The following is a 72,089-nucleotide window of genomic DNA, read 5'->3' as shown; positions in this document are numbered from 1 at the left end:
TTTGACAAAGGATGCACAAATATGCAAGAGCTAAAACACAGTCTGTTCAACGCATGATGCTGGGCAAATTGGTCACCTATGTGTAAAAGAATGAAACTGGAAGACTTTCCAACACCATACACAAAAAGAAAGTCAAAATGGATTAAAGACCTAAATGTAAGACCAGAAACTATAAAACTGTTAAGAGGCAAACATAGGCAGAACACTCTGTGACATAAATCACAGCAAAATCCTCTAGGATCTACCTCCCAGAGTAATGGAAATAAAAACAAAAATAAACAAATGGGACCTAATTATACTTAAAAGCTTTTGAACAGCGAAGGATTCTATAAGCAAGGTGAAAAGGCAGCCCTCAGAACAGGAGAAAATAATAGCAAATGAAACAACTGACAATGAATGAATCTCCAAAATATACAAGAAGCTCATGCAGCTCAATATCAAAAAAATGATCAATCCAATAAAAAGTGGACAAGTGACCTAAACAGACATTTCTCCAAAGACATACAGATGGCTAATAAACACATGAAAAGATGTTCAGTATCACAGATTATTAGAAAAATGCAAATCAAAACCACAATGAGGTATCATCTCACACAGGTCAGAATGGCCATGATCAAAATGTCTACAAACAATAAATGCTGGAGAGGGTGGGGAGAAAAGGGAACATTATTTCACGGTTGGTGGGAATGCAAACTGGCATAGCTACTATGGAGAATAGTGTGCAGATTCCTTAAAAAACTGGGAATGGAACTGCCATACGACCCACTGCAGGGCATACACCCCAAGGAAACCAGATTTGAAAGAGACATATGTACCCCAATGTTTACTCAGCACTATTTACAATAGCTACGACATTGAAGCACCCTAAATGTCTTTTAGTAGATGAATGGATAAGGAAGTGGTGGTAAATATACACAATGGAATATTACCCTGCTATTAAAAAGGAACACGCCTCAATCAGTTCTAATGAGGTGGATGAACCTGGAAACTGTTATACAGACAGAAGTAAGTCAGAAAGAGAAAGACAAATACTTATATTAATGCATCTATATGGAATTTAGAAAGGCTGTAGCAACGATTCTTCATGCAGGGTAGCAAAGAAGACAGAGACCTATACCACAGACTTTTCAACTCAGTGGGGGAAGGGGAAGGTGGGATGATTCGAGTGAATAGCATTGAAACATATACATTACCATATGTAAAATAGATGACCAGAACAAGTTCAATGCATGAAGCAGGGCATGGGGAGGGAGGTGGCACCCCCAGTTCAGGAATGGGGGGACACATATATAACTGTGGCCGATTCATGTTGATATATGGCAAAACCCATCAGAATATTGTAAAGAATTATTCTCCAATGAATATAAATTAATGATTAAAAAAAAAAAAAAAGAATCCACCTGCCAATGAAATGGGCAGGCGTTCAGTCCCTGGTCCAGGCAGTTTCCACGTGCCACAGAGCAGCTAAGACTGTGTGTCACAATTCCTGAACCTTCCTTCTCCAACTACTGGAGCCACGAGCCTAGAGCTCGTGCTCTGCAACAAGAGCAGTCTCTGCAATGAGAAGCCCGTGCACCACCGCTAGAGAGTAGTGCTCCTTCTCCACAGCTAGAGAAAGCCCTTGTGCAGCGACAAAGACTCAGTGCACCCACAATAAAGAAAGAAATAAGAAAGAAAACCAGGCCGATCTTACTGTATGTTCATTTGAAAAATCCCCTGGTAGATACTGAAGTAGGTGCATCTCTATATTCTTTGAATAATCATATCTTGGGTGAAGCTAACAAAAATTACATCACAGGCTATATTAAAACTTTAGAGCAGCTTCCCAGGCACTGCTTGTTTCTAGAAACTACTTTTCTCAGAGAACTTATTTTAGAACTTTAGTAACCGGAACTGCAGCCTCCACCACATTCAAGGGCAGGAAACAAAACACATTAGGAAGACACGGTTCAAATCCTGTGAGTTGCCTGTGACCACAGGCTAGGATGAACACACATCCCAGAAAGAGTCTCTTCACATTTCAGTAACTGATCCTGTATTTCAACCATTTAGTTCAGTTCTTCAGGACCACTGCTCTCCCCTTAAACAAACACTTGGTGTGATACATTTGGAAAATGACCTCAACCCAATTCACTCCCAACCACTTTCCACATGTCACAAGGAGTCTCTCACAATGATATTTCTTCACCTAGAAAGCCAATTCTCAGATAAGGAAAAGAATTCACACACACCTTGTAAAGAAATAGTAAGATTTTAGAAACTGACTCACAAGTAACCCATGGATCAACATTCTTTTCTCTCTTCTGCCTCCATCCACTCTGAGAAGTGAATATTTGGTCATGCTATCTGCTTTGCCCATCAAGTTTCTCATACCACACACGTGGTGTTAATAGTGAGCCTATACACAAAGGCATTAATACCAGTTAGACCTATTGAAGTCGGCTACCTGGGGGCAGGGAGGTGGCTGGGGCAATGAATTCATCATCTCATTTCCTTCACCACCCCACCCCATTTCATTCCCTGCAGTCACTGGGCCCAAATGAAAAAAGATATACCAAATCTCTCCTTAAATCACCACTGCCTCAAGTTTCCTTCGTTATCTTACATGGCTTCTGAGGCCAGGGAACAGATTTTACCTGAGATGAGTAAAGCTAGAGAGACAACCCACTGGCCAGAGATTCTGTTTGGGAGGTGATGTCTCAGTGTACTGCTTCCCCACTGTGATGAATAAAGTAAAAATCATCTTGGCTTGGCGCTGGTGCCCCATTTTTCAGATGTTAGCCACTAGATGGCGGGCTAGTAAGGTACTTGGATACTTGATCAGTAGACTTTCAGTTCAGTTCAGTTCAGTTGCTCAGTCATGTCCAACTCTTTGTGACCCCATGGGCTGCAGCATGCCAGGCCTCCCTGTGCATCACCACCTCCCGGAGCTTACTCAAACTCATGTCCATTGAGTTGGTGATACCATCCGACCATCTCATCCTCTGTTGTCCCCTTCTCCTCCCACCTTGAATCTTTCCCAGATTCAGGGTCTTTTCCAATGAGTCTGTTCTTCACATCAGGTATTCAAAGTATTGGAGTTTCAGCTTCAGTATCAGTCCGTCTAATGAATATTCAGGACTGATTTCCTTTGGGATGGACTGGTTGGATCTCTTTGCTGTCCAAGGGACTCTCAAGAGTCTTCTCCAACACCACAGTTCAAAAGCATCAATTCTTTGGCAGTCAGCTTTCTTTATAGTCCAACTCTCACATCCATACATGACTACTGGAAAAACCATAGCTTTGATTTGTTTGACAGGCCTTTGTTGTCTCTGCTTTTTAATATGAGGTCTAGGTTGATCATAACTTTTCTCCAAGTAGACTTTAAGGGAATTATATTACGTGGCATAATGGGGAAGCGGGGGAGGCGGGGAGGGCAGTTCCTTCATCCAATCAGTTGAAAAAGCTTAAGAGCAGGGACGGAGGCTTCCTGAAGATGAAACAATTTAGCCTCAAGACTACAGCCTGAGAAACCCTGCATGAGACTCGAAATTACTGGCCTGCTCTGCAGATTTGCGTCTCTGGAGTGCAACCTGGATTTCCAGTCAGCCGACCTGCCCAAAGAACATCAGAACTGTCAGCACCCACAAGCCCATGATCCAATTCCCTAAAATAAGTCTCTCTCTATTGGCTGTGTTACTCTGGAGAAGCCTAATATACCTCCAGTATGTCACATCTTTCTCTGTCCAATCCAAAAACATTGGCTGAGTCACAGTATTATTCCACACCAGATGCTGTGCATTACAGGAGCTGATAGATAGAGGACACAGCCATTTATTTAGTGCCTTCCACCTTCCAGGTCATGGGCGCTAGGTGTTTTACATCTGTGATCCCCAGCAGGTCTCCCAAGAAACCTCACCAAGAAGTAGACCTATTGCCATTTTACAGATAAGGAATTTGAGGCTGAAGGAGAGTGCCTGGGCTGTTAGCGCCTGCACTGGAACCCAACTTGAGTGTAAACTGTGAACTCTCGTATGGAGGGAGATGACATGGGGAGAGGAGTTTGGGCACAGGTCCCAGAGAGTTTCCATGCCATGGGGGAGCATGGAAACATCACACCCTTATTTTCAGTCCTGGGCTGCTCCTGCTAAGTCGCTTCAGTCGTTTCCGATTCTGTGCGACCCCATAGACGAAAGCCCACCAGGCTGCCTCGACCCTGGGATTCTCCAGGCAAGAACACTGGGCATCCCCTTGCAATAGGAGGAGCCTCAATCCATCTGAGGACAACATTACCAGGAACAGAATGATGCATGCAACAGAAGATGAAGTCTGTGAGTGGTTTCCAGGTGGAACAGGTGTAGCAGAAAAGCCAGCCTCCTGGTGAGTGTTTGTCTAGCTGTGAGGAAAAAGCTCGAGGACTGTGGCTGAGAAGGAAGGAGCCTCTACGGCTGGACACAGATGTTTAATGTGACCTTGAAGCTCAGTAGTTGTTACACCAGGGAATATTCCAGCACATTGCTACTAACCTCATTCCATACTGACAAATACAATCTGCTCAGTTCATGTCATTATTCAGAATAATTCACCCGTTTTCAGGTGAGGCTGCTATGGCACAGTGAGCCAATTTAATTTCTCAAGATGTGGTGATAACAAGTGGGAGAACTGGGTGCAAGGAAGTTGTCTAGAATCAGAGCTAGTGTCCGTACCCACACACAGTATTGTTTCCTCATAAAAGGGAAAAAAGGAAGAAAAAAAGGAGAAAATGAAAGAAAAAGAATAAAAGGAGACCCATGATGCTTACAGTATTGCGGCATCCACCTTGGACTGTGAGTAAAGAGAAAACTCCTCAAAGAACCTAATCAGAAAGGTAACTCACAATCACAGAACATGAAATCAGGGGAATGGCTGGGCTCAAGCACGGTGTACATGTACACGGAGAGCAGTGGGAGCACAGAGGAGGGCACGGGAAAGGTACGGAGTAGAAGAAGCTATGGAAGCAAGAGGAAGAGAGGAGAGCAGGGTGACAGGGCTCCTGTGGACTTGCCCAGCACACTGATCAGCAGGTTCAAAGCGTCCATCCTGCTAACGGCAGAATGAGTGGAAGTTACACCTCTCACCCATGAAATAAAGTAGCCTGGCTGTCCGAGCTGAATTCATCCAACAAGTATCCCCCCAGCACCCACCTGGTCATCAATGACCTCAGCACAGTGCCGAAAGCAGCCATAGCCTAGGACAGACCTCAGTCTCAGGAGGTAACGGATTGTCCAAGATATAGAATAAATGGGAAGCCAAGTGGGAAGGAATAGACAGTAGACACTCCTGTCTGAGTGGGGATCGAAGACAGGATGCCCATCACCCGCTCAAAGGAACAGAAATGTGAGCCTAGAATTTTCAGGGTTCACTCACTGGCAATTCAGTTGAGAAACAGCTGCTTGATGGTGATGCACTAGGAAGGGGAAAGGCGAGTGTTACTCTGGTACAATAAGGTTCTGGACAAAGTGGGAATAAAAGACAGACACAGCCCTGGGCCTATGAAAATTGAGCCAGGAGGTTTGCTCTAGCCACTTTTTTCGTGTATGTTGTTTGCAGCAAACAAATTGACAACGTATCAGCAGCTGCACTGCTCTGTGTACCTCACCTTATCATCACTCCTAAGACGGTGAACGTATTCTGAGCACCTGTGGGGCACCAGACTCCCAGACCGGTGCTTTCCAGAATTTGTGGGCACAAGAACGTTTCAGGCAGCAAGAGGGTCCTCAAGGAGCTCACCGGGGGGTGGGCAGGGAGCCAGACTGAAGACAATGGTGACACAAGTGTGATGAGAGCCTTGGCCTCAGGAGCCAGTGGAGGCTGGGATCAGAGGGTCAGGAATGGGCTTCGCCTGGGGGTGGGATAACATAGAATATTATTGTCCCCATTTGCAGACATGGGAACCGAGGATCAGAGAGGGTGAGCATCTTACTCAAGGACACTGCTTGGTAGTGGTCCTGACCATTTTTCATCTGTGTGGGTTCAAATGTAAAGGTTTCTGCACTGTTCATAATACCACTCTCTCAATGTTGTCACCTATTTTAGCTCACAATCACCACGTTACACATTCCCTTGGCTCTAGGTCCTCCTTTCTTAGATAAATAATCTGCTGAACAAAGTATAGATTTCCTGTTAGCACATCCGGTCTGTCCACTTTATAAATAAAATGTTCGTGCAGGGCATGTTGGCTCTACCCAAACTGATGGTTTACACTGAGTTTGTATTGCACCCACATGCAGGGTAAAGAAAATGGATCACTGGGATCTGTAGTTTTACTTACCTATTTCACACAATCTCAAGCATAATTTTAAATGTAGCCAATAATCACTTGAAAAGAGTAGAACCACTTCTTTCCTAAAATGACCACGCATGAAAGAGTTCATTCAATGTCTGTACGTCGAGGCAGGAGACTAAGCCCCTGGATGGAGTCACTGACGGGATGGACATGAGTTTGAGTAGGATCCACGAGTTGGTAACGGACAGGGAAGCCTGGTGTGCTGCAGTCCATGGGGTCGCCAAGAGTCGGATACGACTGAGCAACTGAACTCAACTGAAGACTGTCCAACCGCTATCTGCTACTGAAGTGGTGGGGCATCTGGGAAAAATAACTTTTCTGAGAGAACACGGATCCCACTTGGCTAAAGAGGATTCTGGTCCTGTGACACTAAGGCACACCTGGTTGGCCCTAGAGAGATAGATGTCTTCCTCTGCGTGTCTGTCCCTCTCTCTACCCCTCACTGTCACACATTCCTTGTCAGGATCAGGTTCTCAACAGCAGGACGCCAATGCAGTGCCTCCCATCCTCCGCCCGTGCAAGAAGCCGGGAGTGGGCGGCGGTCGGCCTCCCATCCTTAGTGTGTGTGGAATACAACGGTAAAGACCACCGAGAGGAGTCCTCCAGCGTCCTACAGAGCCTACCCGTCCTTCAGGGGTGAGGAGTTGGCAGGCCTGGTTTTGACGTCACAAAGATGGGACATTTACCCCTCCCTTCCTTATAGAAGGATCTTCCTGCGTATTCCCTGGGTTGTAGTGGATTGAGAGGGAGCCTGGAATGGCCTGAAGACAAGTAGGTTCCTCCACGGGGACGATGGCAGTAGGGCGGGGGGCATTCAGAGAAGAAGAATTAATCCCAGGTCCTCTCAACCGTGTGCCCGGAGGTCCTCTCCCAGCAGCTTGGAGGCTAGGAGGGACCATCCTTGCCAGAGTCGCAGGAAGTTTCCTTCCACACAGATGACAGCTGGTGATGGTCGGCTCTTGGGATCGGAAGGTGGGGGCTTCTCCCTGATGCCTGGTAATTTGTGTTGTCGCCTGTCCACGTGAGGAGCAGCTCCTGTTACTTGCTTGTTTTTCTACCAATTGTTACTAGTAACACACTAGGAAAGAGTAAAAGCAAACTATTAGAGACACTGGCTGTATTTCTACCGATTGCAATTGGGAGAGCACCACAGACCTGAAGATCAGACTGCCAGCAAGGTGGTTTTGCACTGTACTTCATTCCACGGACAGTAGTAGAGAAGTGACAGTGGGGACCTTTGCAGGGGGGAAAACATTTAGGGGCAAATCTCGTCGACAGAAGAGGAAATGATTATCTTTGTGACTTGCTAGTTTCAGGAGAACTGACCTTTAATCACCGTTCCTAGTCATGAGACAGAAAACAAGGAGTTGGATGGTCTGTGTCTGCCCTTTAATGACAAGGAGGAAGGTCTGTACTTGACCTTGTGGTAGGTAAACCCAGGAGTCACTGGGTACTTTGGATGAGTCTTACCGAAGTCCGACGGGGAAGGGTGGTGCTTTGCATTAAGTCATTTTGGGGACATGAAAGTCTGCAGAGATTTCTTTACTGTGGGTTTTTTTAACAGCTCAGGTGAAGTTGAACTTTGTCATCACTTTAAATATGAGCATCTTTCATGCTGGTCCCAGTAGATAAGTATAAAGGCAGAGAGGTTCGAACACTCCTCACCTTTTAAAATTGGATTGTAATTGCTTTAAATGTTGTGCTAATTTTTGCTGTAGGACAAGGGTGAATCATCTATAAGTATATACATATATCCCCTCCCTCTTGAACTTCTCTTCCACCCCCCCAACCCCACCCCTCTAGGTCATTACAGAGCACCAAACTAAGCTTCCTGTGCTATACAGAAGCTTGCCACTAGCTATCTATTTTACAGATGGTAATCTGTATATTTCAGTGATACTCTCTCAATTCAATCCATCTTATTCTTGCCTGCTGTGTCCATAATTCTCTTGTCCATGACTGAGACTCTAATCTCGCCCTGCAAATAGGTTCATCAGTGCCGTTTTTCTAAATTTCACATATGTGTGTTGATGTAGGATATTTGTTTTTCTCTTTCTGATTTATTTCACTCTGTATAACAGGCTGTAGCTTCATCCAATTCACTAGAAATGACTCAAATTCGTTCCCTTTTATAACTGTGGTATACATGTACCACAACATCTTTATCCATTCATTGACAGACATCTATGTTTCTTCCATGTCGTGGATATTGTAGATACTGGTGCAAGGAACATTTGGGTACATGTGTCTTTCTGAATTATAGTTTTCTCAGGGTGTATGCCCAATAGTGTGATTTCTGGGTCATGTGGTAGTTTTATGGGCTTCCCTGGTAGCTCAGCTGGTAGAGAATCCATGTGCAGTGTGGGAGAACCCAGTTCAAATCCTGGATCAGGAAGACCCCCTGGAGAAGGGATAGGCTAGCCACTCTAGTATTTATGGGCTTCCCTTGTGGCTCAGAGAATAACGGATCTGCCTGCACTGCGGGAGAGTGGCTTCGGTCCCTGGGTTGGGAAGATCCCCTGGAGGAGGGCATGACAACCCACCTCGGTATTCTTGCCTGGGGAATCCCCATGGGCAGAGTAGCCTGGTGGGCTACAGTCCATGGGGTTGCAAAGAGACGGACACAGCAGAGCAACTAAGCATAGCACAGCACGTGGTAGTTTTATTCCCAGTTTTAAAGGAAACCTCCATACTGTTCTCCATAGTGGCTGTATCAGCATTCATTCTCACAAACAGTATAGGAGGATTCCCTTTTCTCCACATCCACTCCAACATTTATTTTGCGTAGCTTTCCCCGATGATGACCATTCTGACCGCTGTGACAAGATACCTAATTGTGGCTCTGATTTGCATTTTTCTCACGATGAGTGAAGTTAAGCATCTTTTCATGTCTTTCTTGACAGGTTCCGTTTTTACTCTGGAAGTAATAGACACTTTAACATCACTGTATAGTTCTCAAAAGGTTTGTGTTTTTTTGGTAATCTAAAGGAAGGCAGCAAAAAGGAGTCATTATCGCAGAATAGGATCATCATCCTCTTCAATTCAGGAAACTAAGTCACAGAGAGTGAAGTAACTTGCCCACGGTCACAGAAGGAATAAGTGGTGGGACCTTGATTCAAATCTAGGTATCTGTGGCTTCATCACCTCCCAGCTCGGCACCACAGGCTGATGGTTTCCAGATCCACACATCAGGCTCAGCACTCTCTTCCTGACTACAGACTCCCCTAGTCAACTGACAGGGCTGCAGGGAGACTGCACTCAACAAGTGCTAGGCAACTTCTGGGACACCGGAGATGCCTTCACAGGGAAGAGAAGTGAAAGACATGCGGGGTCCCACAGGCCTCTACCCACCCCCTGGAGGGAGTGAGGAGCTACAGGAGGTTCTAAAGGGGGCTGTTTCTCTGAGAGACAGGCTGATGGACTGCCGTTCTGCATGCATGTGACAAGAAACACTTGTTCCTTTGAGTTTATTTCTCTTTACGGTTGACAATACATACCACATGGTGGAAAATACACAAAGCAGATATGTAAAACCAAGCGGATATATGGATAAGCAGATACATTCCCATTTTACCGAGGGAATACCTGACAGTAAGACAGCACTTCTTTGTAACAGGAGAACATTCTCCTAAACTATAGCAATGAAATGGGAAATTAGTCTTTTTCTTCATTATTAGCCTCATTCCCCAATCACAGATGAGGCATCATGGGCACAGAGAAGTTAGGTCAGCTCCCCCAAGTCGTTCTGATAGTGTGTGTTTGAGTCCCCCAGGCAAGGAATATTCAACATGTCCAAACTGCACCCATCCCCCCAACCCCCGCGCCCTACACAGCTGCACCTCCTTTACTGTCCCCTGACTCAGTGCAAGGCAGCCTTCTCCCCAGCTGCTTAGGCCAGAGATGCTTAAAGCCATCCTTGCCTGCTACCACTCTCTCACCACACTCTCAATCATCAACCCTCACCTCTAAGCCTCCTAAGTCTAAGTAAGATCCTGTTCCTTCTGCCCAACAGCACAGTGAGTTCCCTAGGCCAGGTCACCCTCGTCTCTCTCCTTGACAAGCACCAGCAATCCTGATACCTTCCAACACATGGTTTGTCCTGCTGCCTAAGGAAGGGAAGCTTTCTTCAGTGCAATCTGGGCATGACACCCCTGCTCAAAACTCTGCACGGGCTGCCTGCTGCTCTTAGGATACTGTCCAGCCCCCTGGACTAGGCACAGCAGGTCTTGTCTGCCCCCAAATGCCCGATCTTCACCAGACACCCTCCATCTGCTCCATGCCCCACTTGATATTTCAGCTACCCAGACCTCTCTCTGTTCATCAGATGGCTGGTGCGCTCACAGTCCTACTCCCTAGCTGCCCCCCGCCCCCTCTCACCCCCTCCCCAGCTACAAATTCACAATCTCATTCCTGCCTTTGCCTCCATCTTAACATGCCCTTCTTCCCTCCTCACCTGCCTGATTCGTTCTTAGGTTCAGCTGTCAGGCTCGGTAGAGCAATTTCCATTTTTCCTGAGAACTACCTGGGAGAAAAGTCACAGTTGACAGATTTGATATTATTACCAAATGCAAGGTGGTGGAGATTTCACTATGAATCCCTGCTGCTCGATGAGCTGATGAGAAATGCAATCTGATGGCAGAGTTTGTCTGGGAAAGGCTTCCTTGCTAAGCAAAGGATTCAGACAGAAAAGCTCTCCTCGTGCTTTATATGTGCCCGTTGTTGTCTTTGAATATGGCCTTTTGAATTTGGTCACAGTGTTGGAGGCATAAAGGGATCCAGGGTGACCACCTGCTTCACAGTGAGGAGGTATAAGCTGAAGCTTCGGAATTTCAAAATGTCACTTTATGGTGTCTGTGACCCAGTACATAAAACAGGATTTGAACAGCCCTACCCATACACTATGTTTTGCTGAGATTTTCACTATTTTTCACTCTATAGTCTGAGTTTCTGTTAGGACAAGATGAAGTATATTAACACGTCCTCCCTATGTAGGGGTTTAATTTACTAGTCCCTGTGGTCATCAGGGAGGCAAGGACGAGCTGCCAGCTCAGTATGGGGACCCTCATAGGGAATGTCACAGCACCTTCTTGCAACTCCTCAGGTGTCTCCACCTGGTGCCATCAACCCATGGAGGGAACTGCCAGTTCCTGTGATGGCCAGTGGAGGGAGCGACCCCACTGGTGCTTCAACTTGCTACAGATTCAACTGTGACAACTGACTTCCTTCACTATAACTCCTCTGAGCAGAACACACCTAAATATGAAATGAAGTGTGTGCCTGTGGTATGTAAAGCCAATTAAATAGTTGGACACGGCACCAGTTCCACCACCCCACCCCAACCCCCACCCCAGCCAGACGATGGAGTAGACTCTCAGGGGCTCTGGCATGCCTCCCTCTCCACTGACGTGTCCGTAACACAGGGTGCAGTGTAAATGACTCCCCTGGAGTCTACTTATGCAGTTTGTGGGAGCCGGGCATGTGGGGTTTTATTCCCCACAGACCCAGAGGGGTCAGGATGAACCCCAGCCTTCTCACAGACAAGGAAGCAAGCTGAAAGAGCTTAGGTGGCTGATGCACTAAAAGCTGAATCTGGGAGTCACACCCTAGTTTCTCTTGAGTGCAAAGCCAGTCTTCTCTGCAGTCACAACAACACGCATGGCTTGTGTTTCAGTTACCGAGATGCAGATGTTGTTCCATGAGAGGAGAGCCATCAGTGTCCCAATCTCCTGTCCGCTTGTGAAATGCGGGTACCCAGTAGGGCAAAGCCACCCTGAAAGGTTCTAACCCCCTTTGTGTGTGTGCGCCTTAGGAGGAGCTACCTTGCAGCCAAGAAACTGGAGTCCGCTGGTAGGAAAGGGTTGCTCCAGGGGCAACACCAAGCAGGACTTTAACTTCCCCTACGGGGAGGCACTCTGCCATATCAGAGAGGCTTTGCAACCAGCCCCCACCCCAGTTATGTCTCCAGCAGTCTCACTCTGTTTATCAGATGTAAGGAATTGGGAGGCACGCCAAAGCACAGGAAGTGTTTTTAGTGGCTGTAAGACAGCACAGGAGACGACCCAGCTGCCATGGTGCTCTGGAGACAACTGGGAATGAAATCTGTCTGGCTCCACCTGTGTCCAGGTCTGTGCTCTTCTGCTCGTGTGTGTGTAAACTGTGGAAGGTCAAAGTGCCACCTCAAGAAATCTCCCCGTCCCCCCGAGAATGTGTCCTGACTAGGGACCCACACCACATCCCACCCCCGGACATATGGCAGGGGTCAGATGCTCTCTTCTGTGTTCCCAGAGTTCTATAATTTAAATCCTGCCATCGCTTTTCTCACAGAGCTCGTGGCAGTCATCTGCTTGCAGGGGACAGTCCCCATCATCCTTAATGAATCCAGCCGCAGTAGGAAGAGACATAGCATCTGGTCCCTGCTTAGAACTACTTCCTGAATGAATGAAGGACCGGGACTCAAGGTGAATTCTCAGTCAAAAAAGCGTAGCTCTTAGTGGACCAGTTCTTTTTGTGTTAATAATGATACAGGAGAATGGAGTAAGCAGGACATCTGTGGAATCAGATTCTCTTCCCTTTGGGGGTGGGGATAGGAGTGCATGTTTCATATGACCCCTAATTCTGGAAACTCCTGATCAAAGAGGCTGCAAGGTTCATTACACACATGTGGGCCACACTGTTGCCTCATCAGCCACAGTTGTAGCCTCACAGTGGAACTGGGGTCAAGATCCTGAGAGCACCATTCAGGTCACTGAACGTTTCCCAAGGACCAAGTGGCAATGTAGGCCCCGCAACTATGTGTCCAGACGATGGACAGTTGAATGAACTCAGGCTGCTAGTGGAGTCTCTGACACTGTGCCTGGAGAACAGGCATCTATGGAGGCGGGGACACCAGTACAGGTAGGAATGGTGTGTCGAGTCCAGGGGAGGCCGTCAGCCTCACTCGGAGCTGCCCCTCGTGCATCCTCCTCACTCCTTGCTTGCCCCACCTCAGCTGTCTTTGCTCTTTCCCCCTGTCCTGCCTATGCCTCCCTCACAGGCCTGGCACAGGCATGTCCATCAGCACCTATGACATCTGCTTCTCCCTGTTGGTTCACCAACAGAGCAGATGCTTACCTGGTGCCACGGTATCTAGTCCCCACTTTCTGTTCAACTCTCACTCCCTGCTCCCAGCTGCCCTGGCCACCTGGCAGTATCTGCCCCCGCATTTATCCCCACTGTTCCCTCTTCTGCCATATCCTGACCCCAGATGTCTGCTGTGCTGACTCCTTTCCCTCTTCAAGTCTTTGTTAATATATCAGCTCCTCAATGAAGCCCGCCCTGGTTGCTCTGTTCAATACTGTGACTTGCAGCTTGCTGCCCACAGTACCAGTCCCTTACAGGACTTACATGTATCTGATCAAAGCACCACCCCCTTCTAACACACTGTAGAATGTCCTGGGTTGTTATGAGGTAGGGTGCCTCCTACCCCTACCCTTTCCCCTTTGGGGAAAGTAAGTCCAGCACAGGGATTTCTGTGGGCTGGCCACTTGGATCCACCACAGAGAGCCAGGAAAAGCCTCGATGCATATGTGCTGCCTGAAGCAATGTGCCTGCATCCCTGCTAGACTGTGAGACCCCTGAGGGTCCTGTTCTTCTCGTCCTTGGGGCAGGCCCTCCCTCCACGCAGGGAGAGGGCCTCAAGTTGTGCTGCCTCAGTTTCAGCCACACCTCCAGCCCAGCAGCTCTGTGACCTGGGACTCAGGAGTCACCTGGCTTCACTTCAAAGTGTAAACGCCTGTCTTTAAAGGAATGTAGATGTTTTCAATGTTTAGACTTTAGTTTGGGCCTCGAGTTTTTTGGCACCCACATTGAGTACGAATTGTTGTAGATTCTGAAACACGAGTTCACAATTTTTGATGAATTTGGTTGTGCCAATGTGAAACAACGTGAAACATACTGGAGTGTGAAGTCAAGTGGGCCTTAGGAAGCATTACTAGGAACAAAGCTGGTGGAGTTGACGGAATCCTGGCTATTTCAAATGCTAAAAGATGATGCTGTTAAAGTGCTGCACTTAATATGCCAGCAAATTTGGAAAACTCCACAGTAGCCACAGGACTGGAAAGATCAGTTTTCATTCCAATCCCAAAGAAGGGTCATGCCAAGGAATGTTCAAACTACTGCACAACTGCACCCATTTCAGACGCTAGCCAGGTCATTCTCAAAATCCATCACGTTAGGATTCAATGATATGTGAACGAACAAGTGCCAGATGTACAACGTGGATTTAGAAAAGGCAGAGGAACCAGAGATCCAACTGCCAACATCCATTGGATCACAGAAAAAGCAAAGGAATTCTGGGAAAAAATTCATTGACTATGCTTCATGACCTAGATAATCACGATGGTGTGATCACTCACCTAGAGCCAGACATCCTGGAATGTGAAGTCAAGTGGGCCTTAGAAAGCATCACTACAAACAAAACTAGTGGAGTTGATGGAATTCCAGTTGAGCTATTTCAAATCCTAAAAATGATGCTGTGAAAGTGTTGCTCTCAATATGTAAGCAAATTTGGAAATCTCAGCAGTGGCCACAAGACTGGAAAAAGTCAATTTTCATTCCAATCTCAAAGAAAGGCAATGCTAAAGAATGCTCAAACTACCGCACAATTGCACTCATCTCACACGCTAGTAAAGTAATGCCCAAAATTCTCCAAGCCAGGTTTCAGCAATACGTGAACTGCGAACTTCCAGATGTACAAGCTGGTTTTAGAAAAGGCAGAGGAACCAGAGAACAAATTGCCAACATCCGCTGGATCATTGAAAAAGCGAGAGTTCCATAAAAACATCTATTTCTGCTTTATTGACTATGCCAAAGCCTTTGACTGTGTGGATCACAATAAACTGTAGAAAATTCTGAGAGAGATGGGAATACCAGACCACCTGACTTGCCTCTTTAGAAACGTGCATGCAGGTCAGGAAGCAACAGTTAGAACTGGACATGAAACAACAGACTTGTTCCAAATAGGAAAAGGAGTACATGAAGGCTCTATATTGTCATTCTGCTTATTTAACTTATATGCAGAGTACATCACGAGAAATGCTGGGCTGGAGGAAGCACAAGCTGGAATCAAGACTGCCAGGAGAAATATCAATAACCTCAGATATGTAGATGACACCACTATTATTGCAGAAAGTGAAGAAGAACTAAAGAGCCTCTTGATGAAAGTGAAAGAGGAGAGTGAAAAATTTGGCTCAAAGCTCAACATTCAGAAAACTGTGATGGCATCTGGTCCCATCACTTCATGGGAAATAGATGGGGAATCAGTGGAAACAGTGACAGACTTTATTTTTGGGGGCTCCAAAATCACTGCAGATGGTGATTACAGCCATGAAAATAAAAGACGCTTACTCCTTGGAAGGAAAGTTATGACCAACCTATAGAGCATATTCAAAAGCAGAGACATTACTTTGTCAACAAAGGTCCATCTAGTCAAGGCTATGGTTTTCCCAATGGTCATGTATGGATATGAGAGTTGGACTCTAAAGAAATCTGAGTGCCAAAGAATTGATGCATTTTAGCTGTGGTGTTGAAGAAGACTCTTGAGAGTCCCTGGGACTGCAAGGAGATCCAACCAGTCCATCCTAAAGGAAATCATTCCTGGGTGTTCATTGGAAGGACTGATGTTGAAGCTGAAACTCCAATATTTTGGCTACCTGATGTGAAGAGCCCACTCATTGGAAAAGACCCTGATGTTGGGAAAGATTGAGGGCAGGAGGAGAAGGGGAAGACAGAGGATGAGTTGGTTGGATGACATTACCGACTCAATGGTCATAAGTTTGAGTGAACTCCAGGAGTTGTTGATGGACAGGGAGGCCTGGCATGCTGTGTTTCATTGGGTCACAAAGAGTTAGACACGACTGAGTGACTGTACTGAACTGAACTGAAAGCCTTTCACTGTGTGGATCACAACAAACTGTGGAAAATTCCTCAAGACATGGGACTAGCAGACCACCTTACCTGCTTCCTGAGAAAGCTGTATGGAGGACAAGAAGCATCAGCTAGAACTGGACATGGAACAACAGACTGATTCAAGCTTCAGAAAAGAGCACTTCAAGGCTCTATATTGTGACCTTGCTTATTTAACTTATATGCAGAGTATATCATGTGACATGCTGGGCTGGATGAAACTCAATTTGGAATCAAGATTGCTTTTAGAAATATCAATAACCTCAGATACACAGATGACACCACCTTTATGGCATAAATTGAAGAGGATCTAAAGAGCTTCTCAATGCAGGTGAAAGAGGAGTAAAAAAGCTGTCTTAAAACTGAGCATTCAAAAAGTAAGATCATGGATCTGGTTCTGTCAATTCATGGCAAGTAGATGGAGAAAAAAATGGAAACATTGAGAAATTTTATTTTCTTGGGCTCCAAAACCAGTGTAGACCGTGACTGCAGCCATGAAATTAATAGACACTGGCTCCTTGGAAGAAAAGCAACGACAAGCCTAGACATCATGTTCAAAAGCAGAGACATTATGTTGCCGACAGAGGTCCCTATCGTCAAAGTTACGGTTTTGCCAGTAGTGCTGTATGGATGGGAGAGTTGGACCTACAGAAGGCTGAGCGTCAAAGATCTGAACCTTTGAAACCGTGATGCTGGAGAAGACTCTTGAGAGTCCCTTGGACAGCAAGGAGATCAAATAAGTCAATCCTAAAGAAAATCAACCCTCAATATTCATTGGAAGGACTGATAGTGAAGCTGAAGCTCCAATATTTTGGCTACCTGATGTGAAGAGCCGACTCATTGAAAAAGACCCTGCTGCTGGGGAAGATTGAGGGCAGGAGGAAAAGGGACCAACAGAGGATGAGATGGTTGGATGGCATCATTGCCTCAATGGACATGGGTTTGAGCAAACTCTGGGATATAGTGAAGGACAGGGAAGCCTGGCATGCTGCAGTCCACAAGATTGTAAAGAGTCAGACACGACTGAGCCACTGAACAACAATGTGAAATGTTTCAATCCCTGATAGCTCAGCTGTTAAAGCTGCAATGCAGGAGACCCTGTTCGATTCCTGGGTTGGAAGATCCACTGGAGAGGGGATGGGCTACTCACTCCAGTGTTCTTGGGCTTCCTTTATGGCTCACCTGGTAAAGAATCCACCTGCAATGCAGGAGACCTGGGTCCGATCCTTCTGTTGGGAAGATTCCCCTGGAGAAGGGAAAGGCTAGGGAAGGGAAAGGAAGGGACCTCACACCATGGGTCACAAAACCCAAATATCAATGATACACTCGACCAGGTATGGACCAAGGAATTAGCAGCTGGCAGACCTCACTGCACTGGACACCCAACACCAAACAATCCACCAAACTGAAACTCTAGAGACTCAATAAATGAGGCAAGACACATGAAATCAGCTGAGATGAAATTTGAATACAGGCTGACATGCATTTTAGCAACTTCATAAGCTGCCATGGAGAAACCCAACTGCACAGAGCACTGGTATGGTGAACGCATACAGCTCTTTCACAATGTTCCATGCAGCCACCACAAAGAGACCTCAGACCTTGGTACCCCACATCCTACAAACCCCAAAGTTCACAGCCTAAAGGATAGTAAACCCCTCAAGTGTTCAGCACCCTCAATCCCTGGCTCACAGACTTATCTCCAGGTCAGAGATGGCACACTCAGGGTGCAGAGTCAGCGATGGGTCAGATACCTCACATGCTTTGACAAATACACTTTGTGATGTCACAACCAAGGGTATGGACACCTAGGGTATTCACGTCCCCTAAAATCCCTACGTGTTCAATCCTAGTTGTGAACTTGAGGCTCTTCTAAGGAACTGGACACAAGGTGTCCAGCCTCCTGCCAAGACCTCCCACCCTACAAATGCTACCCAGATGCCAGTAAAGGCACATTCACTCCCCTGCCCCACTGAGGCCAGTGTGAACTGGTGAAACACCATTGCAGGGGTCTGTGGCAGCACCCATCAGAATTTACATTCCGTGCTGCCCTCACCCTCGGCAGCATTTGCCTTCATGAAAGAGGGACAAGTGTCAGTCCTATTCTGTGATGCCTCCTTGGCGTTTAGAACAGCGTCAGGCACATGCACATAGTAGGTACTCCACAGATGTGTGTTTAGCCAAGGAAGTCTTTGATCCAGCGGTCTCCCTGCTGTGAATGTGCCTTAGGGAAATATTCCCACATGCTCAGAGATGTGTGTACAATGACAGCAAATTTCTAGGGGAAACTCTAGTGCCTATTGATAGTTACCATTTACTTAAATTTTCATTAATTTCTTTCAACTGGTTTTGTGATTTTCAATGTACAAACCTTACACCTCCTTGTTTAAACTAATGACTAAGTCCTGTTTATATTGTAACTGGAATTTTCTTACTTATTAGGAGTATTCACCACTAGTGTGGAAATACAGTTGAGTTTTGTATATTGAAGCTGGTGATGATTTCACAGGTGCATACACAGCTTTTTACACGTCACACATACCACAATAAAGTGGTTTAAGAAAATAAAAATGAAAGCAAAGTAAAGGTATGCCCAAATTAAAAATAAAAATAAAAACTCAGGGAATGTGTTGGTAGAACTGGCTTACAAGAAAAACTAAAGGAAGTTCTTCATGCTACAATAAGTGAATTCAGATGTTAATCTGAATCCATGTGAAAAGCAAAGAGCACAGGTAAAGGTAATTATATGAAGAAAAATTCTTTATGGACACATATTTCACTCCTTTCTTCCTGTATTTAAAATGCAACTGTCTAAAACAATATCACATAATTTATTGTTGTGAAAGCAGTAGTTGCTCAGTCACGTCTGACTCTTGGCAACCCCATGACTGTAGCCTGCCAGGCTCCTCTGTCCATGGGATTCTCCAGGCAAGAATACCGGAGAGGTTAGCCATTCCCTTCTCCAGGGGATCTTCCTGACCAAGGGATTGAACCCGCATCTCCTATATTGCAGGCAGATTCTTTACTGTCTGAGCCACCAGAGAAGCCCAATTATTGTTGGGCCAAGAACATATGGAATGTAATATATTTGCAGTAGCAGCAAAAAGGAGGTGGTTTGTATCAAAGTTGTATTAGGTAAGGAAACAAATCTGGATGGTGTCAAATCCATACAAACATATGGAAAGCATCAGAAATCATGACAAAGAGGGTGAATATAACAAAAGCTATAAATAGATACCTGATATCCTGCCATATATCAGCTTTTCATCACATAACATTATATATAATGTAATAATAATAATGTATCAATGGGCTTACCCTGTATAGATTTATTATATATGTGACAATATAAGGAAAAGAGGGAAACCCAAATAGAGCGATATAGGAGTAATGTTTCTGTATCTCATTAGCATTTGTGTGAATTTGAAGCTGATTGTGATAAAGTAACATGTTTACAGTGGCATACAGCTAGGAAATAACTTAAAAGTAGTGGAAAATCAGTAAAGGGTTTAAAATGCTACATTAGAAAACATCCATTGGATGGAAAAGAAAGCAGTAAAATGAGGACCATAGAACAAAATGACATGAGACAGAAATATACATTGGCAGATGTAAGTCTGTATCAACATTAAATGTAAATAGATAAAATAATCCAACCAGAAGGCAGACATTGAGATTAAAAAACATTGAAAAACAGTTAAAAAAACATGCATGTGTATGTTGTCTACAGAGGACACAGTTTAGATTCTAAGATATGTAATTTCCCATGTATGTGTATGTGTGTTCAGTCACTCAGTTGTGTTTAACTCTCTGGGGCCCCATGGACTGTAACCTGCCAGGACCCCTCTTCATAGAATTTTCTAGGCAAGAATACTGGAGCAGGTTGCTATTTCCTACTCCAGGGGATCTTCCAGAGCAAGGTATTGAACCTGAGTCTCCTGCATTGGCAGATGGGTTCTTTACCACTAGCGCCACCTGGGAAGCCTTATATGACCCAGCAAGTCTGCTCCTAGGCAGTTTTCCCAAGAGAAATGAAAACATGCTCACACAGTGGGCTGCACTCAAATATTCCACACGTGTATTCCTAATAGCCACACATAGAAACAACCCAGTTATTCAACAACTGGTATACAGATGAAAGAAAAACAAAAGAGTATACCTGTACAAAGGAATACTCAGTTCAGTCAATTCAGTCACTCAGTTGTGTCTAACTCTTTGCGACCCCATGAATCGCAGCACACAGGGCCTCCCTGTCCATCACCAACTCCCGGAGTTCACTCAGTCTCACGTCCATCGAGTCAGTGATGCCATCCAGCCATCTCATCCTCTGTCGTCCCCTTCTCCTCCTGCCCCCAATCCCTCCCAGCAGCAGAGTCTTCTACAATGAGTCAACTCTTCACATGAGGTGGCCAAAGTACTGGAGTTTCAGCTCAGCATCATTCCCTCCAAAGAAATCCCAGGGCTGATCTCCTTCAGAATGGACTGGTTGGATCTCCTTGCAGTCCAAGGGACTCTCAAGAGTCTGCTCCAACACCACAGTTCAAAAGCATCAATTCTTCAGTGCTCAGCCTTCTTCACAGTCCAACTCTCACATCCATACATGACCACAGGAAAAACCATAGCCTTGACTAGACGAACCTTTGTCGGCAAAGTAATGTCTCTGCTTTTGAATATGCTATCTAGGTCATAACTTTCCTTCCAAAGAGTAAGCGTCTTTTAATTTCATGGCTGCAGTCACCATGTGCACTGATTTTGGAGCCCAAAAACTACACGATAATAAAAAAAAAAGTAACTAATGCATGTAAAAGCAAGGATGCATCTCAACTGTGCAAATGAGAGAAACCAGACACAGAAGGCTACATATTATATGATTTCATGTCAATGGATTTCTGGAAATGGCACAACTGTTGGCACAGAAATGTATCTGTGGTTGCCAGGGTACAGGAGTGGAGGAAGGAGTCTGACGGAAAATACCCCAAGGGAGCATTTTTGAACATTGAGACATTTTCTACATTTTTATTGTGGTAGCATTTATACCACGGTATACATTTGTCAAAAATCTACAAATGGTAATATGTTAAAGTGTTGGCTTTTATTGTATATAAATTATACCACAATAATTGTTTTAAAGGAAGAAGAAATTTTAAGTATTTAAATACTGGTTATTGTATCCATGTAGACCATGAGCTCAAAAACATAAAAATCTAATTTGGAATTCTTCCCAGACCTGGACAACTTCCAGAATTCACCATGACAGTTTTGTACTTTATGACAGGACACACAAACTTGGTCTTATCCATGTTTACGATTCCCACTCCCTCACCTCAAGTCCAAATTCTTGCTGAGTTCTGTCCATTTTACTTCATAAACATCTAATGCATCTACTTTTTCTAGAACACCTACTTCTGTGTCATTGACTACGCTAAGACCTCTGACTCGTGGATCACAACAAATAGAGAAAATTCTTAAACAGAGGGCAGTGCCAGACTACTCGACCTGTCTCCTCAGAAACCTGTATGGGGGCCAAGAAGCACCCGTTAGAACCAGAGTTGGAACAAATGACTGCTTCATAATTGGGAAAGGAGAACGGCAAGGCCGTGTATCGTCATGCTGCTTATTTAACTTATACGCAGAGTACATCATGCAAAACGCTGGACTGGATGACTCAAAAGCTGAATGAAGATTGCTGGGAGAAATCTCGACAAGCTCAGATACACAGATGATACCACTCTAATGGCAGAAAGTGAAGAGCGACTAAAGAACCATTGGATACGGGTGAAAGAGGAGAGTGAAAAAACTGGCTTAAAACTCAACTATTAAAACACTAAGATCATGGCATCTGGTCCTATCACTTCATGGCAAATAGAAGGGGGGTAAATGGAAGCAGTCCATCCTAAAGGAGATCAGTCCTGGGTGTTCATTGGAAGGGCTGATGTTGAAGCTGAAACTCCAATACTTTGGCCACCTGATGCGAAGAACTGACTCATTTGAAAAGACCCTAAAGCTGGCAAAGATTGAGGGCAGGAGAAGGGGACGACAGAGGATGAGATAGTTGGATGGCATCACCGACTCAATGGACATGAGTTTGGGTGAACTCCAGGAGTTGGTGATGGACAGGGAGGCCTGGCGTGCTGTGGTTCAAGGGGTCACAAACAGCCGGACATGGCTGAGTGACGGAACTGAAGTGGAAGCAGTGACAGATTTCGTTTTCTTGGGCTCGAAAATCACTGCAAATGGTGATTGCAGCCATGAAATTAAAAGACGCTTGGTCCTTGGAAGGAAAGCTATGACAAACCTAGTTTACATGCATTCTCAGGCACTTCAGTAGTGTCTGGCTCTTTACGACCCCATGGACAGAGGCCCATCAGGCTCCTCTGTCCAGGGTATTCTCGAGATGAGAATACTGGAGTGGGTTGCCATGCCCTCCTCCAGGGGATCTTCCTGACCCAGGGATTGAACCCATATCTCCTAAGTGTGCTGCATAACAGACAGATTCTTTACCGCTGAGCCCCCAGGGAAGACCATGACAAACCTAGACACCATATTAAAAAGCAGAGACATCACTTTGCTGAAAAAGGTCTGTAGAGTCAAAACTATGGTTTTTCCAGTAGCGATGTACAGATGTGTGAGTAGGATCATTAAGAAGGCTGATAAAAATTTAAAAAAAAAAACCTAAAAAAATAAATAAATAAATAAAAGGAGCATAACCCCTGCAAAAAAAAAAAAAAAGAAGAAGAAGGCTGAGTGCCAGAGAATTGATGCTTTTGAATTGTGGTGCTAGAGATGAGCCTTGAGAATCCCTTGGATAGCAAGGAGAACAAACCTGCCAATCCTAAAGGAAATGAACTCTGAATATTCACTGGAAGGACTGATGCTGAGGCTGCAATACTTTGGCCACCTGATGCGAATAGCTGACTCATTGGAAAGGACCCTGATGCAAAAAGACTGAAGGCAGGAAGAGAAGGGGGTGACAGAGGGTGAGATGATTAGATAGCATCACCAACCCAATGGACATTAATTTGATCAAACTCAGGGAGATAGTGTAGGTCAGGGGAGCCTGGCATGCTGCAGGCCATGGGTAGTAAATAGTTGGACACGACTGAGCGACTGAACAACCACCACCACCTCCACCTTACCTTTGAGCTTCCCTAAGCTTCCAGAGCCCCACTCTCAGCACGACGAAGAAGCTTTCTGTGTCTGTCAGTATTAAAGTTCTCTCTTCACACACTCAGTGCCCCCTGCTTAGGGCTGATGGTGGGTCCTTAGAATGCTCATCACTCCCTCCCAGAGCTCAGACCATGGAGCCTTCTCACGACAGTAATGGAGCACCCACCCTGCTACAGAATTGGGAGTTGGAGCTGTTTACCCCTTCTCCATGTGCTTTCTCCCTTTACATTCATTTGCATATTTCTTCTTGAGTCACCGAATCCAACTCCGCTCATCCCCACCTGGTAACTGTAACAAGCTGCACCTGCCTCTCTGTCAGGGCAGGTGCACGTACCCCCTGCACTATGTATTTTCCTTCTCTCCCTTCAGAATCTCTAGACTCCCAGACACCACCCTCAAAAGGGGCAGTGATGCAGGAGAGGTTGTGACTCTCATCCACAGCCTGGGTCAAAGCACGACTGTGTTATATATAACCTCTTTCACTCTTAGAATGAACCTTATCTTCTAGCTTTCCTCCTGCTTCTTGGCCACCCTGCTCACCGTTTTGCTTTGCTTTTCCCTTAGGTCCATTCCCTGTGTTTCTCCTTTGCACTTCTTTTCTGTTTATGTGTCTGTCTGGTCCACCAGTGTGATATTCCCATCATCCACCACACATCACTGGTCTTGTTATTTCAAGCATTGTAGACGCGTCCTGAAACATGTTAGTAATCAATGTGTGTGTACTCAATGAAGGAATGTTTTCTAATGACTGACAGGAAAAGCATGTCCTCCATGTAGGAGTCAGTATATAGGTGTCATATTTGTAGCACCATACATAAAGCCTTGTGTCTTGTTCCAGACACTGTAGGGGTGTGGCTCTGTCTTCATGCCTTGGTGCCCTTGCATGTCCCCACTTAGGCTATGTAGACAAGGCTAAACTGCAGGCTGACTTGAATCGTGGCAGAGAACCTCCTGATTGCTCTTGCAGCAAGGGGAGAGAAGCAGCCTGATGAAGAGCTGCTATGAGGCCATTTCTCACCTGCCTCCTCATCCAGCTGGAGGTGACACAAAGTTGTTACTCATCCACCTCTGGTTTCAGTTGAACATATGACGGTCTCCCTAGCCCCAGCTGAGTAGAGCTGTGGACTGCAGAGCTGCTCAGTGCCATAGGGCACAACTGCGGGCTCCTTCCTGGCACAGACCCACCACCTGTAGAGCCTTTACTGAGGCCTTCCAATTCAGTGTCAAACCGCGGGACTAGGGACAAGGCAACGGACACCAGGGTCATATTGCTTCTGCACTGTCTGTAAGGTAGAATCTGAATCAATTCGGGTTCATTGTCTCCTTACTGGCCAAGCCCATAGAAGGTGACAAGCCAAACTAACAACTGCGGTGGTGCCCTGAGGCCCTGTAGCTCCTGTGCTGTGACTTAGGGACTGGCTGCCTGACTACCTGACAGAGTCTGGTGTTGAGTTGTGTGATGCGTGACCAGAATACTGGCTTATTTTGTCATCACACACAGCAAGGAGCACGGTTTTCACTACATGCTATGACTCAGGGTAGCCTTGTCAGTCCTCATTAACAAACCAACCTTACAATGGATGCCATGTCTGATACCAGCTATTGAATCAATATATTTATTTAGACAAAATATGTTTCTGAAGTCCAGTTCATTTTAAAAGTTAACCTTATAGTCTACTTGAAATTCAAAATCTGTATCACTTGTGAGAGAATTGTAATTGTAAAGGTAAATGTTTAAATGAAAAAATGAGGTAGAATAAGCCAAATCCATTTGCAATGTAATGCCTACTTCACGTTATCTTGTTTATTCTTCATAACAAATATTTAGTGTAAAATTTTAATTTCCATTTTAGAAATGGGGAAACAGATCCAAAGGATGTAAATACCTTTCTCACCTTCACTCAGTATGTGTCAGAGCCAGTACTGATACTCTAAGTTATGTCAAGTGCTGTGCTTAGTCGCTCCGTCGTGTCTGACTCTTTGTGATCCCATGGACTATAGTCCGTCAGGCACCTCTATCCATGGGGATTCCTCAGGCAAGAATACTGGAGTGGGTTGCCGTGGCCTCCTCCAGGAGATCTTCCCAACACAGGGATCAAACCCAGGTCTCCAGCACTGCAGGTGGATTCTTTACCGTCTGAGCCACCAGGGAAGCCCAGTTATGTCATGTCATAGCCAATAAGGAGACAGAGCAGATAAGACTCAAGTCATTTTGTCTCATGAAGTTCCCCTCATTCCTTTCCCTTTTCTTCTAGCTAGGATCTAATCTTGTCAGACAGCTCCATGACCTAGGGGCTTTTTCACATACTTTTTGGTAAGATGGGATACTGTCTCATGGTATATTTGAACCTCCCATTTTCAATCCTTTTGGACCTGGATTTTCATACCTCTATAAGGGCACAACAGCTGCTATTTATAATCCCCTGTTATTCGCTAAGCAGAGTGAAGTCTGAATAGGTCCTTTGTTGCAGAAATATATTTTTTTGGTGCATGAGGATGCAGATGGGGGCTCAGAGATGTAAGCGTTTTGTTATTATGTTAATAAAAAGGATAGAAGGAAGGAATCAGACAGCTGGAGGACTTCCCTGTAGCTCAAAGAGTAAAGAATCTGCAGGAGACCAGGGTTCGATCCCTGGGCTGGGAAGATCCTCTGGAGAAGGGAATGGCAATCCACTCCAGTATTCTTGCCTGGAAAATTCCATGGACAGAGAAGCCTGGCGGGCTACAGTTCGTGGGGTCGCAAAGAGTCAGACACGACTAAGTGAGTCACACACACACACACACACACACTCACAGACAGCTGGAGGGCTTCTGAGATCTGGTGACTATCAAGCCAATGGAGGACATCATGGAGAAGAAAAGATGTTTGTGGCTGTTCTCTCCCTGCACCCAAAAACCCTTGGAAGGCAAGTCAGAAATGTGTGAAAGATATGCTGTGCCATTTGCCATGCAATTTGACAGCAGTTCTTTTCCTGTCTCCCTACAACCTTTAACAATGGCTTTGGCATTCCATTTCTCTATAGGACAATACAAATATATTAAGTTTTTAAAAATGTTTCTCAATGATTTCATCAGGGACACCGTACGAGATTTGGGTGGCACATTTTGTAAACCCATTTATTCAAGAGAAGACCAAAGGCTTTTATGAAATTTTTATGTGTGGGTATATGTATGTATGTATATGCATTAACATGTAGATTACACCTAAAGAATATGTTATGACCAAACTTTTTTAACCCTAGAAGTGCAAGGGTGGTTTACGTGTATAAGGTTACCAATGCAATTCACCACACTAATAGAAAAATGGAAGGAAAACAATTCTATGATCATCACAATTGATGAAATATAAGTGTTTGATGAAAATTAATCTATATTCAAGACAGCAAACTAGGAACAGAATAGAACTTACTGTGATAAAGTATATCTACAAAAAAGTAATGTAAACAGGTTGAAATGGAGAAGATTTTTCATTTCCTATTGGGAAAAATCCCGATTATCACCTGCTTTAGTCAAGACTATTCTGGCCAGGTTTGTTCAATGCTGCAAAATGAGGACAGGTTTAAGGTTTAAGCCAGTAGAAACTGTTGATATTCAAATATAATAGTATATTTTGAAAAGCAAAAATAATCTAGATCTAAATTTTTGGAATTAATATGCATATTTAGAGGAATTGTTGGACAGAAAATCTATATATAGATATTCTATCTCTACATACATCCTAAACTAGACAATAAAAGTCACAAACCATGAATTTTCAATAACATTAAATACCCACGGATAAATTTAACAAAAAATGTGCAAGTAGAAAATGAAACTTTATTGACTTAAGTTTAATAGTCAAAAACACACCATAAGAGCAGCATAGATGGTTTCAGTTTATCTTCTTTCAAGCAAATGGTTGCCCTTCACCTATAATATAAACATTAAAAACGTTACTTAGCAGAACTTTATTTCGATGACAGGAGAGGTATACAAAGTTCACTGCAGTTGTAGTTTTATAAAATGGACTAAAACAGGAACACTAAGGGCGACCTTTGGCTTACCTTCAGTTAATCCTCTATAGAGATTTTATAGACTTTCCAGGCACAATACCAGTATTTTTAAAACACACTACTCTTCCTAGTTATACAGGAAAATAAGGACACTGAGTTCAGAACAAATGAAATCAATGGAGCCTATCAGAAGTTAGTTTTCAGTAGAAGGCAAAAGTGTATACACGTTCAGTAAAATATCTAACAACAAAAAGCACCCTAAGGAGAACAAAATACACAAAAACTGAAACAAAAAATCCCAAAAAAGTATCATTTAAATGTGTTGGTTTGAAATAATATTCCAAATATAGGATAGCTAAACAGTTGTTCTCTCTGTTACTGCTTAAGTGAAGTAAATAAAAAGGCCAGTATTACATTTGTTTCTTCTCTACTGTGCAAAAGTGTAGACATTTTCATTTGTTCTAATTTATCCCTGATATGGTGGTTTTAAGTCGGTTAAATGTTTGTCCCCTTTTTTACCTGTGGCCCTCATGTAATTCTAAATGTTTCTTTTCACCCTGGAAAGCATTCCAGTTGGTATAATACATTATATGGTGACACTAATTTTAAGTCATTACTATCACTGGCGACATGGTGACATCAAAATGTGAAGCAGAAATAGGACTGTTTCTCACAGCCACACCAAAAAAAAAAGAAAGAAAAAAGGAGAAAAGAAAAGGGAGAGCAAGAGGCAGTATGAGTGAGAGAGTAAATCAAGTAGGAAGAGAGAAAGAAAATCTGAAAAAGCAGATTTTTTTGTTTCTAAATGGTAATGGCTTTTGAGAGAAAACTCTGACCAATTTCAAAAGTTCATCCACGGTATTTGTGATGTTTAGTTGTTTAGTTACTGTGGGGTATGTTAAATAATATTTGTTTTTCTACCCTAATAGCCATTTCATCAATATTCTGAAAATATTTGAGTTTCAGATTATATTCTGTTTAATTCTGTACTATACTAACGGTTAGTGTAGAAGGTAATGGCACCCCACTCCAGTACTTTTGCCTGGAAAACCCCATGGATGGAGGAGCCTGGTAGGCTGCAGTCCAAGGGGTCGCTAGAGTCGGACACGACTGAGCGACTTCACTTTCACTTTCATGCACTGGAGAAGGAAATGGCAACCCACTCCAGTGTTCTTGACTGGAGAATCCCAGGGACGGGGGAGCCTAGTGGCCTTCCATCTATGGGGTCGCACAGAGTCGGACACGACTGAAGCGACTTAGCAGCAGCAGTAGCAGTGTCTTGTTCATATTTCTAATTATGTATACTTGGGCTTTGTCCATTTGCTTCACAATGATGCAAACTAGAGGAATGGACTGGCAGTTTGGGGTTGGCAGATACAAACCATTACATTCAGAATGGATAAACAACAAGGTCCTACTATACAGCATAGGGAACTGATGTCCAATCTCCTGTGATAAATCACAACGGAAAAGAATATTGAAAAATGTGTGTGTGTGTATATATATATATGTTAAAAACTATGTAAACTAGCACATTGTCTTTATTTATTAGTTGAGTTTATTTTCCTCTTCCTAACACTTCATACCTGTCTTTTAATAAGTATCTTTTTCTTTTTCCCTTAGGTTTATTCTGTTGCTCTTTTTCTTACCTTTTATATTGGATGTAGGATTTTGTATTTATGTACCTTGTAATTTATGTGTTTTTCTTTTTAAATACCACACATATTTAGGGCTAAGGTTTTTCTATGAGAACATTTTAATCATGATCTCTAGTTACTTGAAAGTCGTCTGAAAGTTGTATTTTTATCTAATTGTTCAAATGGAATGGAAAAAAAAATGTGAAGTGAAAATATTTAGAAGGCTAATACACAGTAAATTCTTCCCTAATTATGAAGTTCCTCCTTTAAAATCAGAACCATGCAATTTATTGTCAGCAAGTTGGAAAACAGGTATGTGAAAGATACTAAATTGATTACACGGGAAGAACTAGAGTTACAATTTTTGGCCTTCAAAATTTTTAAACTCATGTATCAAAGAGGAAAAATAACATACTTGATACGGTTAGAGATGATTATATCATGAGGCTCAGATTTTTATTAGTTCTTTAAGAGTGAGAGTGGGGTATATGGCAAAACCTTCATAGTATTGTAAAGTAATCATCCTCCAATTAAAATAAGCAACCACCCCCACCCCGCAAAAAAAAAAAAAAAAAAAAAACGTGGGGGCAGGTAGTGTGCTTAGCATATGTATCTTACTCACACCTGCCTTGAATATCACTGACTAAATGCACTCTCTCAACTTGATCAGCCACAGAAACAGGAAACTAGACTATCTTTGGCCATTTTATTCAGTCATTTCATGCTTCCCTGGGGAAAGGATTTAAAATGCAACTATTTTTTAAAGAGCTAGAGAATTCAGAATTTGAGAGAATTTAACATACATCAAGCAGAATGTTGGCTCATTTTCTTTTCTAAAAAATTAATTAATTGATTTTAATTGGAGACCAATTACAATCTTCTGGTGGTTTTTGCCATACATTGACATGAATCAGCCACAGGTGTACATGTGTCCCCCGTCAGAAAATGAAATCTCAATCCCCCTGTTATAATTTGACTCAAGATGATATTTTATGATAAATATATCATACAAAACAGAGTATTCTTGTATGCTTTCCATCAAAGAGAATCAGAGAATGCAAAAATTAGCATTGAAAAATCAGCATCTTCGTGTATCTATTCTGAATTCACAACTTACATGAGTAAAGTTGAGTTTAGAAGTTAAGGGATTTCACAGAATCACACACATTATGCTAAAGCTGGTACTAGAACCTACTTGGATGCCTAAGCATATTTCATATAAACTGATATTTATTACAAATGCATTCCATATTTCCTACAAGCAGAAATTATAAAAGAACCTGAAAATTATTAGCTGTTACTTAAAGTACTTATACTCAAGAGAAGAAAACGGTTTCCTATTTTCAATTTGATATGGCTTTAATCCTGTCTGTTTCTTTATTTGAAAGTCTGTAAGTCAGGCATTCAGGCATCTGGGGTCTGAACTTTCTTTCAAAGAATATGTGAACTCTGTTATTAAAATAATAGTAATGTTCTGTCTATATTAGTAAAGATATAATATTCTGAAAAACAGAAACCACATAAATTACTTTCTGAATGGATGACATACCTGCTTCTGGCATTTCAACAGGCTCTGTATTTGATGCAAACTCCTCCCTCACATCAGGACCATCTCCACCTTCACCCCCAGTCTCTGCCACAGCCAATTGCTGCAGATCAGCTTCCAGGCCAGAATCTTTAAAAAAAAAAATGCATCAATTCAGCTGTAAAGCATACAATATAAACAAGGGAATGATGATATTCATTCCCTCGGTGTTATGAATTAAAAGCCTTAGGTTAGTATGCTAAAAATGTGATGAATAAGAACCTCAGGAGCATTATTCCGGGAATGTTTTGCTGGAGAAAAAGGAAAGCAGAATTTTCCGAATGTTATTACCATTTTCCTTTTCCAGGGTTGTCCTCAGACACCTTAGTTGCCCCCTTCTCTTTGTCTTGAAAACAAGGGAAAATTTGAGCAACCACACTGACCTGCAAACTATACTCTCCTCAGTTTTTTAGGAACTGTCTGAAGTCCTTTTCTAATGTTTCCTTTCCGCTTCTTACTGGTTATGTCCTAACGCATGAGGCACAGATACACTTTACCTTCAAAGGGATCCTTCTCCTCTTCTTCATCACGATTCACTGGATCCTCTCCATGTACTTCCTCCTTTCTAGGTGTGATATCCTGAATCTCAGCTGGTGGTTCCTCTTGTTGAGGTTGCTCAACACTGGGCTGCTGGTCCTAGTAGAGTGTGCATGCAAATAAAAACTTTAGTTGTTAATACATCTAATAGCATAAATATACATAATACATAGATATATCTGATCTTAATTAAAACTAACAACATTTTCCCAACACAATTCTATGTACTTACTTTTAATAAAGTTACTCTTCCCACAGAGAAGAGTTAGCTCCCATAAGAGTTACCCAGAAAGACTTTGGAAGTTATTTAAATCTATGTTGGGATGGAAGTATGCAGCCTGTTGTTAATAAGCAGGAGGAGGGAGTCACTGGGCACATATCCAGGGAATTTAACAGTATAATCATCCAGGCAACGCCGGACTATAGTATATCTGGACCAATGTTCCTTCCTAAGACAAAGTGTCACCCTTTATCAGCATGGAAGACCTTTATCACCGCATCTGTACTACTTAACATCATTTTCTCAAAAATAAACTTGTGCTAATAGAAAACACCAAATGGTAAGGTTACTCACAACCACAGGTTCATCCACCTCGGAGCTATCTTGCTTTGTAGGTCCCAATGTTGATGCCACTTGCCCACTCATATTTCTCCCTGAAAGCAGAATATTGTGATTTAGAAAATGTATTTTAAGAGTACAGCTGTATTTGATCACTTTTATGACCTTATGCTGACTTAGTTTTTTTTTAATGTGAACATACTTTCAAAAGAAAACTCTGGTTAAGTATGAGTGTACAAGCATTTCAATTACACCAAATACAGTCTTTTGCAAAGCCATTTGTGTCTTTGTGAAGCTGGCAGAGAAATCACCTTAAGGTACACAAGAAGGCTGAATTTTTGGGAGGAAGTTTGATTTCACAACAGACTTCTCCATCATGAAGATCTTTAGTGAAATACTGCTAGGAATTTAAAAGCTCAGGACTACTGCTCATGTCACACTCCTATTCACCAGACCTATTTTCCCCAACTCCCTTGGAATTCAGTTGGAACACGAAGAAAGGCTCAGTCTTTACAGCCTGACTATGGCGATTTTCTCAGTGTCTGGGGCTGAGGTGAGGCTGCATACAGAGCAACCGGTCCACTTCTCTCTTGGCACCGTACCACAAAACCCGTGAAACAGTCACAACCCCACTGCGGTCCGGTTTCTAGGCCTTTCCTTAATCGCCCACCCCGTCCCCTGCCCAGGTCCCACTGCCGGCCCCAGGTTCTGTGCTCTGTCGTCAGTTCCAGGGCCCCAATGAACCAAATATCTCAAATAGCACCCCCAAGTCTCCCCCCACCATCATCCTACCCCCTGCCCTCCTCTGCCCACTGCCCTTCCTCTCCCACCACCAAGGCAAGAAGTATGGCGTCGCAACACCTGTGAGGAGAAAGGACTACCTTGAGGGCCTTCCTCCTCAAAGGCCCCAGATCTCACTGCCCGACCCGCCCGAAACTCGCTGGCTCCCCCTCACACGCACACACACTTAAACTCCAGACAGGACAGACCTGTGAACCTACCTGCTGAGTCTCAAGTAGTGAGAAAGAACCGGGACTGAATAAACAGACCAGTCTAAGGCCCAATGTTCCTCACAGAATGCTCAGGAAGGCGTATGCGCACCAAGGCGCATGCGCAGCAACGGATGTGCACGCACACACTGCGCATGCTCACTGAGTTGGGCATGTGCAGTGCAGGTTGCGGTTTTCCCGCCACTGAGGTAGAGTCCTGGAACCGCAGGGTCTCTGGAGGATGAGAAAGGGGCTTGAAGACTGTATTTTTTCCCTTCCACTGCAGTCTTTCTTATGCATCCACAAACTGTGGTGATAGGTAGTCCCAGGTTACCCTTAGTGGAGAATGTGTCTCAGAAAGACAGTCATGACAGAAATAGATATTATGTTTTTTAATATCTATTTTTATGCATGCTTTGATGAACCATTTCCTTCTCTGCTTCTGGGTTTTCTGTCATACTCCCAATGGCTTTACTCACTTCCATGGAATAAGTACATAAATAGATGCCTCTGTTTCCACTTTTTGCTTGGTGCACTGCACATTTAAATCTCTGAACTGGTAACTAGTTTCTCTGAATATACCTCTGGTTCCTATACGGTATTGTTCTTTTAGCATCGGACTTCACTTTCACCACCAGACACATCCACAACTGGGCATTGTTTCCACTTTCTTAGCCTTTTCATTCCTTCTGTAGCTATTTCTGCACTCTTCTCCAGTAGCACGTTCTTCTTTTTCAATTATAGCAGGAATTTTCGTACTTACTAGGAGTTTTAAATTTACCCAAGAGAAAGGAAAACATGTTCACACAAGGACCTTTACTCAAATATTCTACTCATGTACTCCTAATAGCCAAAACTAGAAACAGCCCAACTATTCAACAACTGGTATAAAGATGAAAGAAAAACAAAAGAGTATACTCATACAAAAGAACACTACACAGTCATTTGAAAAGGAACTACTAATGCATGTAACAGCAAGGATGCATCTCAGCTGTGCCAATGAGAGATGTCAGACACAGAAAGCTATGTATTATATGATTTCATGTCAATGGATTTCTGGAAAAGCACAACTAAAGGCAGAGAAATATATCTGTGGTTGCCAGGGTATAGGACTGGAGGAAGAAGTCTGAATGCAAATAGCCCAAGGAAGCATTTTCAAACCAATGGGACGTTTTCTACATTTTTATTGTGGTAGCATTTACACAATGGTATGCATATGTCAAAACTTGACAAACGGTAATGCTTTAAAGTATTGACTTCTATTGTATATAAATTATACCTCAATACTTCTCACTTTTTTAAAAAAGGAAAAGGATCTTTTAAGTATGTAAATACTGGTTATTGTATCCATCTAGACCTTGAGCTCATAAACATAAATATCTTATTTGAAATTCTTCCCAGACCTGACCAACTTCCAGGATTCCCCATGACACCTTTGTACCCTTATGACAGGACACAGAAACTTGGTCTTAACCACGTTTACAATTCTGTCTCCTTCACCTCAAGTCAACATTGTTGCTGAGTTCTGTCCATTTTACTTTGAAAATGTCTAATGCATCGACTTTTTCCCATGTCCGCCACATCTGCTCTAGTCCAAAGCCACCCTCAATTTAACTGTCAACCCCCTTCTAACGGGTCTCTCACATCCACTCAGGGTGCCTGTCTCCCACTCACCACTCTCTCCCTCTCTCTCTTACATTTGCAGAACTGTTTATGACTTTCTAGATAAAGGCTACTGTCCTACACAAGAACTGGAAAGTATGGTCTAGCACTTGCCCAGCTTGCTAACAACATGGAAAGTAGAGAATCCTCTTCTTGTCTCTCTTATTGGGCTTCATTCATACCCTCCAATTTCTCAAGCTTAGATTGTCCCATATTTCTGAAGCCTCCTGTTAGTAGACTCCTTCAAGCTAGGCTTCAACAGTATATGGAACGAGAACTTCCAGATATACAAGCTGGTTTTGAAGAGGCAGAGAAACAAGAGATCAAATTGCAACCTTCATTAGATCATGGGGAAAGCAAGGGAATTCCAGAAATACATCTACTTCTGCTTCATTGACTAGACTACCTCAAAGCCTCTGACTGTGTGGATCACAATAAACTGTGGAAGATTCTTAGAGATGGGAGTACCAGACTAGCTGACCTGTCTCCTGAGAAACCTGTATGAGGGTTAAGAAGTAACAGTTAGAATAAAACATGGAACAACAGACTGGTTCAAAATTGGGAAAGGAGTAAGACAAGGTTGTATAGTGTCACTCTGCTTATTCAACTTACATGCAGAGCACATCATGGGAAATGCTGGGCTGGATGACTCACAAGCTGTAATCAAGGTTGCTGGCAGAAATATCAACAAGCTCAGATGTGCAGATCATACCACTTTAACGGCAGAAACTGAAGGGGAACTAAAGAACCTCTTGATGCAGGTGAAAGAGGAGAGTGAAAAGGCTGGCTTAAAAGTCAACATTCAAAAATATAAGATTATGGCATCCAGTCCTATCATTTCACGGAAAACAGAAGGGGGGAAGTGGATGCACGGACAGATTGAATTTTGGAGGCTCCAAAATCACTGTGCCTGGTGATTGCTGCCATTAAATTAAGACACTTGATCCTTGGAAGAACAACTGTGACAAAGCTAGTATGCATGCATGCTAATTGCTTCAGTAGTGTCTGACTCTTTACGACCCCATGGACTGCAGCCTGCCAGGTGCCTCTGTCCATGGGATACTCCAGGTGAGAATAGTTAAGTGGATTGCCATGCCCTCCTTCCATGGGGCATGGCAGGGCATCTTCCCAACCCAGGGGTGAAACCCATGACTCTTGCATCCCATGCATTGCAGGGAGATTTTTTTTTTGCCACTTTATTTATTTTTTAATTGAAGGGTAATTGCTTTACAGAATTTTGTTGTTTTCTGTCAAACATCAACAAGAATCAGCCATAGGTACACCCATGCAGGCGAATTCCTTACCCGTGAGCCACCAAGGAAGCCCATATCAAACCTAGACAGCATAGTATAAAGCAGAGACATCACTTTGCCGACAAAGGTCCATATAGTCAAAACTATGGCTTTTTCAGTAGTCATGTACAGATGTGTGAGTTCGATCATTAAGAAGGCTGAGTGACAAAGAACTGACGCTTTTGGTTTGTGGTGCTGGAGAAGACACTTGAGAATCCCTCGGACAGCAAGGATATCAAAACAGCCAATCCTAAAGGAAACCAACTGAATATTCACTGGCAGGGCCGATGCTGAAGCTGAAGCTCCAATACTTTGGCCACCTTAAGAGAAGAGCTGATTCACAGGAAAAGACCCTGATGCTGGTGATCAGGATGGGAAGTGTAATGCAGGTTATGCCGCGGTGACTGCTGAACAGGTTTTAGAAGCAAAACCTTTCCCCTAGGGAACCAGTGCTCAGTAGCAGAACTTGTGGCTCTGACCCGAGCTGTGCTGCTGCTGCTGCTGCTGCTAACTCACTTCAGTCGTGTCTGACTCTGTTCGACCCCATAGAAGGCAGCCCACCAGTCTCCCCCATCCCTGGGATTCTCCAGGCAAGAACACTGGAGTGGGTTGCCATTTCCTTCTCCAATGCAGGAAAGTGAAAAGTGAAAGTGAAGTTGCTCAGTCGTGTCTGACTCGTAGCGACCCCATGGACTGCAGGCTACCAGGCTCCTCTGTCCATGAGATTTTCCAGGCAAGAGTACTGGAGTGGGGTGCCATCGCCTTCTCCTGACCCGAGCTCTAGAATTAAGCAAAGGGCAGAGAGCAAATATCTACACTGATTCTAAGTATGCTTATTTGACTTTACACACTCATTCTGCAATATGGAAGGAAAGACAGTTTAAAAGGACAACAGGAGAACCTATTAAGCATTTCAGAGAGATCCAGAGACTTTTAACTACTACATATTGTCCTAAAGGAGTAGCTGTTACGCATTGCAAAAGGCACAGCAGGGATGGGAGTAAAGTAGCTGAAGGTAATCAGCTGGCTGATTGTCAAGCCAGAAAAGCGGCACTTTAGGAAACCCCTTCACTGCAGATGCCTTTGATCTGGACAGGTCCCCTGGAGCAGGAAAACCCACAATATAGTGAGGAAGAATTAGAAAGATATGAGAAAAGAGGAGCAAAGATTACTGATAAAGGATGGCTACAGTCTGAGGATGGACGATTAATAATTCCTGAAAATACTCAATGGAAAATTCTTAAGGGTTTACACGAGAGTTTTCCTTTAGGTGTAGAGAGTACTTCAGGTCAGTTCAGTTCGTTTCAGGCGCTCAGTCGTGTCCGACTCTTTGTGACCCCATGAATCGCAGCACGCCAGGCCTCCCTGTCCATCACCGACTCCTGGAGTTCACACAAACTCATGTCCATCGAGTCGCTGATGCCACCCAGCCATCTCATCCTCTGTCATCCCCTTCTCCTCCTGCCCACAATGCCTCCCAGCATCAGGGTCTTTTCCAACGAGTCAACTCTTCGCATGAGGTGGCCAAAGTATTGGAGCTTCGCCTCAGCATCAGTCCTTCCAATGAACACCCAGGACTGATCTCCTTTAGGATGGACTGGTGGGATCTCCTTGCAGTCCAAGGGACTCTCAAGAGTCTTCTCCAACACCACAGTTTAAAAGCATCAATTCTTCGGCGCTCAGCTTTCTTCACAGTCCAACTCTCACATCCATACATGACCACTGGAAAAACCATAGCCTTGACTAGACGGAACTTTGTTGCCAAAGTAATGTCTCTGCTTTTTAATATGTTGTCTAGATTGGTCATAACTTTCCCTCTAAGGAGTAAGCGTCTTTTACTTTTGAAAGGTTGTTGCTGAAGGAAAAGATGCTGGGATTCTTGGCCTCCAGAGAAGAATTCATTCCGGGGCCAGAGACGAGGCTTGATCACTCAGAGCTTTTGTGTAACAAAGTTTTATTAAAGTATAAAGGAGACAGAGAAAGCTTCTGACATGGCATCAGAAGGGTGCAGAAAGAGTACCCCCCTGCTAGTTTTCAGCTGGATATTATATATAGTCACTAGCAGTCTGTTAATGAAAGAAAGGAATGTCTTAAAACTCAGAATGGTACCAGGCCCCTCATCCATAAGATGTATTTTGGGATAATCTTGTCACAAGAGGATTCATCCCTGGCCATAAAACGATTGACTTGAATCTTGTAGAAGGGCAGATTACCATACAAATAGTTTCATTTACATAGATTAGGGGAACAATGTCTGAGTATAACATACTGGTTTGTCAAGTAGGTTCTGAGCCATTAGGTGGAACCCACTTGAAGACAGAGTTTGGAGTAAATGCATACTACATTAACAGAGCTTAAGACAAACATTTCCATAAGAAAAATGCATTGGTTAACTCAAGGTTTGAGAATAGTTAACTTCAGGTGAAACCAAGTGTCATTATGGCAACACAGTATTTTAAGAGAAACCTCCTTTGAAATTGGTATAGAGAAGGAAAAAATATCGGTAGTTTGTTTCCTTCTGCCTCTTAAGAGAGATAAAAAGTGTCTGACACTTGCAGCCTATATCCTCCATTTGGAGATCCCTGGCCTTCCTGCCTGTTACCCTCTCTATTTCATGGCTGCAATCACCATCTGCAGTGATTTTGGAGCCCCCCAAAATAAAGTCTGACACTGTTTCCACTGTTTCCCCATCCATTTCCCATGAAATCATGGGACCAAATGCCATGATCTTCGTTTTCTGAATGTTGAGCTTTAAGCCAACTTTTTCACTCTCCTCTTTCAATTTCCTCAAGAGGCTTTTTAGTTCCTCTTCACTTTCTGCCATAAGGGTGGTGTCATCTGCATATCTGAGGTTATTGACATTTCTCCCAGCAATCTTGATTCCAGCTTGTGCTTCCTCCAGCCCAGCATTTCTCATGATGTACTCTGCATATAGTTTAAAGAAGCAGACTGACAATATGCAGCCTTGACGTACTCCTTTTCCTATTTGGAACCAGTCTGTTGTTCCATGTCCAGTTCTAACTGTTGCTTCCTGACCTGCATATAGGTTTCTCAAGAGAGTACTTACCAGATGGCTTCTCATTTGTTTGAAGGTAAAAATGTAATGAAAAATTTAAAGGACATTATCAAAAGATGTTAAGTTTTTCAGAAAAATAACCCAAAGACTGGAAAGCTAGCAAAATCTGGATTACAACAAAATCGAAAATATCCTGGAGAGGACTGGGAAATTTATTTTACTCATATGCCACAAGCTAATGGATATTCTTGCTCACAAGTTTGGGTGGATACTTCTACTTTTGGATTGAGGCTTTTCCCTGTCATAGTGAACAGGCTAAGGAGGTTATAAACATTTTAATCCAGGAAATTATCCCCAGGTTTGGGCTGCCACAGAGGCTTCAGAGTGACAATGGCTCCACCTTTAAAGCGGCTCTAACTCAGGGGATGTCTGACGCCCGAGGAATAGAATATCACTTACACTGTTCCTGGAGACCCCAATCCACAGGAAAGGTTGAAACAGCTAACGACATTATCAAAAGACATCTGTGCAAATTAACTCAAGAGACACAGGACAATTGGATCAAAGTTCTACCCATAGCTTTAATGAGGGCTGGGACTGTCCCCCAAAAGGAGGGGCTTTCCCCCTTTGAATGTATTTATGGAAGGCCTTTCCTATGCACAGACCTTGTTATAGACCCTGAACCCTTAGAATTAACTAATTATGTAACTCAGCTCTCAGCTTTTCAACAGGCATTAATGGAACTCCAGAAGGTGACTCCTAACCCAGCTTCTGAGTCAAGCAAGCCTCTATTTCAGCCAGGAACTGAGGTCCTGATAAAAACACTGGGATCTGGGAGCCAATCCCTCGAACCCCTCTGGGAAGGCCCTTACCAGGTTATTCTTTCTTCTCCCACAGCTGTCAAAGTGCCAGGAATTGATTCATCGGTGCATCACACTTGAGTTTAAGAGGTGGCACCCTGACCAGAACTAAGTCACGTCATTTTATGTCTTTACTTTCTATGTTCTGACTTTGTACTTTTCAGATGGCCCTGATAATCTGTGTGAGACTACTTCTGCTGACTCCAAAAATCCTGAGTTTGCCGTTTGATCCTCAAGATAATGCCTTCCTGTCCTGGGCTCACTCCTATGCTGCATTCCACAATCGGTCTAACTGCTGGGTCTGCAGAATGCTCCCCTCTTCATCAGTGGAAGGCTTCCCATGGCGGACATCTCCACTTCAAGGAAAAGACTTTCTCCAACTCTGCGAATACCTTCGACAACAATCGTATGTGATGCCTTTTCTTAATCTGATGACATCTAACAACCCTAAGATGGACTGGTGAAACACTTTGTACTTTAACCATGGACATTATGTGGCTTTTAATTTTGATTATACATTGTCTTGGTTTAGTGACTATTTCACTGCACATAAGGTAAATGGGTCTAGATCTAGTGGCGTTTTACCTGACGTTTATCAAATATGGGATGATATGAGGTTATATGGCTAACTCCTGAAAAAGGACGTCTACTGTCTGCTGCTGCTGCTGCTGCTGCTAAGTCGCTTCAGTTGTGTCTGACTCTGTGCGACCCCATCAAGTGGCCAAAGAATTGGAGCTTCAGCTTCCACATCGGCCTTGCCAGTGAATATTCAGTTGGTTTCCTTTAGGATTGGCTGTTTTGATATCCTTGCTGTCCGAGAGATTCTCAAGTTCGTTTTCAATCGCTCATTCGTGTCCAACTCTTTTCACGAGACCCCATGGACTGTAGCACCCCAGGCTCCTCTGTCCTCCACTATCTGCCATAGTTTGTTCAAATTCATGTCCGTTGAGTCAGTGATGCTATCTAACCATCTCATGCTCTACTTTCCCCTTCTCCATTTGCCCTCAATCCTTCCCAGTGAAAGTCTGTTGCTGAATCATGAAAGACACTGGGATTCCTGGCCTCTGGAGGAGAAGACTTCATTCCGGGGCCAGAGACAAGCCTTGATCGCTCAGAGCTTTTGTGTAATAAAGTTTCACTAAAGTATAAAAGAGATAGAGAAAGCTTCTGACATAGACATCAGAAGAGGGGGCAGAAAGAGTGCCCCCTGCTAGTCTTCAGCTGGATGTTATATACCTACTAGCAGTCTGCTAATTAAAGAAAGGCAATGTCTCTAAACTCAGAGAATGGCACCAGGCCCCTCACCCACAACATACATTTTGAGATAACATTGGCATGAGGTGATTCATCCCGGGCCATAAAACGATTGACTTGAAACTTGAAGAAAGGCAGATTTCCATACAAATATATAGTTTCATTAACGTAGATTAGGAGGACAAGGTATGAGTTTAACATACCGGTTTGTCAAGTGGGTTCTGAGCCTTTAGGCAGAACCGCCTTGAAAACAGAGTCTAGAGTAAATGCATAGAACATTAACATAGCTTAAGACAAGCATTTCCATAAGAAAAATGCATTGGTTAGCCCAAGGTTTGAGAAAACTTAAGTTCAGGTGGAAGCAGGTGTCATTATGGCAACACAAAATTTTAAGAGAAATCTCTTTTTATATTGGTATAGAGAAGGGGAAAAAATACAACACTAGTTTGTTTCCTCCTGCCGCCTAAGAGAGAGATAAAAAACTGTCCAACACTTGCAGCCTATTTCCTGTGTTTGGAGACCCCTGACCTTCCTGCCTGTTACCCTCTCATTCCCCTCTTTTCTTTTAGGAGAATTATGTTGCCTAGGGAAAGGGGCATCATTTTCATTCCATAACTGCTTCCGAGCTGATAAGGGGCGTTGTCCCTAAATTGCTGAGGCAACATACTGTCTTAACCCTCATGTTGAGGGTCTCTGATCCAGGGGTCCCAAATCGTAGCTGGAGGAAGCTGCAGCAGGCGCAGGAGTTTGATCAAACATTTGTAACTTAAAAGCCTTCATGCGACTAGAAACAAATCCAGCTACACAGTTACAGATGCAGGGAGCACACAGCAAAAACAGAACAATCAGAATTATTGTAATCAAGATAGTTTTCCACCATGGGGAACTAGTTAACGTGTCCCAAAGTGAGGCAATTGAGGCTTCAGGAGCATCCATAGCCTGAATCATCTTGTTCATGTGTTTAGTAAAATGAGTAACATTAGTGCTCATGTCACGGAGAAGGCAATGGCACCCCACTCCAGTACTCTTCCCTGGAAAATCCCATGGGCAGAGGAGCCTGGTAGGCTGCAGTCCATGAGGTCTCGAAGAGTCGGACACGACTGAGCGACTTCACTTTCAATTTTCACTTTCCTGAACTGGAGAAGGAAATGGCAACCCACTCCAGTGTTCTTGCCTGGAGTATCCCAGGGACGGGGGAGCCTGCTAGGCTGCCGTCTATGGGGTCACACAGAGTCAGACACGACTGAAGTGGCTTAGCAGCAGCAGTGCTCATATCAGGTATATATGTACAGCACTGGGTGTGAATAATGGCACAAGTTCCTCCTTGTGCAGCTGTCAGAATATCTAAGGCCAATCTGTTTTATAAAACCACCTTTCTAATTTGTATTTGTTCAGGCTTAAGAGCTGATAGAGCTTTTCGAGAATCTTGTAATGCCTGTTGAGTAAAACAAGGGGGAAGTAGAGGATGAGATGCTTAGATAGCATCACCGACTCAGTTCAGTTCAGTCGCTCAGTCGAGTCCGACTCTTTGGAACCCATGAATCGCAGCACACCAGGCCTCCCTGTCCATCACCAACTCCCGGAGTTCACTCAGACTCACGTCCATCGAGTCAGTGATGCCATCCAGCCATCTCATCCTCTGTCATCCCCTTCTCCTCCTGCCCCCAATCCCTCCCAGCAGCAGAGTCTTTTCCAATGAGTCAACTCTTCACGTGAGGTGGCCAAAGTACTAGAGTTTCAGCTTTAGCATCATTCCTTCCAAAGAAATCTCAGGGCTGATCTCCTTCAGAATGGACTGGTTGGATCTTCTTGCAGTCCAAGGGACTCTCAAGAGTCCTCTCCAACACCACACTTCAAAAGCATCAATTCTTCGGAGCTCAGCCTTCTTCACAGTCCAACTCTCACATCCATACATGACCACAAGAAAAACCATAGCCTTGACTAGACGAACTTTTGTTGGCAAAGTAATGTCTCTGCTTTTCAATATGCTATCTAGGTTGGTCATAACTTTCCTTCCAAGGAGTAAGCGTCTTTTAATTTCATGGCTGCAGTCACCATCTGCAGTGATTTTGGAGCCCAGAAAAATAAAGTCTGACAATGTTTCCACTGTTTCCCCATCTATTTCCCATGAAGTCATGGGACCAAATGCCATGATCTTTGTTTTCTGAATGTTCAGCTTTAAGCCAACGTTTTCACTCTCCACTTTCACTTTCATCAAGAAGCTTTTGCATTCCTCTTCACTTTCTGCCATAAGGGTGGTGTCATCTGCATATCTGAGGTTATTGATATTTCTCTGGGCAATCTTGATTCCAGCTTGTGTTTCTTGCAGCCCAGCCTTTCTCATGATGTACTCTGCATATAACTTAAATAAGCAGGGTGACAATATACAGCCTTGATGTACTCCTTTTCCTATTTGGAACAAGTCTGTTGTTCCACGTCCAGTTCTAACTGTTACTTCCTGATCTGCATACAAATTTCTCAAGAGGCAGATCAGGTGGTCTGGTATTCCCATCTCTTTCAGAATTTTCCACAGTTTATTGTGATCCACACAGTCAAAGGCTTTGGCGTAGTCAATAAAGCAGAAATACATGTTTTTCTGGAACTCTCTCGCTTTTTTGATGATGCAGCAGATGTTGGCAATTTGATCTCTGGTTCCTCTGACTTTTCTAAAACCATCTTGAACATCAGGAAGTTCATGGTTCATGAATTGCTGAACCCTGGCTTGGAGAATTTTGAGCATTATTTTAGTAGCGTGTGGGATGAGAGCAATTGTGCGGCAGTTTGAACATTCTTTATCATTGCCTTTCTTTGGGATTGGAATGAAAAGTGACCTTTTCCAGTCCTGTGGCCACTGCTGAGTTTTCCAAATTTGCTGGCATAGTGAGTGCAGCACTTTCACAGCATCATCTTTCAGGATTTGAAATAGCTCCACTGGAATTCCATCACCTCCATGAGCTTTGTTCGTAGTGATGCTTTCTAAGGCCCACTTGACTTCACATTCCAGGATGTCTGGCTCTAGGTCAGTGATCACACCATTGTGATTATCTGGGTCATGAAGATCTTTTTTGTACAGTTGTTCTGTGTATTCTTGCCATCTCTTCTTAATATCTTCTGCTTCTGTTAGGTCCATACCATTTCTGTCCTTATCGAGCCCATCTTTGCATGAAATGTTCCCTTGGTATCTCTGATTTTCTTGAAGAGATCTCTAGTCTTTCCGATTCTGTTGTTTTCCTCTATTTCTTTGCATTGATCGCTGAAGAAGGCTTTCTTATCTCTTCTTGCTATTCTTTGGAACTCTGCGTTCAGATGCTTATATCTTAACTTTTCTCCTTTGCTTTTCACTTCTCTTCTTTTCACAGCTATTTGTAAGGCCTCCCCAGACAGCCATTTTGCTTTTTTTCATTTCTTTTCCATGGGGATGGTCTTGATCCCTATCTCCTGTACAATGTCACGAACCTCATTCCATAGTTCATCAGGCACTCTATCTATCAGATCTAGGCCCCTAAATACCCATTCCATAGTTCATCAGGCACTCTATCTATCAGATCTAGGCTCTATCAGATCACTGACTCAACGGACATGAATTTGAACAAACTATGGCAGATAGTGGAGGACAGAGGAGCCTGGGGTGCTACAGTCCATGGGGTCTCGTGAAAAGAGTCGGACATGACTGAGCGATTGAAAATGAACCATCACCACCACCTTACCTTTGAGTTTCCCTAAGGTGCCACAGCCCCACTCTCAACGGGGCTAAGCTTTCTCTGTCTGTCAGTGCTAAAGGCTCAGACTTATCTCTTTACACACTCAGCGTCCCCTGCTTAGGGTTGATGGCGGGTCCTTAGAACACTCATCACTCCCACCCAGAGCTCAGAGCACGGAGCCTTCTCACAACAGTAATGGAGCACCCTGCCTGCTACTAAAATGGGAACTGTAGCTGTTTAGCCCCTCAATATGTTTTCTCCCTTTGCATTGAGTTCACTTCCACATTTCTTCTTTGAGTCACCAAATTAAATCTTCTCATCCCCAACTGGTTACTGTAACAAGCTGCAGCTGCATCTCTATCAAGGACGGTGCATGTACGCCCTGCACTATGTATTTTCTTCCTCGTTTCCCGTCAGAATCTGTCGACTCCCAGACATCACAAAAAGGGCTCCAGATCACCCACAAAAGGGGCGGTGCTGCAGGGGAGGCTGTGACTCTCATCCACAGCCTGAGTCAAAGCAGGACTGTGTTATAAGTGTCACAAGCTGCCCCACTGCGTCATGGGATCCAAAAGAGCAATGGTCTGAAAGTCCTAACACAGACATTTCTGTGCATAGAACACCAGTGTCTTCCTAGGGACCTGTGAGTTGTTGTTTGGTTTGGGCCTATAGAGTCAGTGACCTTTTTCACAACACTCGCATGCCTAGCTAACCTTCCAACAGGACCTCTCTCCTCCCCTACAGGCCCCTACCTACTGTACCAAAAATCATACTTCTGACTTCAGTGTGCCGATTGGGTTTTCACCTGGCAGGGATACCAACACAGCTTTTTATGCTGAAACGTCAAGATACCTGAAGAGAACAAGTTTTCAGAAAGTCCATCTTTCAATTATAATAGAAAAACTGCCTATGTAACAATGAAGATACAACAAATTAAAATACTAATAAAATGTTATTTGGAAATTATCTAGAATCTCACACTTAAGAGGAAAAAAATTTAATACGTGGTGTATTGCATTTCAGGTCAAATCAGCATTTAAGAAAATTAGGAGATGGGTGAGGTAATGTCTTCATGATATTGTATTTGTTGTTCTGTTTATCATTACATTATTTCTATGGTTATGCTACTTTCCAGAATGATGAGGGTGCTCCACTAATGTCTGTCTCGGCAAATACATGTTTAGAGCTTGCTATGGACTAGGAACTGTTCTCTGTGATCTTTGCATGTTGACATGACACCCCATGGACTTTCATGCACTTAGGAGAAACTGTGTTCAATCCATATGCAGATCCATCGTAGTGTTTCATGTGGATGGACGTGACCTGCCTTCTGACCCACAGTAGACTAGACACTGCACTGTATTCCAGACTGGGAGTCAGATACCACACCTGTCTGTTTCTCTCTGGCCTGGGCACCAGTCTGACTCAGCTCTTGCCAACTAGGTGACTTTGTGCAAATTCATTCACCCATTAACATCTGTGTGTTTCTGCTCCTCAAATGCAGAAAGGGATGATAGCATTAAAAATGCTCACCTTACAGTCTTCCTCTGAGTACTCAAAGACATTTGAGTACATATGGAGTACATATGCACATTGTGTACCTATGGAGAGCTAAGCACGATCCAGAAGGGTGAGCTTTTCTTCTTGTCTCTCTTCACTTCCGTTTCTGCTTGTATTCATATCCCCCTGTCCCTGTCCCCATGCTTTTATCTACCCAATCCCAACTGATCTGTGTCGTCTCTGATCTATGCCCCTGTCTTCAGACTCTCCATCCCAAAACACAGCTGAACATCTCCTCATGATTTACCTCAGAAAATATCCATATCATCACCCTTGGATTAAACAATCATGAGTATTAGTGGAAGAAATAAGAAACACAACAAAACTGGAAATGTGAAAACCACACAAGAAATAAAGCATTACTGATGATCATTTGACTACTAACATTTTCATATCTTCATCAGATTCAGATCTTCAGAATTTGATTGAGAATTAGACTTGATAAAAATAATGGCAAAAAAAAGGCCATGTGATGAGGTTTCTTGGCCTTTTAATTTCCCTGGGCAATGTTTTTTAAAATTTATATACTCATGTTCTATAACTGTCCAGTGACCACTTGCTTTCCCGTCATGATGCAAATCTTATGAAGAGGTCATTAGACGCCTAACTTCACATAGAATATTCACTAAACTTTTTCATACGAGCACATGATGAAACCCAAATATTTCCTTTAAGCTTCACAATATCCCCATAAGAAGAGGGGGATACTCACTGTGCTAAATACAAAACCAAACCCCGCCTCATACCTCATACACTCCCATCTTGAGGCCCTGAAAGGCCTGAAGTGATAGTGCAAGGTCCATGCAGTGTGTCAAAGGTGGTCTTGACATTGTGTCTCCAGAACAATTTCCAGGGAAATGTGGAACAGCAATAATATTAAAACAGTAATGACAACAGTTAGAACTGACTTGGAACATACCACATGGCACATACTGTCCTGACAATTTCTCATGTCTTAACATGGTCAGTGGTCTACACTGACCCACGAAGTAGTTAAATTTACTCAAAGCTAGTGTTTCCATGTGGTTAAAAGAGGAATGAGGCACAGAGGAGCTACATAACCTGTTCAGTGTCACCCAGCAGTAAGGGAGCCACAGGTCTGGACACACTGTGGAGAACTCTGGGTGTATTTATTTATTCAGTCAAGGGTAAGATCCAATGGCTACAGCAAAATATGTACAATAACAGCTACCACATAACAAAAATTGATCTTACATCATAGAAAAGCACACTAAATGGAAATCTGATTTCTTCAGAAATTTTTCAAATGGAGACTTGACAAGACTGGCATCAGGATGTTTTGTAGAAACGATGGTCTACAAACAAGAGCCTCCTCAGAACAGCAGACAGCATGTCAGTGAGTCTCCTAGACTGGAGGTCTTGGGTTTGTGCATCAGAGAAGGCAGGAAACCCCTGTCACATGCTCTCAGTGGAGACAGAGCTTGGCAGTAGGCAAAATAAGACCATGCCTCTGCTCCAGTAGTGCCTAGACAAGTTGTCCATGTCAATCAGAACTGAGGAATTCTTTTAAAAAGTGCAGATTCCATGATCTACACTCAGTGAATCTCATTCAGTGTGGCTACAACAGTGCCCTAGAATCTGTGAGATTTCACTACACTTGGGAAACTCTCGGGGACTTTATTAAACCCCTTTGGTAGTGAGACTGTCAGCAAAATAAGGAAAATAGAGATCAGAACAGATATTAGAAAAAATATATAGATAATCAACAAAACCCAAAGCTGGCTCTTTCAAAAGGTCAATATGAATTCATAAGTTTCCACCCACAAGAATAAAAAAAAAAAAGATAACTAAGGACAAAACTTACCAATATCAGAAAAGAAATAGGTTACAGATTCCACATTTCCTAGTCCAATCATTTCATCAAGGTGAAATGGGCCAAATCCAAGCAATGTGATGAAACCACTTGTTTTCTCATTGTCCTCCAGCTTCCCCTTCCTGCCTCTCTCCTTTGCCTCAGTTCCTTTCTCCTTCTTAAGCCCTGCCCTCCATCAAGAGGAGCAATGTTTTGAGTTATGATTCCCATGCCTCATAATCCCATAATTATAACTGATGTCCACTGCTTGGCTGAGATTCAGCATGGATGCTATCATCCCTGTAGCTGGTACACTGAAGCTCTCTGTCTCTCATGATGGACCAGAAGGTTTCACTCTAATTTCAAGTATAGGTAGGAGAGAAGGTGCAGGGCACATGTTGGAGCCTTGAGTCCTTCATCTAAGAAATGCAGAAGACCACAAACTGTGAGAGAAACAGAAATAGCAGCACCAGGCCCCTTTCAATGAGAGCTATGTGCCAAACCCAGCACATCACAGGATTCCTTGACATTCAGGAGCATGCCAAGTAGATTTCCATGCCAGGACTGTTGCATTTATTGTTCCTTCTGCCTGGAATGCTCTTCCCTTAGGTATCCCCACAGCCTGCTCCCTTACTTCCTCCAGATCTCTGCTTACTTGCCATCTTTCAGGGAGTCTTTCTTTCATTATCTTCAATAAAATAATAACATCACACCTACATACACCTCTTCCCCTGATCTAGCAATATCTTTCTTCATAGCGCCTGCCACCGTTGATTATTTACTGACCACCAAGTCTATGAAATGAGAGACTTGGTTGGCTTTGTCCTGTCCCAAACTCCTCCAATAGTGCTCAGGTCTACAGCAGGTGTTCAGAAAACATTTGCTGAAGGACCGTCTGGAGCCAGGCCCTTTACATCCAGTGCTAACATGCACAGGTACCCTCCAAGATGGGCACTGGCCACATTGTATTAATTATGATACGAACTGAGATTTCAGGAGACAAGTGATACACTGAACAACACAGTCTGCATGTCAGGTTCCAGGCTTCAGAATCATATCTGCCAGCTTCCAAATCCTCAGTTCCTAGACAGAGACCCCACAGCCGAGAACATAAGAGGTTTTATATCTAACACAAAGACTCCAAACAGCTCAGATAGATACTCAGAGACACCAAAAAGAGCTCACTGAATCTTTGCACAGAGAGCACACAACTCGAGTCTCAGACCCTCAAACACAACAGAGACCATAACCATACACACTGTGACAGAGACCCTCCAAACAGACCAAAGTCTTCCAGACAGAAACAAAGGAGAACTGCACAGATACTTCACATCATGGAGACTGACTCCCAAACCACTGGGACACTTACCGACCTAACACAAAACCCCCTAAACAGAAAGACAGAAGTTTTAATAACCCAAGAACATCATATAATCTTAAGATAAAGTTTCCAGACAAAAGAAAAACTTGCAACCTGTGCATAGATTCACAAGCAGCTGATAGTTTACACCTTTACACTGACCCATCCTTAAAGCAGCACAGAGGCATCACAACTTCGGACCCAGAATCCAAAGCTCAGTGATCTCACATTCTGGGGTGCAGATGCCTACACAGAGATCTCACACCCAGGGACTGAAAAGCCAGCAAGCTCCAAAGATGCACATCCCGGTATACAGGCACATATCCTAGAGGCTTTGTACTATGGTTCACAAAATCCACTCAGATTAAATATCCCATCACTCACAACCCCGCCCAAAGGCTCATGGAGATCAAATGTACCCAAGCAGCACCTGTGTTGTCACACGTAGCTATACACGATCCCAAGCTGCCAGATACAGGTTATTCTCCAGGGAGAGACACCAAACGCAGGGACCTCTCCCTGGACATGAATTGCATGCATTTGTGTGAATGACCGTGCACTGCCCCAAGTTGCAGACTGAGCGAGAGCTAAAGAAGAATGAAACGCCGTCACCATGCAAAGCCAGGGACTGCGCCAAACCTCGCCACTAAGCTATTCGACCCCTTTCGGAAAAGCAATAAAACTCGGAGGAAAATTGTACGTTCTGAAAAGTCGCGCACGCCAACGCAGGTGCACGTGTATACAGGCGCCTCTCGCCCTCAGTTCCAGGTCTGCGAGTACAGTGCCTGCAATCACGCGGTGGCCAATCACTCCCTAGAACGCTTCCCTGACTCCATACCCAAACCGACTGCCAGTCTCTCGCTCTGTAGTCGTCCCACCAACGAAGGGGTTGAGTTGAAAAAGAGACGAAGAAAGTTTCCGCTTAATACCTGTGTCCACTCGGATTCCAAAGCAGTGGGAAGATGAAGAGGAGCGAATGGGGATGGACCCAGTGGCGCCATGAGTGCCGCCGCAGGGAACTGTGGTCCATGCCTGACGCGGTGTAAGGGGACCCTCTCTCTGTTGTCACACGCCCTCTCCCAATGGTACCTTTCAGAGTGGGTGGTCTTACCGCTACCCCTCAGTGGTACATCCCAGGACAGAACTGTTTCATCTCGCGCGCCCCTTGCTGGTGGGATTGGGGAACAGCAGATGTAGATGCCTGTGGACCATTCCAGGAGGATCCACAAAGGTCAGAAGGGCAAGGTTAGGGGGAAAACCCCACAGATTCCTGCAATTTTGGACTCAGAAAAAAGTCTTCATAAACTGAAGATTACATTTCTATGGGGATCATTGTCTAACAGAGAACACTGAAAGCATTTTATCTATGCGGGGCATTGTGCTTGTTGGTGCTTTCCTGTTCAGTACAGAATAGGTCTCATGGGGGAAGCCAGCCGCAGTCCCTCAAGGGGCAGGATAGATAAAGCTTCCGACTGGGATCTCCAGACCTGGCGTGGGAAAGCCCTCTGTCGCAGACTGCGAGTAATAGGTGGAAGAGACAACAGGACCTTCCATTGTGTTAGGAAAGGGGTCAACTCTGAGAGGACCCAAGGACGCCACCACGTAGGTGAGAGAAAGACCATGGCTTTGTCACCACCTTGTCATCCCTGAATATGTTCCCTAGCAGGGTCCTCAGCCTGTCTAGCTATGCCTCTCTCAGCAAGTTTAAATTTGTGTATTCATTCCATCATTCATTCATTCTCTCCAAAGTATGTGTCAAGCACAACTCTGTGTGTTAGGAAAGAGAAAATCAACCTTTTCCTCGTGGAGCTTACATTCTGTTGGGATCATGTGGTCCCCAAATACAAGTAATGTATCAGGTGTTTGTAACTGCCATGATTAACATTAAATCGGGATTGTGAAATAGAGAGAGGGGATGATATCTAGAAAGAGTGGTCAGGGAAGTTCTAAGATTGTGACATTTGAGCAAAAGCCTAGAGGAGATATGCCTATCTGAGAGAAAAGTATCCTAGACAGAAGTAAGGCCAGGGGAAAAGCTGGGGAGTAGAACCCTGTGTAGTGTGTATGGAAAAAGTGAGGAGGGCAATGTGACAGGCACAGCATGATGGAGGGAGAGAGAGGAGATTGGGTGACAGAAGTGATGAAGGCTAGGTCCCTTGGGCCTTCTGGCCACTGGGAGGATTTTGACTTGAACCACAGGAGGGTTCTTGTCAGAGAAGTCCCCAGGCTTCTTTCTGAGGCCCAGATCGCACATGATTGCTGAGGAGCTCTTGGTTGATTTGAAGAAAAACCCTTCCCCACCCCTTCTGCAGCTAAGCATGCCTTTCCTGGAATCCCCTATACTCAAGGGGAATGCCTCCTCCTGCTCCCAGTGAACATTCTTTTCAACTGATGATACCCTCAGGAGAGACAGGGCAAGGACCCTCTTGCTGTGAGTGAGGTCACACTGAGTCTTGCAAAGGCAAAGAGAGATGATATAAGAGGCACAGAGATGGCAGGGAGAAAGACAAAGCTGGAGCATTAGACGGACGGAGAGACTACTTCTGGCACCAAACTGTCCTCACTTAGTTAGCCCAAGCCCTGCTACTGGATCATGTACAGTACATTTTCTCTATAAGAGAAAAGAAGCTCCTCCCCAGGGACTCTCTCTAGGGAATGACTCAGTCACCCATAGCCTGGGCCTTAATCATGCTCCCTTCATCCACATCAGGGGCCCCTGCCCATCAAGACAAGGACATGCTCCATTCCTGAGGAGGCTCATGGTGTACACAGGGTCCCTCACAACCTATCCTGCCCAGACTGCCCTCCTGCTGATCTCACTGCCAATGACTGCTTTAATGGAGGAAAGAGAGGCAGGGATCTCTGCATTTGTGGTGGAGCCTCAGGCAAATTGGTGAATGTGAGATTTCTCCCCAGCTGCTTGGAGGCTCACCTCTGTACCTTCCCCCACCACATCCCCAGGGAATGTGAAGATTACATTCCACACATCAGAGAAGAAGCTGGGTGTGTGATGGAGAGACACAGAGACATATCCTGACAGTGAGTCAGTCATAGGGTACTTGTGGCCCTGTGCAAACGCCCCCCTCCCTACTACCTGGCCCGGGTTGTGCTGATTCTTCCCTGCCTCCTCCAAGGAGCCCAAGCTTACATGCAGTCTCTCTCCTCCTCATGAGCTGAGATCTTCCATCTGCACTGGGCCTTGGGTGCCCATCTGCTACTGGTGCCCTCCTTGTTGTAGGCTGGACAGATGGACTGAGGGAGTGTGTGTACACAGTTTCTGTCACAGGGCCCCTATCAAGGGTGGTAGTCATATCAGCAAGTATTGTTCTTAAGAGGATTATTACCTGGGCTTCTGTGCACTGCACATTATTACCCTCTCTGAGGATGGGGCCCCAAGCTTTTATCTCTGTACAGAGGCATGGTAGAAATCATAGCAAATGTGACATCACAGGCCTGCTTCTATAGCCTGTGAGACTGGGGTCCATCCAGCCTTCCTCTTAAGACTATTCTCATTGCAGATACAGGAACAGCTGAGAGGCCCAACCCTCTAGACAAAGGACCCCGAAATAGTTCTGAGATTTCATGCTCTGGGACAGAGATGTGCAAACAGTTCAGACTGCTCATCCTGGACACCAACCCAAAACAGCTCTCATAGGTCACGCCTGAGGACACAGATGCACTCCAGCTCAGAAATGCCAACTGTGGCTTCAGATGAATTAGGATCCCTAAGAGAAACAGCATTGCTCACAGCCAGTTCTACAGGGTTAACTTGTAACCTCTGTGGTTCCTGAATGACACTGCAATCTGAAGGAATTCTGGGTGACAAACAGGAAGAGGCACACTGTGCTTTGGACAAACTGGCCCTTATTTAGTCACACAGCTTCCTCAGGAAAAGGTTCAGTGACCCCAGATCCTTGCACCACACACAAAAGCATGGAAATTATTAACTTGCAATGTCTGATCTCTGTGTTTCACAGTAATCTTTTGCCAGTATTCATGCTAGACTTCATGTATTTCCTAGGCAAAACTCATATTGTCTTCACTGCTACCTCCTCAGAGCAGTGTTCTCAGAGCTAACGGAGGAGCTGTGTCCCAGGCTATAATCCCCAGGAGACCCCAAATCCAACTTGAACTCACAACTCCTCTGTTGTATGGTTTTCTCTAAGTGGACACTACTCTGGCTAACAGCTCCCATTTACCTCAGATGCTTCACACCCCTCCCCCAGAGCCTACAGTCTGAACCCTGGGACACAGAGACCCCACATTTTTGCCTCTTGGCTACTGCGTGGGCATTTGCACTGAGTCTCTGTTCAGTCAACCCCAAGGGAGAGAGGCCTCCAGTCTTGCAATTCCTGCAGCCTGCAGTCACCAGCATGTCATCCTGAGGAAGGCAGGTTCATTCCAGGGGTGTGGTGTGCCTTAGAGCTGAGGGGCTCTGAAATTGATTTCCCATGTCTGGGTCCTGAGAATGGCCCTAACCCCAGTCTGGTCAACTCTGGTCATGGTAACTGTATATCCTGCCCCATGGGAGATTCAGAGTGAATGCCAGATCCACAGAAGAAGCCCCAGGGACTGGTCCTCTCTAACACAGCACCCACTCTATCCAACTGAATTCTGGAGATAGGAGAGGTTTTCCTCTCACTGTGCCTATGACAACTCCCTTACATTCCTCTAATCACCTCTGTCATTTTCCAGAGTCCTTCTCCTGGTAACAGCAGCCATAATTCCTCTCTCTCCCCAAATTGCCACCCCTCTCCTCCCCTTCCACCAGGCCTCCCCTCCCCCTTCAGGGGCCTCTTTAGCCCCTCCCCCAGCCCTACTCACAGGGCCTCACCCCATTTGTGTCCTCTGACCAAGCACCCACACTCCCTCAGAAGATCCCCTCAAGACCCTGCCTGCTTCCTGCATTCTGCAGGACACCTGTCTCCTGCCCACACACAGGGTCTGTCATAAAGTCCGTGTGAGGACCAAACTGAAAAATCTGTTCAGGATCCAGATAAAATTCAGACCCAGACCAGCAGTCCAGGGCAGTTCATGTGGGGCTGGAAGAAAAAGGAGAGGGTCTCTGAGAGGAGCATCTGGTCTCAGAATCCTGAGGGGTGAAAGGGTTTTCTTCAAGGTTCCTAGTAAGGATGAAGTGAAATGGCACCTTATAAGTATTTATGCATACATGCCAAGTGTGTGCCAATTCTCTTGAATCGTGTCTGCCAGGCTCCTCTGTCCATGGCATTCTCCAGGCAAGAATACTGGAATGGGTTGCCATTCCCTCCTCCAGGGGATCTTGCCGATCCAGGGATCAAACCCCCATTTCCTGCATCTCCTGCATGTCAGGTGAATACTTTCCCATGGAGACACGTGGGTAGCCCCAACATTTGTTGAGAGTTAACCTAATATTGTGTTCTCACTACACACACACACACTCATACACACACACACACACACACAAAGTCTAACATAAAACAAAACTAAAGGGACACAAGGAAATTTTAGGAGGTGTTGGGTATGTCTATTACATTGATTGCGGTGATGTTAGTATCATTGTTTGCATATGTCCAAACCCATCAAATTGTACACATTAAATATACCATTTGCTGTTTATCAGTTCTATTTCAATAAAGACGTTTAAAAAAGGAGAGCAGAAAAATGTTCTCCAAAAAATTGATACTTACATAAAATGAGAACATTTCTTTAAAAATATTGAGGAGCAAAGTTCACTCAAAAAGTAATGAAGCTGAATAGTACCTTTCTATCTATTAAGTTCATGTGTGTGCATGCTAAGTCACTTCCATTGTGTCTGACTCTTTACGATCCTATGGACCATAGCCCGCTAGGCTCTTCTGTCCCTGAGATTCTCCAGGTAAGAATACTGGAGTGGGTGCCAGGGCCTCCTCCAGGGCATCTTCCTAACCTAGGGATTGAACCAGACTCCCTCATGCATTGGCAGGCAGGTTCTTCACCTCTAGCGCCACCTGGGAAGTCCCAAGGAAGTTAATTCCTTTGTCTCATATTATGAGGCCACTGTTACCAGATAACATACAGCCTTGTCATACTTTTTCCCACTTTTAAAGCAGTCACCTCTTCCATCTTTGGTTCTAACTTGCTTCCTGACCGGCATACAGGTTTCTCAGGAGACAGGTCAGGTAGTCTGGTACTCCGCTGTGGTTAAGAATTTTCTACAGTTTGTTTGATCCACAGAGTCAGAGGTCTTAGCGTAGTCAATGAGGCAGAAGCAGATGTTTTGTGGGATTTCCCTTGCTTTCCCCATGATCTAACAAATCTTGGCTATTTGATCTTTGGTTCCTCTGCCTCCTCGAAACCTAAGTTGTATATCTGGAAGTTCTCGGTTCACGTACTGTTGAAGCCTAGTTTGAAGGAGTTTACAAACCAGGAGGCTTCAGAACTTGGGGACAATCTAAGTGGAGAAGTTTGGGAAATTGGCAGATGTGAAGGAAGTCTGATAAGAGGGACAAGAAACTGAAGCTCTACTTTCGATGTTGCTAGCAAGGTAGACAGGGGCTAGACCATGCCTTCAAGTCCTTGTATAGGAGAGTAGCCTTTATCTAGAAACACATAGACAGCTCTGCAACTGTAAGAGAGGGAGGGAGAGTGTGGGAATTGGGAGACAGACACACTCAGTGGATGTAAGAGACCAGTGAGAAGGGGGGTTGACAATTAAATGGAGGGAGGCTTGGACTAGAGCAGATGTGATGGACATGGGTAAAAGGAGACACATTAGACGTTTACGAAATAAAATGCACAGAACTCAGGAAGAATTTGGACTTGAGGTGAAGGAGAGGGAGTTGTAAACGTGGTTAAGAACACGTTTATGTGTTCTGTCATAAGAGTATGAAACTGTCATAGGGAATCCTAGAAGTTGGCCAGGTCTGGGAAGAATTCCAAAATAAGAGTTTTATGTTTTTGAGCTCATGGTCTAGATGGATACAGTAATCAATGTTTAAAACTTAAATGTTCCTTTTCCATAAAAAAAAGTATTAAGGTATAATTTCTTTACAAAGGAGTACGTCAGGCTGTATATTGTCACCCTGCTTATTTAACTTATATGCAGAGTACATCATGAGAAACGATGGACTGGAAGAAACACAAGCTGGAATCAAGATTTCCAGGAGAAATATCAATAACCTCAGATATGCAGATGACACCACCCTTATGGCAGAAAGTGAAGAGGAATTAAAAAGCCTCTTGATGAAAGTGAAAGTGTAGAGTGAAAAAGTTGGCTTAAAACTCAACATTCAGAAAACGAAGATCATGGCATTCGGTCCCATCACTTCATGGGAAATAGATGAGGAAACAGTGGGAACAGTGTCAGACTTTATTTTTTTGGGTTCCAAAGTCACTGCAGATGGTGACTGCAGCCATGAAATTAAAAGACGCTTACTCCTTAGAAGGAAAGTTATGACCAACCTAGATAGCATTTTCAAAAGCAAAGACATTACTTGGCCAACAAAGGTCCGTCTAGTCAAGGCTATGGTTTTTCCTGTGGTCATGTATGGATGTGAGAGTTGGACTGTGAAGAAGGCTGAGCGCCGAAGAATGGATGCTTTTGAACTGTGGTGTTGGAGAAGACTCTTGAGAGTCCCTTGGACTGCAAGGAGATCCAACCAGTCCATTCTGAAGGAGATCAGACCTGGGATTTCTTTGGAAGCAATGCTGCTAAAGCTGAAATTCCAGTACTTTGGCCACCTGATGCGAAGAGTGACTCATTGGAAAAGACTCTGCTGCTGGGAGGGATTGGGGGCAGGAGGAGAAGGGGATGACAGAGGATGAGATGGCTGGTTGGCATCAGTGACTCTATGGACGTGAGTCTGAGTGAACTCCGGGAGTTGGTGATGGACAGGGTGGCCTGGCGTGCTGTGCTTCATGGGGTCGCAAAGAGTCGGACACGACTGAGCAACTGAATTGAACTGAACATTATAGTTTGTAGAGTTTTCACAAATGTATACCGTGTTATAAATGCTACCACAATAAAAATGTAGAAAACTGCCCATCATTCAAAAATGCTCCTTTGGCGTGTTTGCATTCAGACTCCTTCTTCCACTCCCGTACCCTGGCAACCACAGATACATTTCTGTGCGAATAGTTGTGCCTTTTCCACAAATCAATTGACATGAAATCATAATATGTAGCCTTCTGTGGCTGGTTTCTCTCATTTGCACAGTTGAGACACATCCTTGTTCTTACATGCATTGGTCGTTTCTTTCTTTCTTTTTTTTTACCATGTAGTATTCCTTTGTACAGGTATATTCTTTTGGTTTTTTTTCCTCTGTATACCAGTTGTTGAATAACTGGGCTGTTTCTACGTGTGGCTATTAGGAATACATGTGTGGAATATTAGAGTGCAGGCCACTGTGTGAGCATGTTTTCATTTCTCTTGGTTAAAATGGTCTAGGAGTAGAATTGCTGGGTCATATAAGGTTTCCCATTGGTGCTAGTCGTAAAGAACTCAGCTGCCAATGCAGGAAACTCAGGTAGGATCCCTGGGACAGAAAGATCCCCTGTAGTAGGAAATGGCAACCCACTCCAGTATTCTTATCTGGAAAATTCCATGGACAGGATTCCTGGCAGGTACAGTCCATGGGACCCCAAAGAGTTGGGTACGACTGGGCAACTGAACACACACAAACATACACACAGTAATTTATTATCTTAAAATCTAAACTGTGTTTTCTGTAGAGAACATAGAGTTGGATCTTGTTTTGATTTTTAAACCGGTATCTCAGTGTCTGCCTTTTGATTGTATTGTTGTATCTATTCATGTTTAATGTTGACACAGACTTACATCTGCCAATATATTTTTCTGTCTCATGCCATTTTATTCTACAGTCCTCATGGTAGAGCTTTCTATTGCATTAAATGGGTATTTTCTAATGTAGTATTTAAAATTCTTTACTGATTTTCCCACTATTTTTAAGTTATTTCCTTAGCTATAGGCTACCATAAACAACTTCAGTTCAGTCGCTAAGTCATGTCCCACTCTTTGTGAGCCCATGGAATGCAACATGGCAGGGCTCCCTGTCCATCACCAACTCCCGGAGCTCACTCAAACTCATGTCCATCGAGTTGGTGCAAAAGCTATCCCACTAGCTTTGTTCATAGTAATGCTTCCCAAGGCCCACTTGACTTCATATTCCAGGATGTCTGACTCTAGGTGAGTGATCACACCATCGTGGATATCTGGGGCATTATGATCTTTTTATGTATAGTTCTTCTCTGTATTCTAGCCACCTCTTCTTAATATCTTCTGCTTCTGTTAGGTCCATAACATTTCTGTCCAAAAGAAGCACAGATGTAAAGAACAGACTTTTGGACTTGGTGGTAGAAGGTGAGGGTGGGATGATTTGAGAGAATAACACCGAAACATGTGTATTATCATATGGAAAATAGATCGCCAGTCCAGGTTTGATGCATGGGACAGGGTGTTCAGGGCTGGTTCACTGGGATGACCCTGAGGGACGGGACGGGGAGGGAGGTGGGAGGGGGGCTCAGGATGGGGAACACCTGTAAACCCATGGCTGATTCATGTGAATGTATGGCAAAATCCACCACAGTATTGTAAAGTAATTAGCCTCCAATTAAAATAGATTAATTAAAAAAAAAAAAAACCCAAGGATCTCTCGCCATCCCCACTGATCCCCTTCAGTGCCTCTGCAGGTGTAGGAAACCCTTTTCTCCCCTAGCTGACCCTCAGGAACAGTAACCCCAACTAGCCTCCACAACTCCCCCCTCGCTCCCCACCCCCACATCATACAGGGTTGCTCTGGTGTTCCTCTGGTCCGCCTGGGTTTCAAGGCTCCCTGCCAGCATCCAGTAGGTGCCCTAGATGTCTCACATTCTTGATAGTATCGCTTGAAGGATAAAAGTTTTAATTTTGATGATTCCAAATTGCCTATTTTTGTTTCCTTTGGTGCTTGCGCTTTTTGTATCATATCTAGGAAATCATTGCCTAATCCAAGATTAACATTTACATCTCTGTTTTCTTCTGAGTGCTTTATAGTTTTAGCTCTTATATTTAGGTGTTTTATCAACTTTTAGTTAATTGTTTTATAAATGTGAGGTATAGGTCGAAACTGATTCTTTTGCATGTGAACATCCAGATATCCCAAAACCATTTGTTGAAACATTATTCTTAGCCACTGAATGGCCTCTACACCCCTCACAATAATCAACTGACCATAGAGATATGGGCTTGTTTCTTGATTCTCCATTCTATTCCGTTATCTGTCTATATACAATTCTTATGTCAGTACCATGATGTCTTGATTATTGTAGGTTTGAAGTGGGTTTTGAAATTGGGAAGTGTAAGTACTTGTTCTTTCTCCACACTGTTTTGGCTCTCCCAGGACCCTTTTAATTCTTACAATTCTAGGATCAGTTTGTTGATTTCTGGGGGAAAAGAGCAGTTTGAATTTTGATAGGCCTCTATTAGGGGAGTACTGCCATCTTAACACAATAGTAAGTCTTCCAACCCATAAATGTGATCTCCCGATTCATAAAAATCTGAGCAAGCTCCGGGAGTTGGTGCTGGACAGGGAAGCCTGGTGTGCTAAAGTCCATGTGATTGCAAAGAGTCGGACACAACTGAGTGACTGAACTGAAGTGAAATTTCCACTTATCTAGACGGTCTTTAATTTCACTCAGCAACGTTTTGTAGTTTGTATTGTACAAGTCTTGAACGTGTACAGAGATCTATTTGCTCTTTTTATATGACCTTGTATTCTGTAAACCTGTCAAGCCCCTGTATTAGGTCTAATAGTCTCTGTGGAGAGAGGGTGGCTCTTTAGGATTTTCTATACTCACGGTTATATCATGGATTGACAAGATGGCAGAGGAGTAGGTGGATGGAGAATACAACTCTCTCCAAGGATATATCAGAAATATACCCTCAGACACAGAAGTGCATGCAGAACACCAGCTTAGTGCGGACAGGAGTACCTGACCAGTGGAAAAGAATACATAGACCCACGCAAAACTCGGTAGGATGAAGGAACTAGGGGGGAAAACGGGAGTGTTAGTAGGGCTGGACCAGGACTTCTGTGACTCAAGCAGCTGCACCACCTCCACACCTGGCCCTCACAGGGGCAAACCCAAGTCCTCCAGGGAAGCCTCAGGAGCAAACCCCAGTGGACGACCCATATGCAGAGGTGGAAATAAAACCCAAAGTGTAACCCAGGGGCAGTGTGACTAAAGAAGAAGACCCAAAACCCTCCCACCAGCTGTACAAGCTGCAGATGAAATGCACACAATCAACTAGGCAGACTCTGTGTCTGTGGAATATATAAAAGGTCATTGAGAGCTCCCACAAAAGATTACATCATCTGCAAATAGAATAGTTTTACTTCTTTTCCAATGTAGATTCATTTTATTTCTTTGCCTTGCTTAATTACCCTGTCCAGAACCTTCAGGACAATGTGTAATAGAAGTGGTAAGAGATGATATCCTTCTATTTTTCCTGATTTTCAGGGGAACTACTTCTGCCTTTTATCATTAAATACGGTGATAGCTGTGGGATTTTCATAGATGTTTTATATCAGATTGAAAATCTTGCCTTCTACTTTTACTTTGAGTCTTTGTATCTCAAACGGATGCTGAATTTTGTCCAGTGCTTTTTAGGTAGCTACTGAGATGATAATGTGGTTTTTTCTCCCTTATTCTACTGATGTGGCATATTAAATTAACTGATTCTTAATATTAAATGAACAAGGACGAAGATTTTGTAAAGATTTTTCACTTTCATAGATCCTTTCCGAATGCTGTCCATCAGCAAAGCTGATGTCCATCAGTAAAACAGGAGAAGTAAAGCTTGTTTACTACCCTGTCACATCATTCTTGGAGCAGACCCTCTGGTGCAGTGAACAGGATGCTTAGACCTTTGCTCATCATGGAGTTCACCAGTTGTGTAGGAGGGAGGCTGAGCCCAGTGCAGTCAGTTCAGTTCAGTCGCTCAGTCGTGCCCCACTCTTTATGACCCCATGAATCGCAGCACGCCAGGCCTCCCTGTCTAACACCAACTCCCCGAGTTCACTCAGACTCACGTCCATTGAGTCAGTGATGCCATCCAGCCATCTCATCCTCTGTCGTCCTCTTCTCCTCCTGCCCCCAATCCCTCCCAGCAGCAGAGTCTTTTCCAATGAGTCAACTCTTTGCATGAGGTGGCCAAAGTACTGGAATTTCAGCTTTAGCATCATTCTTTCCAAAGAAATCCCAGGATTGATCTCATTTAGAATGGACTGGTTGCATCTCCTTGCACTCCAAGGGACTCTCAAGAGTCTTCTCCAACACCACAGTTCAAAAGCATCAATTCTTAGGCGCTCAGCTTTCTTCACAGTCCAACTCTCACATCCATACATGACCACAGGAGAAACCATAGCCTTGACTAGACAGACCTTTGTGGGCAAAGTAATGTCTCTGCTTTTCAGTATGTTATCTAGGTTGGTCATAACTTTTTTTCCAAGGAGTAAGCGTATTTTAATTTCATGGCTGCAGTCACCATCTGCAGTGATTTTGGAGCCCCCCAAAATAAAGTATGACACTGTTTCCACTGTTTCCCCATCTATTTCCCATGAAATGATGGGACCAGATGCCATGATCTTCGTTTTCTATATGTTGACCTTTAAGCCAACGTTATCACTCTCCACTTTCACTTTCATCAAGAGGCTTTTTAGTTCCTCTTCACTTTCTGCCATAAGGGTGGTGTCATCTGCATATCTGAGGTTATTGACATTTCTCCCAGCAATCTTGATTCCAGCTTGTGCTTCTTCCAGCCCAGCATTTCTCATGATGGACTGTGCATATAAGTTAAATAAGCAGGGTGACAAAATACAGCCTTGAAGTACTCCTTTTCCTATTTGGAACCAGTCTGTTGTTCCATGTCCAGTTCTAACTGTTGCTTCCTGACCTGCATATAGGTTTCTCAAGAGGCAGGTCAGGTGGTCTGGTACTCCCATCTCTTTCAGAATTTTGCACAGTTGATTGTTATCCACACAGTCAAAGGCTTAGGCATAGTCAATATAGCAGTAATAGATGTTTTTCTGGAACTCTCTTGCTTTTTCGATGATCCAGCAGATGTTGGCAATTTGGTCTCTGGTTCCTCTGCCTTTACTAAAACTAGCTTGAACATCTGGAAGTTCACAGTTCACATATTGCTGAAGCCTGGCTTGGAAAATTTTGAGCAGTACTTTACTAGCGTGTGAGATGAGTGCAATTGTGCGGTAGTTTGAGCATTCTTTGGCTTTGCCTTTCTTTGGGATTGGAGTGAAAACTGACCTTTTCTAGTCCTGTGGCCACTGCTGAGATTTCCAAATTTGCTGGCATATTGAGTGCAGACCTTTAACAGCATCTTCTTTACGCATATGAAATAGCTCAACTGGAATTCCATCGCCTCCACTAGCTTTGTTCGTAGTGATGCTTTCTAAGGCCCACTTGACCTCACCTTCCAGAATGTCTGGCTCTAGGTGAGTGATCACACCATGGTTAGACATGCAAATAGTCAGGTCCCAGCCAGGACCAACAAGCCTGAATGAAAAATGGCTCCACATGGGGTCTCACCTCCTGGGGGTGTTGGAGGGTGAGGTGTGAAACTGGAACACTCCATTGTGCCTGCAGACGTGGGAAGCACAACCACAGGAAGCAGAAGGCACTACAGGGGAGAGGGTTTCATTTGGTACCAATGAAAGTACTTCGTATGGAAGGAAAACCGTCCCCCACTGCCCAGGGTGACCAACTGCAGCCTTTGACACAGATGGAGAGATTGCTACCCTGCGACCCAGGCCTCAAACCTGGACTGAGGGGAGTCCCCTTTCTCAGATGTCCAGGAGGACTCTCCAGCCCCATTTTGGCCATGCCCACCCACTGCAGATTTGAATTCACAAGCAGCAGCGATTGGTTGTGGGACTTGGGAGGCAAGGAATCCTAGACCACTCTGGGGAGTCCACGTGGAAAACACAGGCTCAGGCTCTCACGGGGTACAGGGACAGAGACCCCAGATCAGACCAGGGCTCACACAGTTAGGTGCTGAGGTTGATGGGCAAGAGTCTACAGTGGGGGTCTTGGGCCTGAGCACTGGAGGGCCAGTGGAACCCAGTCTCAAGGGGTGTTTGCCACCGAATTAACAGGCTGGAGATGCTTCCCCAGTCAGTGGCTGCTTTAGTGAGGTCACTCTAGGAGTCAACTGGCATCCGTGGGGGCATCTCTGAGTTCTAGGCAATCAATTGTCTGAGTTGCAGTGCCCTAAGCACTTCTAAGGTGCCATCTCACTTGAAGAAAACCCTGTCACCCCTGCAGGACCTTGAGCCCAGCTCTTTCTCTCAGAGACCCCCTCCCTTTCCCCCAGCCCTGAGGGAAGTGCTTGGACGCATGGTCTGGGTCTGGATTTTCTCTGGATCCTAGAGAGATTTTCAGTTCAGCCCTCACCAGGACTTTGAGACCGACACCTGTGTGTGAGCAGGAGAGAGGTGTCCTGCAGAATGCAGGGACCAGGCAAGGTCCTCAGGGGATCGTCTGAGGCAGTGCAGGTGCTGGGTGAGAGGCCACAAATGGGGTGAGGATGTACCTGAGGCCCTGTGAGCAGGGCTAGGAGAGGGGCTAAAGAGGCTCCTGGAGTGGGAGGGAGGCCTGGTGGAAGGTGAGGGGAGAGGGTGGGGATTTGGGGATAGAGAGGAATTGTGGCAGCTGTCACCAGGAGAGGGACTCTGGGAAATGACAGCTGATTAGAGGGATGTAAGGGAGCTGTCATAGGCACAGTGAGGGGAAGACGTCTCCTATCTCCAGAATTCAGTGGCCCACAGTGTGTGCTGAGACATGACAGAGAGGACCAGGTCCCTGGGGCTCATTCTGTGAATCTGGGATTCACTTTGAACCTCCCGTGGGGCAGAATACAATGTCGCTAAGACCAGAGGTGGCCAGGGTGGGTTAAGTCCATTCTGAGGACCCAGACATGGGAAATCAATTTCAGAACCCCTCAGCTCTCAGGCAATCCCCACCCCTGGGATGAATCTGCCTTCCTCAGGATGATATGCTGATGAATCCCGACTGCAGGGACTGCAGGACTGGAGGCCTCGCTCCCTTGGGGTTGACTGAAGAGAGCCTCAGTGCAAATGCCAACACAGCAGCCCAGAGGGAAAGATGTGGGGCTCTGTGTCCCAGGGTGCAGGCTGTAGGCTCTGGGGGAGGGGGGTGAAGCCTCCGAGCTAAAGGAGAGCTGTTAGCTGGAGTAGTGTCTACTTAAAGAAAACCATACAAAATCAAAACCACAATGAGGTACCATTTCACGCCAGTCACAATGGCTGCTATCCAAAAGTCTACAAGCAATAAATGCTGGAGAGGGTGTGGAGAAAAGGGAACCCTCTTACTCTGTTGGTGGGAATGGAAACTAGTACAGCCACTATGCAGAACAGTGTGGAGATTCCTTAAAAAACTGGAACTAGAACTGCCATACGATCCAGCAATCCCACTGCTGGGCATACACACTGAGGAAACGAGAATTGAAAGAGACACATGTACCCCCATGTTCATCACAGCACTGTTTGTAATAGCTAGGACATGGAAGCAACCTAGATGTCCATCAGCAGACGAATGGATAAGAAAGCTGTGGTACATATACACAAAGGAGTATTACTCAGCCATTAAAAAGAATACATTTGAATCAGTTCTAATGAGGTAGATGAAACTGAAGCCTATTATACAGAGTGAAGTAAGCCAGAAAGAAAAACACCAATACAGTATACAAACGCATATATATGGAATTTAGAAACATGGTAACGATAACCCTGTATACGAGACAGCAAAAGAGACAAATGTGTATAGAACAGTCTTTTGGACTCTGTGGGAGAGGGCGAGGGTGGGATGATTTGGGAGAATGGCACTGAAACATGTATAATATCATATGTGAAATGAATTGCCAGGCCAGGTTCCATGGATGATACAGCATGCTCGGGGCTGGTGCACTGGGATGACCCAGAGGGATGGGATGGGGAGGGAGGTGGAAGAGGGCTTCAGGATGGGGAACATGTGTACACCTGTGGCAGATTCAGGTTGATCTATGGCAAAAACCCATACAATATTGTAAAGTAAAATAAGTAAATAAATAAAATAAATTCTTGCAAAATATAAAAAATATGAAAGAACTCCATACTCATTAAAGAAAAATTGAAAAGTAGAGAGAAGCAGAAAACACCAAATCAGTTTTCAGAGTTTCACTATGTAAACAATGTCTGTAACATTTTGGGTATGAATTACTCTCTTATTTATGGACTTTAAGAAAAACCAGTCAACAGCAAAATAAATAAATAAATAAAATAAATTTAAAAAAAAGAAAAGCATACAACAGGAGAGTTATGAGTTTAAGTTGGATTTGGAGTCTCCTGGGAACTACAACCCAGGACACAGCTCCTCCGTTAGCTCTGAGGATACTGCTTGGAGGAGGTAGCAGAGAAGTCAGTATGGTTTTTGCCTAGGAAGTACATGCAGTCAAGCGTGCATACTGGTAAAAGATTACTGTGAAACACAGAGATCAGATGTCACATGTTCCTTATTTTCATGCTTTTGTGTGTGTGGAAGATGCAAGACTCTAGGGTCACCGAACCTTTTCCTGAGGTATCTGTAAATAAATAAAGGCCAACTTGTCCAAAGCACAGTGTGCCTCACACTGTTTTTCACCCTAAATTCCTTCACAATGGACTTTAGGTCAGCAACCACAGTGGTTACAACTTAACACTTGTACAACTGGCTGTGAGTAATGCTGTTTGTCTTCAGGATCTGAATTTACCTAAGACCAGATGTTCAAGCTGGATTTAGAAAAGGCAGAGGAACCAAAGATCAAATTGCCAACATCCTTTGGATCATAGAAAAAGGAAAAGAGTTCCAGAAAAACATCTCCTTCTGCTTTATTGACTATGCCAAAGCCTTTGACTGCGTGGACCACAAGAAACTCTGGAAAACTCTGAAAGAGATGGGAATACCAGATCACCTGACCTCCCTCTTGAGAAATCTGTATGCAGGTCAGGAGGCAACAACCAGAACTGGACAAGGAACAACAGACTGGTTCCAAATAGGAAAGGGGGTAACTCAAGGCTATATATAGTCACCCTGCTTATTTAACTTATATGCAGAGTACATCATAAGAAACGCTGGGCTGGATGAAGCACAAGCTGGAATCAAGATTGCCAGGAGAAATATCAATAACCTCAGATATGCAGATGACACCACCCTTTTGGCAGAAAGTGAAGAAGAACTAAAGAGTCCCTTGAAGAAAGTAAAAGAGGAGAGTGAAAAAGTGGGCTTAAAACTCAACATTCAGAAAACTAAGATCATGGTATCTGCTCCCATCACTTCATGGCAAATAGATGGGGAAACAGTGGAAACAGTGACAGACTTTATTTTGGGGGGGCTCCAAAATCACTGCAGATGGTGACTGCAGCCATGAAATTAAAAGACGCTTGCTCCTTGGAAGAAAAATTAGGACCAACCTAGACAGCATGTTAAAAAGCAGAGACATTACTTTGCAATGAATGTCCATCTAGTCAAGCCTATGGTTTTCCCAGTAGTCATGTATTGATGTGAGAGTTGGACTATAAAGAAAGCTGAGCACTGAAGAATTGATGCTTTTGAACTGTGGTGTTGGAGAAGACTCTTGAGAGTCCCTTAGACTGCAAGGAGATCCAACCAGTCCATCCTAAAGGAAATCAGTCCTGAATATTCATTGGAAGGACAGATGCTGAAACTGAAACTCCAATACTTTGGCCACCTGATGCGAAGAAACTGACTCATTTGAAAAGATCCTGATGCTAGGAAAGATTGAAGGCAGGAGCAGAAGGGGATGACAGCGGATGAGATGGTTGGATGGCATCACTGACTCAATGGACATGAGTTTGAGTAAACTCCGGGAGTTGGTGATGGACAGGGAGGTCTGGCATGCTGCAGTCCACAGGCTCTCAAAGAGCCGGAGACGACTGAACGACTGAACTGAACTGAGAGTTGGAATTGTCTAAGATGGTTAGGGTCTGTGTCCTCAGGTGTGACGAATTTGAGCTGTTTTGGGTTGCTCTCCAGGATGAGTGCGCTCTGAACTGTTCATGGATCTCTGCCCCAGGCATGAAGTCTCTGAACTATTTGGGAAGGTTTTGTCCAGAGGGTTGGTCTCTGAGCTGCTCATGGATCCGCATATGAGAGAAGTCTTAAGAGGAAGGCTGGATGGACCCCACTTTTGTGGGTCTTAGAAGTAGACCTGTTGTATCACATTTGCTATGATTTCTACCATGCCTCCTTACAGAGATAAAAGCTTGTGGCCCCATCCTCAGGGAGGGAAAGTCATGTGCAGTACACAGCAGCCCACGGTAACAATACTGATAAGAACAGTACTTCCTGACATGACTACCACCCTTGATAGGGGCCCTGTGAAAACACTGTGTACACACACTCACTCAGACAATCTGCCCAACCCAGGACAAAGAGGCCACCATTTGCAGATGGGAGCCCAAGGCCCAGTGCAGACGGAAGGTCGCGGCTCATGAGGACAGGAGGAACTGGATGCAGGCTTGGGCTCCTTGGAGGAGGCAGGGAAGACTCAGCAGAACCCTGGCCAGGTAGTGGGGGAGGGAGGCGTTGGTACAGGGCCCCAAGGACCTCGTGACTGTCTCACTGTCAGGATATGTCTCTGTGTCTCCCCATCACACACCCAGCTTCTTACCTGATGTATGGAATGTAATCTGCACATTCCCTGGGGACATGGTGGTGGAAAATACAGAGGTGAGCCTCCAAGCAGGTGGGGAGAAACCTCACACTCACCAATTTGCATGAGGCTCCGCCATGTAAATCTCTCCACAAATGCAGAGATCCATGCTTCTCTTTCCCCCATTAAAGCATTCCTTGGCACTGAGGTCAGCAGGAGGGCAGACAGGGCTGGACAGGTTGTGAAGGACCCTGTGTACAGCATGAGCCTCCCCATGACTGGAACATCTCCATGTCTTAATCAGGGCAGAGGACCCTGATGTGTGCCAAGGGAGCATAATTAAGACCCAGGCCGCAGCTCTCACGGGCTGGCCGGCCGGCCTGGCTCCCCTCCCCGGCCCCGACCGGCGGGCGGGCTGCCCTGAGGAGGCGGGGAGGGGAGGGCTGGGTCGGCGGCTGGCAGACAATGATGCGGAACTTCTGCGCGGCCCCCAACTGCACGCGGAAGAGCACGCAGTCGGACCTGGCCTTCTTCAGGTTCCCGCGGGATCCGACCAGATGCCAGAAGTGGGTGGAGAACTGTAGGAGAGCAGACTTAGAAGATAAAACAGCTGATCAACTAAATAAACATTATCGATTGTGTGCCAAACACTTTGAAACTTCTATGATCTGCAGAACTAGTCCTTACAGGACAGTTCTCCGAGATAATGCCATACCAACAATATTCGATCTTACCAGCCATTTGAATAATCCACATAGTAGACACAGAAAACGAATAAAAGAATTGAGTGAAGATGAAATCAGGACACTGAAACAGAAAAAAATTGATGAAACTTCTGAACAGGAACCCAAACATAAGGAAATAAACAACAGCAATGCTCAGAGTCCCAGTGCAGAAGAAGCGGGTGAAGAGCAGGATGAAGACATTTTACCTTTAACTCTTGAAGAGAAGGAAAACAAAGAATATTTAAAATCTTTATTTGAAATTCTGATTCTTATGGGAAAACAAAACATACCTCTGGATGGACATGAAACTGATGAAATCCCAGAAGGTCTTTTTACTCCTGATAACTTTCAAGCACTGCTAGAGTGCCGGATCAATTCTGGTGAAGAGGTTCTGAGAAAGCGCTTTGAGACAACAGCAGTTAACACATTGTTCTGTTCCAAAACACAGCAGAAACAGATGCTGGAGATCTGTGAGAGCTGCATTCGGGAAGAAACCCTCAGGGAAGTGAGAGATTCTCACTTCTTTTCCATCATCACTGATGATGTGGTGGACATAGCAGGGGAAGAGCACCTGCCGGTGTTGGTGAGGTTTGTCGACGAAGCTCACAACCTAATAGAGGAATTTGTAGGCTTCCTGCCTTACGAAGCTGATGCAGAAATTTTGGCTGTGAAATTTCACACTACAATAACTGAGAAATGGGGATTAAACATGGAGTACTGTCGTGGCCAGGCTTACATTGTATCTAGTGGATTTTCATCCAAAATGAAAGTTGTTGCTTCTAGACTTTTAGAGAAATATCCCCAAGCTATCTACACACTCTGCTCTTCCTGTGCCTTAAATATGTGGTTGGCAAAACCAGTGCCTGTTATGGGAGTATCTGTTGCATTAGGAACAATTGAGGAAGTTTGTTCTTTTTTTCATCGATCACCACAACTGCTTTTAGAGCTTGAAAATGTAATTTCTCTCCTCTTTCAGAACAATGAAGAAAGGGGCAAAGAACTGAAGGAAATTTGCCATTCTCAGTGGACAGGCAGGCATGATGATTTTGAAATCTTAGTGGACCTCCTACAGGCACTTGTTTTATGTTTAGATGGCATAAATAGTGACACAAATGTTAGATGGAATAACTGTATAGCTGGCCGAGCATTTGTGCTCTGTAGTGCGGTAACAGATTTTGATTTCATTGTTACCATTGTCGTTCTTAAAAATGTTTTATATTTTACAAGAGCTTTTGGGGAAAATCTTCAGGGGCAAACCTCTGATGTCTTTTTTTGCAGCCAGTAGCTTGACTGCAGTGTTACATTCACTAAATGAAGTTATGGAAAATATTGAAGTTTATCATGAATTTTGGTTTGAGGAAGCCACAAATTTGGCAACCAAACTTGATATTCAGATGAAACTCCCAGGGAAATTTTGCAGAGCTCAGCACAGTAACCTGGAATCTCAGCTAACCTCTGAGAGTTACTATAAAGAAACTCTAAGTGTTCCAACTGTGGAACACATTATTCAGGAACTGAAAGATATATTCTCAGAACAGCACCTCAAAGTGCTTTAATGCTTATCCCTGGTACCCTCTGTCATGGGACAGCTCAAATTCAATACATCAGGGTCATATGGCAGTTCCATTCCCAGTTTTTTAAGGAATCTGCACATTATTCTCCATAGTAGCTATACCAGTTTGCATTCCCACCAACCGTGAAATGATGTTCCCTTTTCTCCCCACCCTCTCCAGCATTTATTGTTTGTAGACATTTTGATGGTGGCCATTCTGACCTGTGTGAGATGATACCTCATTGTGGTTTTGATTTGCATTTTTCTAATAATCTGTGATACTGAACATCTTTTCATGTGTTTATTAGCCATCTGTATGTCTTTGGAGAAATGTCTGTTTAGGTCACTTGCGTGCTTTTTATTGGGTTGATCATTTTTTGATATCGAGCTGCATGAGCTTCTTGTACATTTTGGAGATTCATTCATTGTCAGTTGTTTCATTTGCTATTATTTTCTCCTGTTCTGAGTGCTGTCTTTTCACCTTGTTTATAGTATCCTTCGCTGTTCAAAAGCTTTTAAGTATAATTAGGTCCCATTTGTTTATTTTTGTTTTTATTTCCATTACTCTGGGATGTATATCCTAGAGGATTTTGCTGTGATTTATGTCACAGAGTGTTCTGCCTATGTTTGCCTCTTAAGAGTTTTATAGTTTGTGGTCTTACATTTAGGTCTTTAATCCATTTTGAGTTTCTTTTTGTGTATGGTGTTGGAAAGTCTTCCAGTTTCATTCTTTTACACATAGTTCAACAATTTCCCCAGCATCATGCATTGAACAGACTGTGTTTTAGCTATTGCATATTTGTGCATTCTTTGTCAAAGACAAGGTGTTCATAGGTGCAGGGATTTATCATTGAACTTTCTGTTTTGTTCCATTGATCTATATTTCTGTCTTTGTGCCAGTACCATACCATCTTGATGACTGGCTTTGTAATATAGTCTGAGTCAGGAATGTTGATTCCTGCATTACACTCTTCTCTCTCAAGATTGCTTTGGGAATTCGGGGTCTTTGGTGTTTCCATACAAACTGTGAAATTATGTCTTGTAGTTCTGTGAAAAATACCATTGGTAGTTCGGGATTGTGATGAATCTACAGATTGCTTTGGGTAGTAGAATCATTTTCACTATATTGATTCTTCAACCCAAGAACATGATACATTTCTCCATCTATTTGTGTTATCTTTGATTTCTTTCACCAGTTTTTTTTTTTTTATCTTTCTGTGTACAGGTCTTTTGTTTCTTTACATAAATTTAGTCCTAAGTATTTTATTATTTTTGTTGCAATGGTGAATGGGATTGTTTCCTTAATTTCTCTTTCTGATTTTTCAGTTAGTGTATAGGAATGCAAGGGATTTCTGTGTATTAATTTTATATGGCAGGTGGATTCTTAACCACTGGACCACCAGGTAAGTCCTGGCCTGCTTGTCTTTGGGTGTGAAGCTTTCTGAGCTCTGACACACGGCAAATTTCAGTGATCACCACCATGACCAGGAACAGGCCACGTCCATCACCTTGAAAATGCCCAGGAGCTGCCACTTTCTCGTTTCTCCTTCCACACCTGAATTCCTGACAAAAGGATCTGTCTGCCTTCACTATATTTTGTCCTTTGCAATTTTAAAATTCCTTATGTATTCCGAATATAAGACCTTTCTCATACTTGTGATTCACAAACATCTTTCCCCTAATAACAAATAGCTTCCCTTTTCATTACAGGAGACATGAGTGATGAAATCTACTTTTCCTCCCCACCCTCAGAGCTCAATGTTGTGTACCCAGCAAATGCCCATGAGATTCTTTAGAAGTAAAAATGAATTCTGCTGTCTGTCCATCTGTCTCTCAGGTAGTCCCCAGAGCTATATTTCTCATCTCTGATCCCCTACCTGAATGGGAAATATAATAGAAC

The 72,089-nt window shown here is 44.1% G+C and overlaps 1 protein-coding gene and 1 pseudogene across 4 annotated transcripts; one reads left to right on the top strand and one right to left on the bottom strand.

The window, feature by feature from the left end:
• Window positions 1-27,209: 27,209 nt before the first annotated feature.
• On the bottom strand, window positions 27,210-50,285 carry LOC147340350 (P antigen family member 3-like). Of its 3 annotated transcripts, none has more exons than XM_086388725.1 (5): window positions 50,160-50,285; window positions 31,739-31,818; window positions 31,125-31,263; window positions 30,592-30,717; window positions 27,210-27,322 (listed from the first exon to the last, which is right to left on the bottom strand). In XM_086388725.1, exons 2-5 carry the CDS (start codon window positions 31,808-31,810, stop codon window positions 27,300-27,302), a joined length of 360 nt encoding a protein of 119 aa, XP_086244851.1. In that variant the 5' UTR covers window positions 31,811-31,818; window positions 50,160-50,285; the 3' UTR covers window positions 27,210-27,299. The 3 variants fall into 3 exon arrangements, with proteins under 3 accessions (XP_086244851.1, XP_086244850.1, XP_086244849.1); XM_086388724.1 differs by lacking the exon at window positions 50,160-50,285 and adding an exon at window positions 32,605-32,816; XM_086388723.1 differs by lacking the exon at window positions 50,160-50,285 and adding an exon at window positions 32,725-32,816.
• An 18,085-nt stretch (window positions 50,286-68,370) lies between these two features.
• LOC147340349 (52 kDa repressor of the inhibitor of the protein kinase pseudogene) lies at window positions 68,371-70,052 on the top strand (annotated as a pseudogene). Its single transcript, XR_015159348.1, has one exon. The product of XR_015159348.1 is annotated as a 52 kDa repressor of the inhibitor of the protein kinase pseudogene (transcript).
• The last annotated feature ends 2,037 nt before the right edge of the window (window positions 70,053-72,089 follow it).

The sequence above is a fragment of the Bos grunniens genome, chromosome X, assembly GCF_055505025.1.
Source record: "Bos grunniens cultivar Pamir isolate PY7600 chromosome X, Bosgru_T2T1.0, whole genome shotgun sequence".
In the NCBI taxonomy this organism is placed as follows: Eukaryota; Metazoa; Chordata; class Mammalia; order Artiodactyla; family Bovidae; genus Bos; species Bos grunniens.
The sequence above is the reverse complement of the archived record's forward strand: the minus strand, read 5'-3'. Positions and strand labels throughout refer to the sequence as shown.

Bases quoted from the DNA above. Each gene is read 5' to 3' on its own strand.
- LOC147340350 (XM_086388725.1), bottom strand. From the start codon at position 31,810: ATGAGTGGGCAAGTGGCATCAACATTGGGACCTACAAAGCAAGATAGC. The intron at 30,718-31,124 runs GTAAAGTGTATC...TTTTTTTTAAAG, and splicing joins GGAGAAGGATCCCTTTGAAG to ATTCTGGCCTGGAAGCTGAT. The intron at 27,323-30,591 runs GTATGTCATCCA...TTTATATTATAG, and splicing joins TGTTGAAATGCCAGAAGCAG to GTGAAGGGCAACCATTTGCT.